We start from the raw sequence: 72,089 nt of genomic DNA, 5'->3' as shown, positions 1-72,089 counted from the left end.
GTTCATTAATCACACTATGGTACGAAGCGCGAGAGAACAGAAACTGACAGCTTTGAGAAGTAACCACAAAAATGTAAGATAAAAAGGGTAAAATTATCCCTGTGCTTAAGTAATGCAGCACCACACCATTAATACGTATGGGGGAGTGGTTGTATAGCTCCACCATTCTTGACTTCGACATTAGTTGGAAATGAACCGTCCTGAAAACGGCGTGACATGCAAAAGCTCATTTTTTGCAATTGACACATAAGCCTATACATAGAGTATATGTATGTATATATATATAGCCTTGTAGCGTATATATTTATTTTTGCTTTTTGACAAGCTTTGTAATATCTACCGGCTGTTTATCTTCGACTAATTGGGAAATTATGAAGTGTGTATTCGATGTGGTAGTTGTTGCCTATTCGAGGAAGGCCTACTATCCACAACAGCTGCGTGTGTAGCTCAGCCTGGACAGTTTTCGGACTGAGATTCCTTCCTGGATCTTCCGAATACGAAGCAGACATACAATACTAACTACTCGTACTACATCGTGACCCCCATCGAGCGACCTAACATCATGTGCTTTAGAAATTTGAAAGACGACTCTGCAAAAATTGCTTCGCGAATACCAAAATATTATGTCATGGCATTACACATTGGGACCAAGTACATCCTCATGCAAGAATGGACCATTCTCTCCAGTAATGTCATTCCAAAACCGATGTACCGAAACCTAAACGAACACTTCCAAATTGATTCTTTTTGTTCAGGTCTTTACATAACAGAATAGTAACACATTTTATACGTATGTTTCAGTATCTTCAGATCAGTCTATGGCGACTAGGCTCTACAATATAATTGATTAATACAGTTTCGATTCCAGGCAGGTACAAAATATTTTTCTTTCATCTTTTATACCACTCCTAAATACACTCAGTCTCGTACACATAGTGTAGCGGTGGTTCTTTCCCCCGGGATAAAGCTGCCAGGGCGAGAAGCTAACCACTCACTTGTATATAATGCTGAAACAATACTCCACTCTTCCATATGTCTCCATGGGATGGTGCTTAATAAACTCATGGAGATATTTCACCTTAAACATTTTCGAGGCTGATGTTTCAAACACAAAGATATTGTCACTATCACGTATCAATTCGTAATTTGATTTGTTGGATACTTCCAGGCCGCAACTAGAAATAATTATTACACTGTTGCTGCTTTACACAATTTACGATCACTCCACACTAATCTATCAGTCTTTCTGCACCAGTCTTCACGGATTTATAAAACAGGAAGTATAAAAGTCTCCCTAAATCACACAATCCCAATACCACTGTGCTACGGCACACATAAAGTCTTCAAATCATACGTTAAATCTTCCCAGGCTGACTTCTTTGTACTCTTCTGTACTCCTCGAGCTTACTGCTGTCCTCTTGTTCGCGTCCTTCTGCCACTACTACTACTACTCATAAATGCTCTGAACCCTCTTGGACTGTTACTCATATAGCCGTTGAACGGACATGCATCACAGGAAACACGTGTCACGTGATTACTAACCAGCCAGTCTATTGGCGCATCGGTCGGATCTACAGAAAACAACTTCCACTACTGTTGCGTGTTGAACCGTATTTACAGAGCTGTTGCCTAGTGACGCGTTGATTAACTCCGTTACAGTATTCTCCAATTTATATTTCAAGATTATTTTATTAATTAGGTTTTCGGAATGCTACAAATGATTAGCGAATGTAGAGTCGACAGATTTCAATGACAATGTGAAACGCGAAGACATATGTAAAAAAGCGTAAGGTTCGAGCGATATATCTTGTTCACATTATGAAAACTGTCGATGAACTGCATAATGAGGATCTTCATAACTTGTACTCTTCGCCAAATATAGTTACAATGAGGAAGTCCAGACGGATGAGATAGGTAGGGCATGTAGAAAGCATGGGGAAGAAGCGAAATGTGTATGGGGTTTTGGTGGGAGAGCCACATGAAAGAGAATAGTAGGAAGATCTAAACGAAGGTGGGAGAATAAGGTTAAAATGGATCTAAGAGAAATAGGACATGTGGTGCAGACTGGATTAATCTTGTTCAGAATTAGAACCAGTGGAGAGCTCTTGTGAACACGGTAATGAACCTTCGAGCTCCACAAAATTTTGGGAAACTTGTGCAGCTGAGCGAATGGCGACTTCTGAAGAGTAATTCAGCTCCATGGAGTTATTTATTTGTATATCTGTTTGTTTATTTGGTTAGTTAACTACCTGCGTTAGCTAAAGTTCCTTGAAGAACTGCGACGTCGAAACAGGCCTGGGAATGTACATTGTAGCCCATTCATCTGTGTCCTCTCCCTCATATAGCACCGCTCACCACCCTCATTACCCATTTGAGCTTCTTGTTAGCTGCCGGCTTTCATTTGCCATTCCCTTGTTTAGGCTGCTGGGATGATTATATCCCCCAACCCTCGCAGTCCTGTCTTTCCCCTCCAACTCCCACAACCGTCATCTCAAGGATATCCTTCCGTTCTTTCCTGTCCGCCGCCCTCCTAATCAGTGGTCTATTATCAGCATCAAAGTATAGCCCGGTGAGAGAACAGCTGGCTTACAGAAATAAACAAACAAATCCAAGTGACATATTGAAGGGAAAAGACAGAGGCAGATGAAGGTATATTTGTGTCATTTCCATTCACAACTGAACGGTGTGATACAGCAGTTGTCAACCCTGTTCGCGCCCCGTAGCGACCGAGAGTATTGCCGGACTCTTAGCTGCAACTCAGGAGCACCTTCTTATTGGTTTCTATATTCTAATAAATAGCCGCCGGAATTTTATAAAACTGAATATGTTATTACAAGAATTCTGCTGGAATAGGAACACCCACCAGCAACAGTGGGAAATGGTAAGGTCCAAATTGATTTCATTTGCTCGGTAAGTTAATGACAATGTCAGTAACTCATATACCGTCGAATGACTGGATAGTGAATAATTAACTGGAAAGGATATTGAAGGAAACGGTCCTTGTATAATTTAGGGTAATATTCCGCCAATTATCTGCAAGGTCTGAGGAAAAATAGTAAAACATCAGTCAGGGCGGCGAGTGTCTCGGCAGAAATTCGAACAGTGCACCTCCTGAATTAAAGTCAGGTGTGTCATTGCTTGAGGAAACTTGATCGGAAAGGTCCTGATTTCAGTACACACAATTTTCGAACGGTTTCTTTACAACTTTGCATGTGTCGTCGCCTTGATATTCACATGCTCCTGATAAAGGTTTCTGCAAATAATGTCGTCTAAAGCATTGAGGGTTTAAGAGTTTTTTTTTTCTTGGGGTGTAGTGGGATTGAGACCATTTGGTACGTCGGCAACTAACTGGTCAATTTCAAGGGGTTATTAGAGAATTTTTTTTTACTGATCTCAATTTAAGCTAAACGAAATCAACCATATTTTGATGGACAGGAGACGGCACTCAAGTATACTTGGTGTCCGATCATTCAGGGCAGCAGATTTTGATACTGACCACTACCTGGTGGTGGCAAAGGTTAGGAAAAGACTGGCAGTGAGCAAACAAACAACGCACGGAGTTCATATGGAGAGTTTCAATCTAAAGAAATTAAACGAGGTAGAGGGTAAGGAGTAGTATCGTATTGAAATTTCAAATAGGTTCCCAGCTTTGGAAAACAGACACCGAGATGGATGTTAATAAAGCTTGGGAAACTATTAAGAGAATACCAAAATTTTTGACAAAGAGAGTCTAGGTTACTATGAGCTGAAGAAGCATAAGCCATGGTTCGACGAAGGATGCTCAAAATTATCATAAAAAGAAAGAAGCCAAATTTCAGTGGTTACAGGATCCAAGCGAATTAAATGGGGATAATCTGAACAATACAAGACGTGAAACCAGCAGGCATTTTAGGAACAAAAAGAGGGAATATCCGAAAGACAAAATTGATGAGCTCGAAATGAACAGTAAGAACAAGAACGTGAGAGACCTGTATACAGGAATAAATGACTTTAAAGGGGGTTACCAGCCTAGCAGTAACTTAGTGAAGGATGAGAATGGCGATCTGCTTGCAGATTCCCACACCATTTTGAATAGGTGGAGGAACTACTTGTCTCAGTTATTGAATGTACATAGGGTCAGTGCTGTTAGGCAGACAGAAATCCATACAGCTGAGCCGTTAATACCTGATCCTAGCCCTTTTGAGGTTGAAAGTGCTATTGCAAAATTGAGAAGTTATAAGTCGCCAGGTACTGATCAAATTCCGACAGAACTTATTCAAGCAGGAAGTGAAACATTACGTTCTGAGATCCATAAGTCAATTAATTCTATTTGGTATAAGGAAAAATTGCCTGATCAGAGGAAGGAGTCTGTCATTGTACCAGTTCACAAGAAGGGTGACAGAACTGACTATAGTAATTATCGGGGCATATCACTGATATCAATTTCATATAAAATTTTATCTAGTATTCTTCTTTCAAGATTAAGTCCATATATAGATGAAATAATTGGGGATCATCAGTGTGGGTTTCGACGTAACAGATCAACTACAGATCAGATCTTTTGCTTTCGTCAGATACGGGAGAAAAATTGGGAGTACAATGAGACAGTACATCAGCTATTCATAGACTTCAGGAAAGCCTATGATGAAGTTAGGAGGGAAGTATTGTAGAATATTCTGATAGAGTTTTGAGGACCCATGAAACTAGTTAGGCTGATTAAAATGTGTTTAAACAAAACGTATAATAAAGTCCGTATAGGTAAACGTTTGTCTGATGAATAGTCTAAAAGAAGGAGATGCTTTGTCACCACTGCTTTTAAACTTTGCCTCAGAATATGCCATTAGGAAGGTCCAAGAAAACCAGGTGGTACTGAAATTATATGGGACATATCAGATGTTGCTCTATGCTGATGATGTGAATCTACTGGGCGATAATATAGATGCAGTAAAGAAAGGCACACAAACTCCAATTGACGCTAGTAAGGAAGTTGGTCTAGAAGTAAACACAGAGGAAACTAACTGTATGTTGCTGTCTCGTCACCAAAATGCAGGGCAAAATCATGACATAAAGATAGGTAACAGATGTTTTGAAAACGTGGCACAGTTCAGATATTTGGGAACAACGATAATAGATCGAAACCTGATTCAGGAGGAAATTAAGAGGAGATTGAACTCGGTTAATGTTTGCTTCCATTCAGTAGAGAATCTTTTGTCTTCTCGTCTTCTGTCAGAAAACGTACAAATCAGATTATAATTGTGCCTGCTGTTCTGTATGGGTGTGAAACTTGGAGGTATATAGACTGAGGGTGTTTGAGAACAGGGTGTTGAGGGAAATATTTGGACCGAAGAGGGATGAAGTGCCGGGAGATTGGAGAAAACTGCATAATGAGGAGCTTCATAACTTGTACTCTTCTTCAAGTATAATTAGAATGATCAAGTCAAGGAGGATGGGATGGGCAGGGCATATAGCACGAATGAGGAGAAGTGGAATGCATATAGGATATTGGTTGGAAAGTCAGAAGGAAAGAAACCACTTGGAAGGCCAAGATGTAGGCGGGTGGACAATATAAAATGAATCTCAGAGAGATAGAATTGGATTGATCTGGCTCAGGATAGGAACCAGTGGAGGGCTCTTGTGAACACGGTAATGAACCTTCGGCTTTCATAAAATGCTTGCAGAATTGGCGGCTCCTCCATAAGGGCTCAGCTCCATGGGAGAGGGACAGTTCCATTTGGGCTTTCAAACTGATCAAATTATATATATATATACCTTCAACGCCACTCACGTTATGAAATCAGAAGTTATTTTCCTTCAGCTTTTACAGCGACGTGCTATGGGGTTTGACGACCGAGAAATTGAAATTCGAGTCCAGGGGATGGTAAATTTTGTCTCTTCTGCACAATGTCTAGACAGGCTGTGGGAGCCGCCCCAGCCTCCTTTCCAAAGGATACCGGGGCTTCTTTGCCGGGGGCGTGAAGGTGACCACTTATTTACTTCTAATGCCGAAATTAAGAACGATGGAGCTATACCACTCACCCCCTACACGTCTTCAGGCGTGGCGCTTAGCCAATTAAGTAAAGAGAAATCTTCATCTGTTCACCTTTCGACTGTGCTTACCATATTCGCCTTGGTGTCCATTAATTTGAATTTATTACATCACATACAAATCTCTTTTTCCCATCCAAGTGGAAACTCCGCCATTGGTGAACCGGAAATCAGCTCAGTTAAATAACTAACATTCTGCTTAAATTATAAATAATCTATGATGGAAATTTTGTGTTATATACATTTTTAAACGGTTCTTTTAGAAGTTTCAAAAACTTCAATTGTATTCATATCATCCTGCGATATATTACGATAGGTGTGTAGTCCTCTGGTCTTGTAATTCAGTCCTGATAAAACGAAAAGTATTTTGACGTAAATACAACCATTGTCCATAAAGCTCCGAGACTGAGTCTGTAAAAATACAAAATTTAACTCATTAACTAATGGTTCCTGTCCCCTTCAAAGTAGTCCCATCCGCAGACAATACACCGTTGCCTGCGTTTCGCCAAGTTGTATAACAAGAAATTTACAACAAATATATTTGCATGCACAGTGTGAATTTTGAGGCAGAACTTCTGATAAAGTTGATTTGTATGCACTTTTGTGTGCACACCCTTTTCTGAATCATAAATGTACGTATGCATACATTGCTAGAATAGCCTCTTCGAAATGATGAGTTGTGGTCAATATTAAGACAACGTTGTTTTCAGACTATTGCTTAAAATGACTGTAACATTACTTTACAAAGATACTTGGTTCAAGTGCGGAATATTTGTTATAATTGTAACAACTTGAGGGAACAATGTACGTCTACGTTCCTTCGAGTTCTGGCTCTGTTTATTGTTACAGCACGGACGTCTTCAGTGTATGTTTGCAGAGGAGGAGGAGCCAGGACATTTTCTTACAGGCCTACACAAATCTCCCTGCAGTATTCAGGATGATGGAAGTTTTATAACAAGTTCACATTTTCGAATTGATATTTGGTATATTTCTTTCTATTTCGATTTTGTTTTTTAAAAAATTCTGAATGGGGGAGCAGATGCTGGCTTGCTCACTCCTGCAGGCACATATGCATACATGACAAGGCTAGAAGGAATTAAGTGGACCGTGTCGTACGTCAGGCTCTCAGTCGCCGGTTTCCCACTTCGGCGGGATTTATGGTGAACAAAGTGGCATGGAGGCGGGCTTTCGGTTTCTTTTTCTTCTTCTTGACATCCAGGCCAGGCCAGGCCAGACCTGCTCTTGGGCCCACCCAGCCTCCTATACAACGGGTACCGTGGACGTTTCCATGGGGATAAAGCGGCAAGGGGCTTGAAGTTGACCACTCACATCCATCTAGCGCCGAGGCCAAGAATGGTCCTTCATAAGTCTTCATTGCGTGGTACTTAAATAATTAAGTTCAGGGACAATTTTACATTTATGTTTTCTTTACGTGCTAATTGCCTTTGCAACAACTGCTCCACATTCCTTAATCTTCCTATGATCGGCATTGTACGGTCTCGACACTGGCAGTGTCGTTACATAGCCAACTTACAAAAAATAACTAATTACACAATTCGGGATTTATCTGTTTGCATACTGATTTTACAGCAGTTTCTAAGTAAGACTAATGTTTCCGATGTATTTCAATTGTTTCTCTCAGTCGCCATGTTTATAATTATTAAATTAACGGTAGTTTATACGACATTTTCAGATGTGTTTATGGTACAAGAGTATCCACATATAAAATTCCACATACTTATTTTCGATGGTTAAATAGATATAAAGATAACACGCAAGCAGCCCTGACGCTGGTCTAGATTCGACGGCAAAAACTGTCCTACCAGAAGTTGCATATTTTTCGAAGATCCACTGCTAAACAAAATTGCTGCTCCCTGTCACATCTGTCTCATAAATTCACGAGGGAGTCATGCTGGTATTATTGGTGCCAGGAAATTAAAAACATACTGGGGTGGCTTTTAGTGACAATTTTTTCAGTTGGCTGAGTAGTCAGCAGAGGACTGACAACCTCAGAGGCGACACGAATGTAACTTGTATCGTTAAGTGTCCTTATGAAATAACGCAAGGATGCCACATATCGGCAGAAGACAATAAATAGGGAGCACAACTCTTAAGCAACCGAAATTTTCTAACGATTTTCTAAACATCACACATTTCATGCACCACTGAATAAAAATCTTTGCTGTATGCTATTTGTTATGTTCGATCCATAAGGGACATGGTAAAGTCAACATCTATTCAGTGTTAGGTATATTATCCAGCTATCCACTGACATAGTCGATTCAAGGAAATAAAACTGTTGTCTCCTAATCTAGGAAAGAATATTCTCGCAGCTATATTTTGCCACCCTGTTCCGATAATGACTTTCTCTGAGATGACGTTATCCTGTTATTATCTGCTTCATATTTGTGGGAGAAATCTTTACCTCATGAGTTACTTGAACAAACTTAGGAGTAAATGTGTTGTTCTTACGCCTGTATGTAAGATTGTTCGGAGGGCATTGCACCGCGAAAGACCTAGTAAAAAAGTTTGGCTGGATAGAGGGCAACAGTCGAAATTCAATGACACTCGGGTCTCTAAGACTTCCAGAGGTCATCGGAAGGACAAGGAACGGCATGAGAAGACGAGATGCAGTGTATACGGGAAGTGCGTACAGTGGAGATAGAACAGGGGGACGGACAAGCAAACGGAAGTATATACCGAATCTCCATTCAATTGTCATTGGTCCATTGATGCTAGGGACAGAAGAGAGTCGGTAAAAATTCAGGGGTTCATAAACTTTTCCATACAATTTGTACATTCTCCTCCACATGTCACAGCGTTGAGAAATGAGTAGACGTCTAGAATTTTATTTCAGGTGTTCCGGAAAATCTATTAACATCTGCGTTACACCGATCAACAACTGTTATCATCGAGTCATATCTGAGGTTCTCACAGCGGTGACCACCTTCTTATTAGCGCCGTATAGTCTGACAAATATTTACCTATGTTTCGGAAGAAAGTACACCTCATATTGGTGGTCTAAGCTCTGTGCTTCCTTGCTCGACTGCGTCTTCAACCTTGAAGAGGGTGACAATACGTTCGACCGAAACATTGGTAAACTTCCACAAGATTACATGGAGTCACACTTCAATATATATAATACTCTTGAATTTTATTACCCACACAGCCTTTTATTATGATGTACGGCGTGAAGTTCGTCTTATTACTCATCGATGAAAATGACATGGTCGAAATGGAATCATATGTTGGGAAGACATCAGATTTGTCCCACCTCCATCGAAAGAGCGTCTGTATAGCATTGCATGAGGGTTTCTCACTTCATCTTTCCCAAAATTTCTGCACGAACCGAACATCGCTCTTAGTGGAAAGCAGCTCGGGAGGCCCTGGGTTAAAATCTTGGTCCGAAGACCGGTGTTCCTGACTGAGATTTTACATGATTTTCTTAGTCTCCGGAGAAAAATCTTGGAATTGTACCACAACTTAGGCAACAAGCATTTCCTTCCACATCCTTTCCCATTCATTATTCACGAATTATCATCCGATCACTTTATGCTATATGCGAAATTGAAAGCCTCGTTACCTTAAATAGAAAGTTTACTGGGAAACCTACAGATATGATAATTTGTGGAATGGATTTAGTGGATGGAAGAAAATTACTGCGACTTCCAAAGTAGCCAAAAAGAAAGTGAAGTTGTATTTGTATTTGCTATTAATGCTTCTGGGCAGGAATATCTGGGCTAGGAGGAAATTGAAAATCCCACACTCCCGGCATCTGATATATAGAGGCAACAAATAAAACACTGACAAGAAGACCTATATTCATATTTCCACCCAAGTTCGAGTCACGATTTGGTCGATTTGTTTTTAATTTATCTGATGCTTCCAGCCGCACTGTGGCCCTGGGGTCGACTCAGCCTCTGACAAAAATGAGTACCAGGAATCTTCCTGGGCGGCCGGCAAGTAAAGCTGACAACCTTACCGCCATCTGTGAGCCGAAAGTTTAGAGAAAATGTGGGAGCCTCGACGTCTCACAAACCTATGGGCCCTCACGGCCTACTGCAGAGATACAAATGTATCCTTTTCATTACGTTCTCAGTCCGTGCTCCGTTCCACTCCGATTCTGACATTGCAGCCGCACATTCTCGATCTGTGTTCACCCACCGTTCCTGCATCTTCTTAACCGATAGTTTACGGGAGTATAGAGCAGAATATGAGGGTGATTATGAACGATGATTTAACAAATATTTCGAGGGAGTCGTGCCGTATTTTAAAATACCACGATTTGCTGGAAGGCAACCAGTATAACCACAAACAGAATAACCAACCCCTTGCCGAGAATCGAAACGGTGATGCTAGCCACTCAAACCGCGACATTAAATTCTAAGTTCGGGCTATTCATGAGGCTGACTGCGCTAAAGTGACGACCAGAAAAGCGGACATATGTTTTAAAGCGGAGACACGGTATGGAGCTGGTACTGTTTACTTCGTCAGATGCAACGAAGGACTGAGACAGCCTGAGGCCATTGTCACAGAATGCGCACCAAGACTCGCGACTAAGGGAACTAAGGCGCCACCAGCCCAGTCAGCAAAATCATAAAGCACTCGACTGACCAGTTAAGAATATATGTGCTGTTACGTGTTTGATTGACTATAGGCGGTTCTTTTTTATTGCATATTGGATTTATTGATCACTTACACACACGACTCGGAAATACAAGCAATTACAACGCCATCGCTGATCTCCACAATTCACAAATCACCACAGTACCCGCCAATCCTTTTCAAGCCTACTGTGTCTTCACCAGCAGTTCCCTGGTAACGTCTTCTAACAGTGGAGATTCTTCAGCATCCGCGCTCACACCCACTCTGAATGGCGGCTGCCTTCCAACTGTTCCTTTTCTTCACAGACTCCAGTACAGAATTGACTAGTTGTCCCAGTTGTCTTCCTTATGATCACACGGCACGGCCAGCGCTGGCAACACCATTAATCCTCGTATGTGTATCCGTTGCCGAGGGAATGTGTTTACCGAGCCGTTTCCCAGCATCGGCCGTCTATTCTTTCTTATAAGAATCTGTTGGCTAGCAACGGATGTCGCTCCGTTGTCTGTTTCGTGGCCTTTACCTAGATACGAATATTGTTTCAGAGCCGTTCTCTAGCAACTGCCACTTCTCTGGCTCCACAGTTTTTGATTTGACCAAATACGTCACAGTATCAAGGAACAACACAAGCTCATCGGTTTCAACATTAGCTTACTTGTTTCGAAGATTATGGGTAGGATAATATTAAGAATAATTTCGGGAAAATATTGTTAATAATTCAGTTATTTTTGTCGTGTCATATTAACAAGTACAAACTATAATTGCAATTTTTTTTTGAGTGGCTGTAACAATAGGTCTTTTACTTTGTAGTAAGGACACGAAATATAAACGTTTTAAAAATTCCCACGAAAATATTTTTAACTAGAAGGGATGAATAGCTAAACATTGTGAGATATATTTACGTAAGGAGGAATTTAACATATCTAACATATCTAATACTGTTTTGATAGCTGAAACAAGGTTACGATGGGCTTCTCGTGTACCACGAATAAGAGAAAGAGAACTTACAGAGGGAAGTCTGTTGGAGAAGGGTCATTCGGAAAAGCGACAATGGAATAGATCAACAGCTTTAGATACATGTCAGGAAAATCTGTCCTGAGGATGGAGGATGGACTGAAGTATGGTGGGCTTTGCTTTTGGTTCGGATGTCTATTCATATATACAAGAAAATCTGTAGGCTGGAATGCATGCAGTAGCAGGAGTTCCGATGTTTCGGAGAAACTTGCCAACTGCGCGGTAAAACTTGTAGGCGCTTTCCTATTTCTGACGATTCGGAGAAATTTCTAATTGCACGGTAAGATTTGAAGGCTATATGATTCGCCTTGGAAACCTTATATCTCAAAATTTTGATCTAATTAAATTGTTTTCATTTGTAATAACTTTCTTAATTAATCATTTTTCCGGTCATGGTAGCTGAGCGGTCTAAGGCATGTACTGTCTTCGCTCGTTTGGAAACCGGGATCGTGGGTTCGAATCCCACTCAGGGCATGGATGTTTAGTTTGTGTGTGTGCGTTTCTCTGTGTTTGTGTACAGGTAGAGGCCTTGCGGCTACCTGATCACCCGCCCAAGGAGTCCTACCGAATGTGTAAGATCTAGAAAAACCGAAGTGATCGGAGAAGTTCATGGAGGTAGGCCTAGGCCCACTGGGGCTGTGGTGCCAAGGGGGGAGGGGGGGAATTAATCATTTTCTCCCATCGAAAAATTATGACTAGAATTCCGTATAAGAGAAAATTATGATTTCAGTTTACTTCTCTTCTCAGACCATTACAAGTCTAATTCAACGTCAAGTCTCTGCCCTTCTAGAGTAATTGCGTCTTAAATTTTCAGATCTTCCAAGAGAGACGGAGAGCTGCATTTGCCCTCCGTACTGCCACTTGTATTATAATCATGTTTACTAATGTAACGTTGTTTTATCGCATACAGATGTTTTAGAATTACAAAAGGTGATAATTAAGTCGGACAAACCTACGTACTCTAATACACTGTAATATAAGAAGCCAGTTTTAAAGACATAATTTTCGAGCTTTCATGTAATCTGGTGAATTTCTTTAGTTCCGTCACTTTCCTATAGCAACCTTGGTTTTCGTGGCCACCATGCTATCTACATTAGAATTAGTTGTTCCTGCGGTTTTGTCTCCTTGCGGGCACCGGAAGAACCCTCAGCCATTACCCCCATTACGAGGTATACAAAAACATTCGTGGCGTCTAGGGACTAAAATCAAGAGAGATGCGTTATCTGCAATTCCAAGTAGCAGACCCATAGTATTCTCTTGTAGTTACAACACTGATCGCAGAGGCAGCACTTGCTTAGAATTGTTTATATCGATAACACGTAGGCACGCATGGCGAGCGTTGTTAGCGTTGTTTCGAGTTGTGAGTTCTTGCGAGTTTCTACCACGAGAAAGCGGTGTAAATTTCAGTCTCTTTGCGTTGTGTGATTTTAGGCGAGGAAGGAGGTAAAGTGATATCTATATTCATCTAGTACTCGTCGTCTTGCATTACATTGTACTAAATTAGTTGTGGTACAGAAATGTATATTCTTCATTGTAGATTAATTTAGAATATTTTTATTAGCGATCTACGAGTATGACGTACGAGTATTTAGAATGTATAAAAATTAATAATTAATTTCTCTGTTGCAGGCCAAAATGGCAAAACCAAAAGGAGAGAAGAAAAGTAAATCAGCGATCAATGAAGTAGTTACCCGCGAATATACCATTAACCTACATAAAAGACTTCATGGAGTCGGATTCAAGAAACGTGCACCACGTGCTGTGAAAGAAATTCGTAAATTCGCAATGAAGCAGATGGGTACACCCGACGTTCGAGTCGATACGCGACTTAACAAACAAGTGTGGTCAAAGGGTATCAGGTATGTAAATACATGTCACTTGTACAGATATAATGTAATTAAAGAGTCATATGATGCTGCATGACGTTTAAAAGTTTAAGCTGACAAATGTATCTCTTAGCTATTTACTGAAATAAATATCAAACGTACTGTTTACAGAATACAGTAGTTCAGTTTGGTACATGTGCAAGTTTCATGTTGAATTCTCATGTTGAGTCTGGCGAAATAAAAGATAAAAATATCACCCGAAAGGAAAGTGAGGGAAGATACAAAAGAGATTACATTATGTTGTGACAGCAATATCTGTAACAGGACTCAGTAGGCAAAAAAGACTGGAAAGAATTTGATATAATGTTAGAGGCACAGCAGTCATTCTTGGGCAAAGAAAATGAGTAGGTAAGATTATGTTATCATTGGATGTTTAGCTGTTTAGTTTGGCATCACATCGAAACCTTCACATTCACTGCTGTGAGATTTTCATATTGTATACAGAATATCATATGTTAAATTGCTAGAAGCACTTCAGTTTGATATGCTTCCATAGGTTTATGAGAATGTGAAACAAGAAATTCATTTTTATATCTTTTCACTATAGGGAAGTGATACAACCAAGCCACAGCTGAATAGCAAGTTGAACTGTATCAGTGGCAGAATCTTATTAAAACTAAGTCGTCATTGCAATGCAGCTAGAATTTGGTGTCAGTGTAATCAGTGGGACACTCCCTCTCACAAACCATTCATCTCAGGGTTTCAGAGTGGCATAAAGAAGGCTGTATACGGGAGACAGAACCATTGGGTAGGCCTTATCCTGTACACACACTGGAGAACATTTCATAAGTACGTGTATGTTGATTGCAGTCCAAGACATTCAGTTTCCAAGAATTATACTTCTCTTGTCTGACCTGTGCAGCAAATTTTTACACTTCCATCCCTGCATAATAGATCCTCCAACAGCTTTTACAGGGAAGAATTTGTAAAGTGTTGCTCAGTTTAGTTGAATCTGATGAAAGACAAGCTAGACTTAATGAACAGTTTGTTGATGAGTGATGAATTGCACTTGCACCTAACTGGTGCATTGAATAGAACTTCCATTACACAGTTCAGAGGTCACTGTATGGTGTTCTTCCTCATCTCTGAGATTAGACAGCAATGGGCAGACCATCACAGTCAGTGTGGAGAAGAATAAATGGTCTACTTCAGCATGAAGCTTTGTGGTTCCAGCAAGATCAAGGTGTATGCCACACTGCTTGCATAAAGTCTGAGTACCATTTGCAACATATTCCCATAGCATGTGATTTCATGATTTGCAGACGGGTGTTGGCCACCTTCATCGCTTGGGCAAGGTGTAGAACACGTGTCCAGAAATACTTGATCTTAAAATACAAATATGTGAAGAAACTGAAAGAAAGCCGATTCTAGTGCTGTAGTTGTAGTGTCTGATCAGTAAAGGTTACATGAATTCACCATAGAAGAGAGCAGCACTAACTTTATGTAGTTTCTTCATGGCATAAAGATATGGTGTTTATATTAGTTTTAATAATTTTCTATTTCTAGGAATGTACCTTTTCGTGTGCGAGTTCGTCTGTCCCGGAGAAGAAACGATGATGAAGATTCACCAAACAAGCTGTACACATTAGTTACCTATGTTCCAGTGGCATCTTTTAAGGGATTACAGACTGAAAATGTTGATGCCAGTCAGGAATAACTGCTGTATAACTGATTTCATACAATAAAACTGTCCTCTTAATGCCAGTATGATTTTCCATTTCAGTTAACCCCTTAATGTTTTAAATACAATACCTACACTTTATTTTGCTGATATCACTTGGCCGTAGTGATGAAAGTATACAGAGTGATTCACGAAGTTTTACCCCCACTTAGGGAGGGCATTCCTGAGGTAATTTGGAACAAAAAATGTTAATATACTAATGGTATCCAGCTCATAATTAAAGAGATACAGTAATTTGAAAACCGGCGAAAAATCTTTTTTTCTTCGAATTTCAGTCAAAACACATTAGAAATACAATACAAACACTTTTTAAATTGTTAATGTTTTAGGAAAGAAGCATTCTAAAACCATTTTTTTTCAATTTCTTAATTTTGCTTTGTGCAACATTTTTTATCGATTTTATGTTACAAAATTACATTATTTTCAGCATCCCATTCTGTAAACTTACCAGTGGTTGCATATCACACCCTTCTATCAATCTGTTTCCTTTAAACTGTAGTGCTTTAGACGACTAGATTTACATAAGAATTCCAAAAATTTCTCCCTGCACGTCAACACAACGCGTCGCAAGCGTATGAACCGCGCTCATAGCATTTCACAGTTCCACACGTTTTTTTCCTTATTGTCATCGCTGTGTCCAGTATATGTTCAAGCAATGCTCCATGTGTTTGTACCTTTACCTGGTACACAATGTCCTTCATCCAGCCCCAAATGCAATAAAATGAACGGCCCGATTAACTGATCATACAGAACACCACACCAGACATTGACACTAAATCGGTGTTGAAAATTCGATTCTGTCGTGGCACGGGGATTATTGTCTGCCCAGACATTAAGTTGTGACTGTTGTTGACCCCGTCACGTGTAAATTGTGCCTCATCGCAGAACATTATCAAGTGGTACAACTGCTGATTTCCATTTAACCAGTTGCAGAACTGCAGACGTAGAGCACGGTCTCCTGGTTGTAGGTGTTGTATTTGTTGTAAATGATAAGGATGCAGCCCGTTCTCATGAAGAGTCCTCCATGCCATGGACTGAGAAACACCAAACCGCTGAGCTAGACGTCTTGTACTGGCATGAGGAATGCGTTCTACAGCATCAAGAATGGTTTCTTCTTTGCACAATTCATGTTGATTTCGTTCGTATTGTATACGAATGCTGGAGAGAGAACCAGTTTGTCTTAATTTGCTGAATGTACTGCTAATGGATTTAGGATTTGGAATCCTGCGAATAGGATAACGCCGGTGATATTCGGCAGCAGCGGCTCTCGCATTTCCATCACATACACCCAAGCAAACACCATATCGGCATATTCCTCAGTGGAAAATGTGTACAGCATCTTAACTTCACCCACTGTCCTCTTCACTACTAGATTGCTTTGCCTAGGTTCACGCAACATTCCAGCCGGTCAGCTTATCTGCTGACACAGCTGACTGGAATGCAAGGTCACCTGGGGGGAAGCATAGCGCTGCATTCACATTGATGTGTTTCATAAAAATATATTGTTACTCCGTAACTATTGAAAATCAATCAAAAGTTTATAAGGAAATTTTGCAGGAATATGTACCTTAAGCTGGGGTAAAACTTCGTGAATCACTCTGTATAAACTTGAAAAGTGTAAATCTTTTCCTGTTGCATTAAGCATTTAAATCCCATCTTCCCATGCTGACCATTTCAATAGGGGATTTATGAATGATTTTTTTATCTAATGCAAATTAAATTTATTGTTAACAAAATAGCTTGCTGAATTTTAGCTTCTGACAGCAGCAATGACAAATTCTGTGGTTCTTGGATGTGAATTGTGTAGTGCAGTAGAAGTACACTAGTGTTTTGGAGGGTCATACTGCCTGCATCTTGAGAGTCAAGAAGTAACCAAAGCAAGAAGTAGTGTTTTGGAGGGTCATACTGCCTGCATCTTGAGAGTCAAGAAGTAACCAAAGCAAGAAGTAGGTGGTAAGCAGACCTGTACTTTCTTTCACAATCCAGGAGTTAGCACACTACAAAATAGCTTGTTCATGCAACTTTCAGTTTCCAAGTACTCACAGTTCAGATATATGTTTTGCTGTATTCAGAATGGATCAAGGTTGAATCTGATTTGAATCTAGCTGTTGTTTTGAGTTTCTTGCAGCACTCTTGATTTTCTCCAGATAATGGTGAAGTACAAGAGGCTGTCCACTTCACACCATGATGATAAATACCCGTACACAAAATAGGGTTCCTTCATACAGACTAAGAGTAATGTAGTGTGGTACTGATGTAAAATTGTATTTTGGGGGGTTGCTCATACCAAATCATTGCCAGGAACATTGCTGTCTTGACAGTATCTGTAGTTTACCTCAATCCCTCGCAAATGCTGGGATAGTATCACAGGCCATGACCCCTGCATACAAATTGCTTTATAAAATATTCACCAGTTTCCATATCTTTGATGTTGTAAAGTATGAGAGAGCATCATAAAATAAAGAAAAAAAAAATCACAGCTCTTCGTTGTCTGGTATCCAGGAATCCAAAGTTCTCTTCCAACAGGTGAAATTTCAAGAATTTTTAATTTTATAAAGGTATTCAAAAACAAATTTGTGATGGACATATGTTCACCTGCCATGCAGTAATAATCCCAGCCACCACTAGTAGCACTACTTGTAAACTTCCCCATACAGACACCATTATAATAGAGCTTGAATCTGTGATTATGTTACAGTTTATGCATCCAAAATCTTCATGTGTCAGCCTACAGTGTTGCGTGGGAAGACCCAAATGCAAGAACTAACGTGAAAATGTGTTGTTTTAAATTAATATTGGGTTATAATAATTGATTTTCTTATGCAACCACCAAATTAATTTGATAGGCTCACCCGATTCCATCTACTTGCTGGAAAGCAGGCATACTCTATTACAGCTTTTAAGCCATAAGGTTTCGAATTCATAACGGCAATGTACGTAGGTTGTACTGAACGTCATGAGCAACAATTTTTTGTAAAGTAACAAGCTTTATTATTGACAAACCAAATACACCACCTCAATCTACAGACCTTTCTTTATTTTTCCACATTATTGCCACTTCTGTGTACACGTTTTTCCCAGCGTTCTGGGAGTTTGAAAATTCCCCTTCTGTAAAATTTCATTCCAGCTATCTGAAGACACCGACGCACTGCTTTCTGAATTCAGTGCCCTAATGGAAGTGTGTGCATGGGTGCGAGCAGTGTTTGAAGATGGGTGAAACATTTTAAAGATGGGAACACCAGCATCGAAGATGAGCCTCGGAGCGGTCGTCCTTGAACAGCCTTGACTGTGGACACAATAGCCCGGAAACTTGGAATAGGGCACAGTGCAGTACATGAGATGATTGAAAGGTTGAACTATAGGAAAGTCTGTGCTTGTTGGTTCGTGTGGTTATTGACCGAAGACCACAAAGGTCAAATTGGAAGCAATTGCAAAGATGGGGTGGGAAGTTCCTCCACACCCCTCCTATAGCCCTGATCTGGCACCCTCCGGCTACCATCTTTTTGGATTTGTGAAGGATCAGCTGCGTGGACAATGTTTTGAGACAAGGGAGGCAATTCAGAAAGCAGTGCGTCAGTGTCTTTGGATGACTGGAATGGAATTTTACAGAAGGGGAATTTCCAGACTCCCAGAACGCTGGGAGAAATGTGTACAAGGATGTGGTGATTATGTGGAAAAATAAAGAAAGGTCTGTAGATTGAGGAGGTGTATTTGGTTTGTCAATAATAAAGCATGTTACTTTATAAAAAATTGTTGCTCATGACTTTCAGTACAACCCTTGTGTAACTAGCCTGTATAAAGAGAATGGCTGCAGCATGAGTACTGAGGAGTGCATTAGAATTAAAATTTTAAAGGAAATGATCTGTGAGAAAACCCAGAACAAGCTGGTTTTCCTCACTATAAGATTAGCTAATCTGAACTCTTTAGTTATTCTACCTTGTCCTTTTTTGTTCTTATAATGCATTTGTACTTGTAGTATTTGGGCATTCTGGTCAGAGAGCCCTGTTTCCACCGCTTTAAAGTTGTATTGCCATAAGCTTTTGTTTAGTATTATTTGGTCTATGGCTGTTTGGCTTTTAGGTCCTATTCTTGTTGGGACATCAACTATTGCTTGCAAGCCATATTGTCTGTAGTTGTGGATTAACACTTCTTTTTAGAAAATCTACATTGAGATCTCCTGCTATAATAATATTCTTTCCTTTATTGGTCAGTTTGCTAAGTAATTTATTCAGAGTTTTAATGTTAATTTACTTAATCCAAACTGATGCATATGAAGGGATGTTAACAGAACTCTTGCTATGACGCCTTTCATCTTTTGTAATATTTTCGCATTGACGGTTTTATAAATTCACGGATGGCTTCTCATACCTGACCCGTAGAAATGAGTTGCATTAAGTTCTGATTAATAAAAATTCCATTTTCCCGTAAATTTTTTCTTCTCGCGTAGTACGTCAATTAAATTTTCGCGTTCCACATTCTCTTACCGGCGGATGGCTAAGTGGATTTGTCGAGAAATTCAGGGTTGAGTGTTGTTGGAGATGATTATTTTGTAAAGGGAGAATGAAACATACGACTCGTAAGTGTCGTGTAGCCTAATAAATGGGTTCCCTCGAAACTGTCGTACGTACCACATTCTACGGCGTCACATTCCACTAAACCTCTGTGACTGTAAATTTACGCATGTTTAAAGAAGTGAAAGAACACAAAATATTTGGATAATTGCCAACTTTTCAGTCTCACTTTTTTCTAGAAATGTCTACGGAACGTTGTCAATGTGGTTGTCAATATTGATCATATTGATCTCTGGTCCTCCGGTCAGAGGCGGTAATGTGTGAGAACCAAAATTAAGGAGTTACGTCTTTCCGTTACTAACAAAGTAGTTTTCCAGATTATTTATTCCAGATATTAACGCAGAATTGAAAGTTAGAAGTTAATGTGAGTTTTTGTAGCTGCGAATTCGAATACGAGCTTAAAAGCTCAGCTAAATGCAAGAGTAGCTAAGCACAGCGTACCTACTGTTGGTTATTAGATCCACGTGCCACTTTGAAGTATTGAAGGGCAAGTGATTCGTTTGAAAGCGTGTGTATGTAATAACAGGTTGTGAATTTCGTATTTAACAAACTATTGCCAGAATGAATTTTCACGAAAATACGACATGTGATTGGAAGGATAATGAATGTTTGGATTTTAAGGAACTCGAAGAACAGATAACACAAATTGTTGACAATGGAAATTTGGAAGAGATGTTGAGGATACAGCTGTCGGAAGTGGAAATGTTGCAATCCATGTTCTCAAATCCAGGAGAATTCTGTGTGTATGATTATAGTGTGATAGCAGATATAAACGAATTTGTTAATGGAAAATGTTCAGTTTATCCCCCGAGATTAGATTTTTCCATAAATTTATTCATAGATGAGGTAATGTGAAATTAAAATTTATTGATGTGTTGTAAAAACTGTTAACGTCAAAATTTGTAAAATTAAGTCAAGGAACTCGTAGTATAGATTTTGGCGTGAGATTAAGAGATTTTGTCAGTACAAGTATCTAATGCAAGGTTATGTTTATGAACTGCTTTTGTAGATGATACCAGTTGAGAAAGAAAGGGATGCATGTACTTTAAATAATACAAATCTGAATAATTGGTGAGTAGATAAGGCTGCTGGTATGATAATGTGCAGGACATTTATGTTCAATTGTAAGAACAACAGAGCGAATTCTCCTGCTCCCAAAAAAATGAACAAGAAATGTAATGATGACAGTCAGGATACATGTTAAGGCTTTAATTTCCAGGTTAGTTGGTCACTCTGGTTCCAAAGTGGATTCAGATTTTCTATTCCACTGTATTGAGATGTCTTTGGGTACTCTCAGTTCTTTAGTCATATTCTCTCCTTTGAAATGAAGTGCCTGGATCATGAATCTAACCACTTTCACCCAGTACCAAGGTCAGAATTTTGTATGGCACTTTTCACTATACATTATGTAACCTTTTACAGATGATGATTAACAAAAGGGCAGTGATTTCTAGGACAACATTACATCCATCTTCTGAAATGCTGTACATCTTGATATGTCCTAGCCATTAGACTTTGTTGAATGAAATGTAATTGCTATTATTCTAAAGTGTATTCTGTAATATTGAAAATCTGAGAGTATAGTCAGTAATTATAGGGCTGGAACAGTCCATAATGGTGTTGGTGTATCCAAAAAGAAAGTAAAAGCTGCTGCTAACATAGTGCACTTGTAGCATGTCTTGTGCTTTGCAGATTGAAGATGTAGACTGTAATATCTGGAAATTTATGATTATTGTATGTAGCAGTAATTAGGACTGTTATTTCAGACATTGGCCATCATCATGAGTTTTTCAAGTGCATTTTAGAAAGTGGATCAATTTGAAAAACATCACATTAAAAAGCTCGATGGACAGTGTGCAAAATAATAGTCATTGTTATTATGACTGTTCTTTATGCTGCTGCTGTTAACAACCCAATTGACACATTACATTCAGAGTTTTTTTTTCAGCAAGCGCACATGTAAGCAAACAATTGTTACTAGTTAAAAGTCAGTCATCTGATGGAGCATTATGTGTTTCAAGCTTGAGGCTAAAACCAAGTATGAGATTACTGTGATATGTGTTTTTTTTTTGTGGGGTGAGGCACTGTTTATGCCAAGCTTCTCTGTTAGTAAGGATATAAGCAGTGCATTTTATTTTACAGTTATGATTGTGTTTTCTTTATTGATCACAGACATAAACATACTGCTGTTTGTCTACATTAGAATGGCATTTATATAAATTTATCCGTTACTAGTATTGATGATTTATTGTCTATGTAATGTTAATTGATAATGATGATACAGTTTATATATAGAAAAATTGTAGAATTGTTATTGAATAGCAGATGATATAGGAAAGTTTTGATGAGTTATATTTGACCAGCATGCCATGTTTCATGAAGTCTATAGCTAGGGGAATTTTGGACTCCTGTGTTCACAGTTCTTTGAAAATTTTATGATAAAGGCGTTTCTCTTTGGGTTTTGAAATTAGGAAAATTGCAGCTCCTAGGTCATTGTTAATCAGTTACATATGAAAAACTCTAGTATTGTCATGTTGTTATGTTAATATTCTTGAAAACAGTAATCCAGAAAGTTTGCTTCTTAATGCTTATGAGGTTCTTATTATCATTTTGACAATGGAGTGGGCCAGGTTTTTATCCAATCACTTTATTTTCGCATTCTAGTTGAATGAATGAATGAATGAATGAATGTACAAGGGATGGGCCCTCTCGGCCCTTGCACCGCGACCTGCAGTGATCTATTGTGCTTTCCCTTTTGATTATCCCCTCAGCAATCCTGTGCTTCGAATAAAGTGCAGGATTTTGTACGTGGGGGCATCGAAATAGTCACTTGGTTCCATAAAGTATTAACCCAAGTGACTTAATCTTAAATAAGCTAAGGCCTCACATTCACACAGGATATGTGTGGCTGTTTCATTTTCATCTTGACACCTTTCGCAAGTGGGACTATCACTTAGTCCCAGTTTGAATAGGTGTCCTTTAAGGTGACAGTGTCCTGTAAGTAGTTCCACCACCCATCGTAGCTGGTTCCTGTTTAACTTCAACAGTTCCTTCGCTCTTTTAGCAGAGGGTCCTCGAATGAGTCCCTTTGCTTGCCTTAGTCCAGTCAAGGATCCCCAGTATTTCTTATGATTCATATTTGTCCAGTCCCTGATTGCCTTTCTGGCAACTCCTATAGAGATTCCACAGGCTGGTCCAGGTCCTATGAACAGATGTTCAGCTCCAATCTTAGCCAGTTGATCTGCTGTTTCATTTCCAGCAATACCTTCATGCCCCAGCACCCATATCAGTTGTACCCTGTTATGTTTGGCCAGTTCCATGAGGGTTTGGTGGCAATCCCAGAACAATTTTGAGTTGATCTGGTGTTTGTCAAGGGCTTTAAGTGCAGCCTGGCTGTCAGATAGAATGTAGATGTTCCTAGTTCTGTAGTTCCTATCTAAATTGTCCATAATACATGTCTTAGTGGCATATACTTCTGCCTGGAATACTGTTGTGTACTGCCCAAGGCTTGAAACTAAGTTTCTGCCTCGTGCCATAGCAGTACACACCAGCTCCAGTGCCCTTATTTATCTTGGAACCATCTGTATACCAGATCAGTCCCCCTTTTCCATTGGGCCAAAACCCGTCTTCCCATTCACTCCTGTCAGGAAATCTGACTGAATGGTTTTTCATATGCATGTCTCAGTATCATTTTGTCAGACCCCATTTGTAATACGGGTTCTTTTTTCATTTCCAGAGTTATGTATGCATGTCCGAAACTATCGGATCTAGGCTTCCATTGATTACTGAATTGGAGACAGTAGATTCCTGCCCTGACCTCTGCCTCCAGCTGTAGATGCAGTGGGGGGAGTCCAAGCAGTCTCTCCAGTGCAGCTGTTGGAGATGTTCGATTTGCTCCTGTGAAACCCAAGGAAGCCAACCTTTGCAATTTGCTAAGTTCTGCCTTGCTTGTCTTGAGTTTAACTCTGGCCCACCATACTGTGGTGCTGTATGTAATTATGGGTCCTACAACCGCAGTGTATATCCAATGCACAACGTGTGGCTGCAGTCCCCAAGTTTTACCAAACCTGCTTCTGCATGTCCAAAAAGCCTTATAGACTTTTTGGATGACCTTGTCCAACTGCTTTTTCCATGTCAGTCCCTTGTCTAATACTAGACCAAGGTACTTGACATCGCTGGAGAGCTGAATCATTTTATTGAAGAGGGTCGGTTCCTTAAGGCCCTTTATATTTCTCTTCCTTGTAAACGGTATAATTACCGTCTTATTAGGATTGATGGAAAGACTTGTTCTTTCACACCATCATTGGACCGTGTACAGAGCTGTTTGAAGACACTCTGATACTGTTGAAAGGAATTTTCTGTTTATATCCTACTTTATAATACCCATCATCATTAAGTCCCCACAGGAGATCGTCGATGACCAGGCCCCACAACAGAGGCGAGAGCACGCCCCCCTGCGGAGACCCCCTAGACGCGGACGCCCCCAGAGTTACTCCTGATAATGTAGCAGCTATGGTTCTGCTTTCCAGCATAGCACTGATCCACCTGCATATTTCAGGCTCTATGCCATGCTTTCCAGTGGCCTGTTTGATTATATCAAATGAGGTTTTATTGAAAGCTCCCTCCATATCAAGGAATGCTCCTAAGGCAATATCCTATTGCTTGATTGCACTTTCTATGCATGTTACCACATTGTGTAGTGCGGTTTCGGTAGATTTACCTGTTTTATAGGCATGCTGGTTTCACTGTAGAGGATATGTCCTCAACGACCCATCCCTGATATGCCTATCCACTAGTTTCTCCATCATTTTCAAAAGGAAAGACAACAGGCTGATAGGGCCATAAGCCTTAGCCTCGGTATAATCAAGTTTCCCGGGCTTTGGAATAAACGTTACCTTAACCTGCCTCCAGGCTGTGGGGATAAAACCATATGCCAAGCAGGCTCTATATATGCGACATAGGTGTGGAACTAAAAGTTATGCCCCATGCTGCAAAAAATGCCGGTACAATTCCATCTGTTCCCGCTGATTTAAAGGGCCAAATGTATGCAGTGCCCAACTGATTTTGATTAGTTAACTATGACTTTGGCCAGGTTCCAGTCTGCCCTGTTTGTCTTGCTTTGGCAAGTGTCCAGGTTTTGCTGACCCTGTCCGTCATCCAAATTATCAATCAATTTTGAATCAGGAAAGTGAACCCTGAATAATTCATTCAGTGTCTCCCTTCCTGTTTGAGTATACTTTCCGTTAGGCAACTTAATTGTCCTAACCTTGTTAGTTGCTTGTTTTGCCATGATTCTCATGAGTCTTGTACCTCTGGTACATCACTGATCTCCTGGCAGTGCCTCCTCCATGAGGATCACTTGGCTTTTCTTATTTCTTTGTAACATGTAAGGGCTTCCTTGTAGGTGTCCCACTGCCCTGTTCTTTTAGCTGTATTAAACAGCCTTCTCGTTTTGGTTCTAAGCCCACTCAGCTGCTTACTTCACTAAGGCGCTTTCCTTGGTTTGCAAGTGGTCCTAGCCGGACAATTCCTATTAAAGGACGAGATAATAGCCTGTTGCAACTGGTCAACGGATGGATCAGCATCCTTTATTGTGTGTATATTTTGGGAGGTGGTCTCCAGATATACCTTTCAGTCATCTTTGTAAGACTCCCAGTTGGTTATTGCATATTTGAAAGCATATATATCTGTGATCTGATAAGGATGGCTCATCAGATACATGCCAATTACTTATCAGGTTTCCTATTTTGTCGGTCTCTAGTGTCAAGTCAATACCTCCTGCCTATTGCAAACCACAAATGTAGGCTCATTACCTTGGTTTAGAATATTAAGGTTCGAACTCACCAAATATTCCATGAGGCATTCTCCTCTTGTGTTGATGTCAGTGCTCCCCCACAATGTGTGGTGTGTGTTGGCATCACACCCAGTGATGAGCTGCTTTCTCCTAAAATGGCAATATTCAATGATGTCCCTCACTTCCTTGGAAGATGGTGGTTCATTCGAGTCATATGGAAGGTAGGCTGAATTTACGATGAGCTCCTCACAGCCTCTGCCCAATGTGTATGTCATCCTCACCATTGTTGTTGTGTCTCTGGAACAACTCCAGCAAGGGTAAAGCATTAATATGATTATTAACATACATGCATGATCTTACATTTTCTCTGGGTATGACAGAAAAGACTGTTCCCCCTGAATTCGTTGGGGCTCTTATTTGGCCCCTATATATCCAAGGTTCCTGAATAAGTGCTATGTCTACTTTTCCTTCAGCAAGTTGCCGACATAAAATTGTCGTAGCAGCCTTGCTGTGGTGTAGGTTAATCTGAATGAATCGTATGTTATGTATATATGTCATGTGTATGTATGTGTGTTATGTGTTCATTCTATAATGCTGGGAAAGGTGTCCTCCATACCTTCTTCCACAGCTCCTTTTCTTTTATTGGACCTGGTTTCCTCCAAGGGAGGTCCCTGATCTGATAAGGTCAGGTTGACGAGAGGAGGGATTGTCTCCTTCTCATCAGATACTCTCTTCTGGTCAACTGAGGGAGTGGGTACATCATCCCCCTCCCCCCCAGAGGCCGATTTCGAGGGTATTGAACTGGGCACAGCAACTTTATGCTGCTGTGCCTCAGGATCTTGCAGGACCCTAACAGTTCCCTGTGAGATTCCTGTTTATGCCTTATATCCAGTTCCCTTGATAACATATAGGGAATCCCGGTCTATAAGAAGGATCAGTCTCTGCCCTTTCGGTTCAGATTTCCTATCCAGTATCATCCAACTCTCAGTATGGAGTCCTGGATTAAGATTCCCGATCCATTTCAGCAGCTCCGCCTGATTTTGGGTAACTTTGTCCTTCATCGTGAGAGCCACCTTCACAGGTTTGGGCAGGTTCTTGGCGTCAGTAATCTTCAGTGTAGCCCTAGATTTGAATCTGTGATTATTTATGGTTTTAACGAGCCACTGTCCAAACTGTTGGTCGGCACATGTATATATTAATGCACCTCCCTCCAGTCTGTATGATTTCAGGTGTGGTAGTTCTCCCAAAGGAGAACTCCAGAATGGAGTCTTGGTCTCCTTCTGTTAGCTTATCTTCAGGATATGTTTCTTTGAAGATAGCTAACCTTACGTGGGTTATTGCCTCCTTGTAAGTCCCTGGGCCTTTTTGGAGGTCTGCACACATCCATGGGGGTATTCTCCTCTGATCTTGGCCTCTTAGAGGTTTCAGTCGAGGGTCTCTCCCTCTCTGATGCAATTTCAGTTCCCGGTTGCTGAATGCCCCCAGTGTCTGCTTCCATTGCCTTAGCCTTAGCCTTCTTCAGTTTCTGTCTAGCGCATCCGGACAATGTCTTCTCGCCGGACAGAACCTATCAGCCTCAGAGGTTGGGCGCTTCTGACCTTCAGCCACCGCAGGTATGCTGGATCTACCAGCCCCCCGTAGCGGTGCATCAGCACGCCAAACCACTGAAGGGGGGGAGGCCCTTGACTGTATACCAGGCAGGTTTCCAAATATTGGTTTGTCCCTGCCCTTGGCTGAAATCTTGACTGTAGGTTTGCTGGTTGTGGTTGGGCCCCTTAATGGTGCGCCAGAGCTTCCAGCCCACTGCTGAGGAATTTCTCATCAGGATCTCCATGGAGTATCCCTTTTCTTTTTAAGGTCCTGTGGACCAGTTGTGGTTTTGAGTTTTTTGGTATCCATCTTGGTCCCACGAGTAATGGGGATGTACAAGGTCACCACCCACAGAGCATCATATGGGTGGAAGGCATAGTAAACGGGGTGCTGCCTGGTGCCCCGAGGGTGTTGTTCACGACACTGGCTAAAGTACTACCCCGGTGCCATGCAGCCGTTGGCACGATGCCTCACACCTTGGATTAGATGGTTGGTCGCATTATGGTAAAATCCTCATGAGTCTCCAGGACCCAAAGAACTCGCTTGGGGGAGGGGGCTATCCCTGATGACTAATGGGAGTGTGATTCCAGCTACTCATGAGGTTGAGACCAGGAGACCTGCATGGGAAAATCACCCCTGGTGAGTGCTCTCCCGCATTCTTCCTGGGTAGACCATAGTGATGCCCAGGAGTCATTATGCTGCCTTGTGGGAGGCTCCGGTCGTAAACATGCTGTTGCCCTTTATGGGATCTTAGCTGTCAGTCCCAGTAGTCATAATAGTCCAGACCCCAAGACTGCCGTTGCCCAGCGGGACCATGAGGAGGTGTCCCAAGGTTGTGTTCTGACATCCCCCTGGTTTGGGTTACGCCCCCACCAGATACACAGCCGTAGTTCTGCCAACCTCACTGAGGAAGGCATCATTACTACTTGTAACAGTGCCCTCAGGGCGTCACTGCGACTTCGCCTCACATTCCAGTTACAATTTCACTAATACTCCACACTCTCTATTATCAGAGACTAGTACATTTGGAATGCAGTACCAAGGGACTTAATCCCACCCCATACCTACAACTTAAAATAGACCATGTGTTACTGACTCCCTAGAACCAATATTAATAATTGGCTTTTAATTTTTTAGGCTAAGCTGGAAGTGTGCATTAATTTGCCTCATGATTATCCTGCCAGTGAACCAGATATATATGTTCGAAGTGACAAGTTGGATCGAAACCAGCAGCACATTTTAAACAGTGATTTGGCCAATTATATATCCACACTTGAAAGAGGAGAGATTTGCACATGTTCAGCAATATCTTGGTTGCAAGAAAATGCATCCCGGTACCATGTTGAATCTGCAAAACCTGACAAAACTGTGAATAATAGTGACGAAAATGATAAGTTCTTTGCACGATATTGGATTTATTCCCATCACATATACAGCAAAATTAAAAGAAAAGAGATATTGGATCTTGCTAACGAGTTCAGTGTAACAGGATTTTGTTTGCCTGGAAAACCAGGAATAATTTGTGCAGAAGGATTGGCTAGAGATTGCATTGAATGGTGGCAAAAGGTATGTATTTTCACTCATATTTATTTTTCAGTTTGTTGATTAGTTATTTTATTATGCTAATATGAACAGCTGATGTTATGTACTTCTGAAATAAGTATAGGTACTTTTACACATACATTGTTTCACAAGTGATTGGAATAAGCCATTCCATCACCAGTGACATTGGAAAGGAAAGAACTGCCTGTTCGAAGAATGTGATGGAAAAACAATCATAAATAACAGTGTCAGTCTTCATGATTTGTGGTGGAATGGGATGAGATCATTTGCTTTCTTTCTCTGCCTGTAGGTATGGAGGGTTGACGTTCTTCTGTATTACTGATGCTTTTCTATGACTCCTCTGATCTCATGTGAAAACAGCAGATCGTAGTACCACAGGGAAGGATCACAAGCAGTATCAGTAGATGCATATATTTTATGGATTCTAGAACTCTTTCTTTAAGTTCTTAGTTAAATGATCCATGTAAACTTTGAATCTTGTTCTCAATCCACTCCGTTTTCTTCTCAGTACACTGTTTTCTCAAAGTTCATATTGTTTTCAGATTTTCATTGGAATATTACATAGATCTAATCTTGAAAAGACACAATTCCGGTTTATACATATTTATAAACTCTTAGAAAATCCCTCAATTTCTTGTCATTCACTATGGAGCCGTCACTTGTGTGACAGTATCGACTTCTCACCCTTATGTTTTGCTCCACTCATGACTGCCTTTTGCCCTACTTTACGTCACTTATTCTTTTACCTGTATCCCTTCATTTCCTTGTGCTGCGGCTCACCTGCAACTCGTGTCTGGACGCCTCCACTGGAGTTACCGTCCTCCTTCCTCTTCTCATGGATGTTGAAAGGTTAGGTGGGAAGGGAGGAGAACTGTGGTTGTTGGTGCTGGTAGGTGAGAGTTCGTTTCCTGTATGATCATTAAGTGTCTTGCAAGTAGGGAAAGATGGGAGTTGCTGGGTTCTGCTTTGTAATGGGTAGAGATGAGTTCTTATCCCGCGTCATACGAGCCTGGCTCAGGCAGGGCAGGAAGATCCTTATGCTACAATCACATACACCACTTCAAGACTTTTGCACTTCAGTAATTATTAATTAACTTCAGCTTACTGAACACAACAGAAACCCTAATAGTTACACTTATTTGGATGGAACTTGTAATACTTTTACTTTTAGTTGTGTTTTTGTGTCTGACTTGGCCGAAAGTTGAATGAAGACTCCCTGAGGTAGAATGCACTTTCTCTGAATCCTGAGGTCCATGAACCACAGATTCCAAGAGAAATCCACTCCTCCAACATGTGCCATTGGTTTAGTTTGAAAACTAGGAGGTTCTCTAAATTTGTGAATTTCCAATCATGTTGCTTTGCTATGTGATTCTGACAATTGCTGACCTGATGCTAAGGTTGACAGCGACTTGATGTATGAAGATCAGGGGGTGAGGATCCGGCCCTCCCACTCCTAAGTTATAACTGTTCCAAGCTGTCAGATCTCAAATTCTCAAAGACTTTCCGACTTTGCTGAAAGTGCCAGAATTCCAGGAAATGTACCAGATGTTATGTCCTGTCCACATAGCAAAACATGAACTATATCACTTCTGAGTGTAAAAAGTCGGCTATCTGCCGGATCTCTGTATGAATTTCACATCAACTTAACTTAATATAAATGTAATTAATTTAATTAATACAAAAGCGTCTAGCAAATTATGATGAACGGTTACATCCTCCCAAAGCGAATATTTGTACACTAATGTAATGTAACAAACAAAGATTTGTTTTCACTGCCGTCCTTAACATACTCTTAAGTAACACAAACAAATGGAATGACTTGAGATCAGTCTGTTATCTACCATGGCAATGAACCCTTTGCTTGCTACTAACTTATTAGTAGGCTACAAAGTTTTTTTTTTGCTAAACACTAAATTTAGTTAGTGGTACAATCAAGTACGTATGTACACAAACATTGGCAATTTTCTGTCTCTGTCCATACACTTCTATGCTTTTATCACTAGTTTCACTGCACCACTGCTCTATTCAACAATTCTCTTCATTCGCCGTGCTCTTGACTGCTTATACTTTCTGCCTAGATTGCTACCTGGTAACCACTAAGAAATCAATTCACACTTCTATTTACGAGTAATTGCAGTTAGTTCTGTGTCCGCCCCTTTAACTGGTCATAAACCTAATATCCTACCTTCTCTTTCTCCCTTTTTTTGGAGGGGTTCTCTTCCAGGTCTTCAATGACCTTAGTTTAGGGTGAATTCTGACCTGCATTCGTTTCCCCTAGTTTCTCTATACTCCGTCATTTTCACTTCTTTACAGCAAAGCTTTACTTAGACTAACATGTGGACAATGTTGATTTACAATCATTCACTCATTGACGCAGGCACTCTGGCTGTCTTTAGTTATTCTATTAGTGCAATGAAACTGACTCTTTCAAAGCTATATTTTGTTAGTGGGTAACCGAATCATCTGCTTGCGATTAAGGTCTGCATATGTTCATCCAAGAAATCCCCAAATTTCTAGTTAAGTACTACCCAAATTTTTGCACGGGAACTCTACTTCCTGCAATTGACATTCAATAGTTTGCCTAGACATCTGTTGACTACATCTCGTCATTGTCTGCCAAGAACTATATCCAGATGAACCAGATGTTCTCCAAACGACCTTGAATTTACCAGAATGTCTTCTACATGGTGTCAGAAAGAATGGATGGATGGGCAATAAAATTGGTAAGGCTTCATCAAATCCAAATCTTATTGTTACCATCAGATTCGCCAATACATGCAGTTTATATGTGGAATACAATATCATCCATATGACGTCCTTGGCTTCTGATACAGACGTCGAGGCGTTTTCTGAAGTTATTCATCACTCTCGCGGTCATATCTGGTGGAATCGCCGCGATTTCTTCTCGAATCGCCGCCTTCAGCTCATCCAGTGTATGTGGTCGATGTTTATAAACTTCTGCCTTCAAATGGCCCCAAAGGAAGAAATCTCAGGGCGCAAGATCGGGCGAACGTGCGGTCCAAGGAATGTCACCGCGATGCGAGATAACGTTAGGTTTAACCTGTGGCACGAAATGAAGCCACCCACCGCAAAATTGTGTTCCGAGTAGGGATCCTATAGCGACGCCCAAGCTCGAAATGAGTGCGGAAGGCTCGTTGAGTGGCGATCACAGACTCTCTATTTTTCAAAAACGTCTCTACGACGAACGCACGCCGTGCACCCGACCACTCCACATTACCAACTGAAACTGCATTCTCCCGCCGACTCAACGGTCCCCCCCCCCCCGTCGCGCCGCAACGGTTGCTTGAAATCCAACCATCTTTTCTGACCCACTCTGCATGTAGGATACATCTCCCTCGGTTCCACCACCTAACGCTAATTTCAATGCTCGGACAAAAGCCGGCATGGTGTTCCGAAAGCCCTATGAGACTCTCTTAAACTGGTAAACCGTGGAGTCGTATAAGAACGCAGTATACTTCCTTGAATCCTTATCTAATTCTACCTGTAGATAAGCGAAACTGAGATCTAATGACGTCATGTATCTTGTGCCGTCGAATCTCTGCAATAACTCATGCAATGGCGGCGTACGTTCTCTATCTGGCACGGTCTTCTGATTGATTTTTCTTGCGTCTATACAAATTCTAATCTTCTTCCCTTCGTGCTGGACTATGGTTTTTTTCGTTAGGTCTTCCTGAAGTTTTGTTGTTCGCGCGCAGAGGGACGCTTCTGCCGTCTGTAATTTTTCTTGTGTCTTTTTAAACCCCTCAGTTAGTTCCGACTGGAGAATCCGTTTGTCATATTCAAAGATTAAAAAATGTTTTCAATTCTATGTTGGATTGTCTCATCCAACTCTGACCTCATAGATTGCATTGCGGCCTTCATTTCTTCCCGCACGGTTTTTCTACCGGCCTTCATTTCTTCCTTGTCGGCCTTCCTCTTGGCTTCGTGTTTTCTTTGTTGGCGTCTAATTTTGCCAGCATGATGTCTGCTCTTTCTTGGTTGACGTCTAATTTAGCCAGGAATTCGTTGTCTGTCTCCATCTTCTTCAGCAGAAGTTCTAACATCTGCTGTGACTCCATGTCTTTTTTGCGTGTGTATGTTCGTAACCACTTCTGATACCAATGTAACGTGTTTTGTCTCTGAAGACGCCGTTCAGATTGTTAATTGGTTTATTTAACAACCTACAAGTCGTAACTACAATTGATTGTAACACTGTTGCAGGTTTAGACAATTTACAAACCCTACACACTAATCTATTCACTCTATCTTCAAGAGTCTTCACGTATTAATAACGCGGGAGCTATAGAAGTCTCTGAATTACAAACTCCCAATATAACTGTACTACCGCACACACAAAGTCTTGAAAGCACACACGCTGGCTGACTTCTCAGTTATCGCACACTATCACATAAAATCTTCACACACACGTTTGGGTCTTATTTCCGCGACTGCTGCCATATTTCAACTCAACTCCTTAGTCCAAGTCCAAGTCACATTGCGACTGACGGTCGGTCAGTCTGTCTGTCTTGGTGTCAAGCCCCGGGTGGGGCTCATGACCAGATTTTTTTTTCCTTATATCAAAGTTACTGTCCTGTCCATTTGGGGCGCCCTCTCTGACGAGAGGTCGGGTCTGTCATTCGTCAGTCATAGTCCGTATTAGTAAGTCCATTGTCAGTATTTACATATATTTACAAATATAATCTTAATTCCTATTTCTTTGTACAATATATACAAGGCCTCTGTCAATCCAGGCTCAGTACAGCAGATTATGCCCTATTTCTAATAGTATTCGCTACCATGGCAGTCTAGTCATTTGAATGGTCATATGCCTGATGGCCTCCAAGTTTAAGCCTCTTATACTCTCTGTGTCGGGCGTCATCTTGTCCGATGTTGCGAACATTCTCATTTTCATGATTTTGTATGACTTTTGCTTGTTTCCTGCATAATTTTGTTATATAGTCATATACGTACGGGATTTTGAATGTCATGTGCAAATCGTGGACTGGTGTGTGCCTTGGAAAATTGCCAATGGTGCGGAGAACCTTGTTTTGCAGGCGCTGCAATTTCACTAGATGGGTGTCTGCTGCAAACTCCCAGGTGGGACTAGCATATGTCATTACGGATCTAATAAGAGCTTTATGGAGGGTTACTTTAATGTTAGCACTCAATCGCTTACTTTTGAATAGGGAATATATTCTAATGAATGTTCTGAAGACCTTGGCTTTGATCATTTCTGTGTGCAATCTCCATGTAACTCTCTTATCGAAGATTACACCTAGATATTTTGCACTGTTTACAAATGGAATATTTTGTCCATTTAGAGTGAGACAAGACTCAGGTGGTTGACTACCATGAGAGAAGTAGACCCCCTGAGTCATATCTCATTAATTTTAATATTCCAGCACTCACACCAGGTCTCCATTGAGATAAGACCATGCTGGAGTTTTCTAACAATAAAACCCTTGATGCGATCTGTCGCATACAGACAGGTGTCATCCGCAAAGAGGGCCAGGTGAACACCATGTGTTTGGGGCACATCATTTATGTACAAATTGAGAAGAGTAGGGGAAAGGACTGAACCTTGTGGCACTCCTGCTTGCATTTCCCTTGGGGTTGACATTTCGCCTTCAGCCAAAACCCCGAATTTACGTTGAGAAAGAAAGGACCCAATAAGTCTTCTTTTATAAACCCACAGTTGGACAATGGAAAACCCACCTCGTTTCACTGTTGCGTAAACGCCGTGTTTACAGGCGTTGCTGGGCAAAGTTGCTGAGAGTTATTTATTGCTGCGTAGCAACCGCGGTGTCCCCTGTTACGTCACTGTGGGAAGTGCTGTTACATCACTGCGGGGAGGGGTGTTTAGTGAGCGTTGCATAATGATGGAAGGAGTGGGGGTATGAGACGTCACTCACAAGACCGCAGAGTTCACGTGACCCTTACTTCCTGTTGCGCCATCCACGTCACAGTATACGTAGGTAAATCAATAATTATCTGCAATGTAGCTATAAATTTTATTTCAATACAAATAGAAAACTTACATTAACATCATTTTTCAACATAGTCCCCTTGCTTTTCAACGTACTTGGTCGATCGTTGCACAAGCTTCCTGATGCCCTCAGAAAAGAAGGTTTTCGGCTGAGCAGCGACCCACGCATGCACCGCTTCCTTCACTTCTTAGTCCGAGGTGAATGCCTCTTTGAGTGGGCGAAACAAGTGGTAGTCAGAAGGGGCGAGATCAGGACTATATGGAGGATGAGCCATTACATCAAACTTGAGTTTCTGGAGGGTTTCAGCAGTGTGGGCAGCAGTATGTGGACGAGCATTGTTGTGCAACAACACACCTTTCGACAGTAGCCCTTGGTGTTTGCTTTGAATTGCAGGCTTTAGCCTGTCAGTAAGCGTCTCACTGTAACGAGCACTGTTTACTGTTGTGCCCCTCTCCTGATAATGTTCCAGTACTGGGCCTTGTGAGTCCCAAAAAACTGTAAGCATCACTTTTCCTGCGGATGGTTGGCTTTTGAACTTTTTCGTTACCATGGCAATCCAAATATTGTTGGCAGATGTACAAGTGCGTTTGTTTATGCAACACTGTGAGTTGTTTTGGGACCCATCTTGCACAGACTTTATGAAACCCAAGTCTGTTGTGGATGATTGTGTAGGCAGAACCATGACTAATTTGCAGACAATTTGCCACTTCATCAATAGTCACTCATCTGTCTAACAGAACCATGTCATGTGCACGCTCAATGTTGTCCTCATTTGTGGCTGTGGATGGTCGTCCAGCTCCTTCCTCATGCGTAACACTTGTGCGACCATTTTTGATTTTTTCAATCCATTCGTAGACACTCTGTTGCGGCAAAACACTGTTCCCATATTGTGCTGAAAGTCTTTGATGGAGTGCGGCCCCTGATACACCTTCCGACCACAAAAACCAGATCACTGAACGTTGCTCTTCCTTGGTGCAAACAGAAAGCAGAGCAGCCATGATTAACGGCAAGGCAGCGACGATGGAACTGACCTAGCAACATCAAACCTATGCAGAAATAATGACAAGGAAACCACGCATGGCAATGCTGCGCAAAACGACAGTGCTGCCAACAGAAACACAAATACAATTGCACTGTGGATAATTATTGACTTCCCCTCGTATATATGTAATGCTTAATGGAATTAGTGATGAAACTAGAGACAAAGTTCACAGTTTGACTCACTGTTTCATCAAAGTCTTTTTCTTATTTCAGTTGGAAGTATGCATATTTCATTCTATGCATGTAGTCTACCAAAATTGCTATGACTCAGACTATATTCCAGTATTTAATGTCAGAATTTAGTGATTAGCACTCCTTCATATTTTGGAGTCTGGGTTCAAATGTCATGTTCAAAATGTAGGCATGGCAATTGGCTATTTGTCTGAAGGTTTTCATCATTTTATTTCTGGCAAATGCTGATGGTATGGTATGCTAGGCCACATCACTCTTGGAAGTTACCATTCATGGTTGTGTCATTTCTCATTTGACAGTATAACCACCAAGGCAGTTTATATGCCATTAAATAAACCGAATACTATCTGCTTATAATTGCCAGATGAAAATTGAAATATCTGATAATTCTAGTGTTGCTATTTTCATTTTTCAGGTGAAATGCATGAATTGGAAAAAAATAATGTGCAAGAAAAAGGAAGTTACTCACTTAAATTTATCGAGTGTGGATTCACTTCGCAAGTTCTCTGCGTTTCAAGAAATTTCATTTGAATGTGGTAAAAGTAAGTCAAGAGAGTGCCACATGGACATGGGGGGACTGTATCGCTACCTCGCTGACCATAACTGCAGTTATGTCTTCAGAGATTACTTTGGTGTTGATGGAAAATGTAGTAGCAACCCACCACATTAAGATATGTGAGATATGTGTAACAGCTTTCTGTTTGCTCAGTTATACACCCCACATATCAAACAAAATTATAAAAATGTAACCAAATAAAGGTAGCCAGCTGTTTCTAGGTAATACTGCCATTGTTTGTACTGTATATTGAGAGACATACAAGATCTCAGATGTACTGAATTGCTTAGAGTATAATGCAGGTGATACACTTATATTGTATGGCAAAAACATATTTCTTAATCACCATTTTCTTATGACACAGGTTAAATGGTCAGATGTTGAGTTTTGTGTTTTAAAAGTTATAAATTTATGATGACCGGTGATTGTTTTATTATTTAAGAATTTATGAATATTCTGTTTAAGTTGTTGTCCTAGTTCCCGGATCAAGAGGTCCCAATTTCCACTGCAGAATGGCCAGAAGTGGCTATTGATTGCAAGAGCTAAGCTCTGGTGTTATACTTTCAAAGAAGCCTGAACTGAACTCTCAGAAATTAAAGTTGAGTTCTGTACTGTTGTAATTCATGTCTTTATTTATTATCATTTATCATATATTGTCAATTACAACACATTTAGGTTGGCTGTTTACCCGACGTTCGACATCTAGAGTACCTTCAGGGGTATCTGTTTTTATTTTACAAATTAAACATTAGGTCATTCGAGATTCTTAAAAATTGTTTGAGCATCTGGAATGTGCAAAAACATGCAACCACAGACAATAGCTTTGAGCTAATGTTTAGTTTGTAACATAAAAACAGGTACCCTTGAAGATAAGATTATAGACATTGAAACATGTCGGGTAAACAGCCAACCTAAATGTGTTGTAATTAACAGTCTATGGTAAGACAAACTTGTCCCTGTGCTTAACAAATTAAGCACTACGCCATGAAGGCGTATGGGGGAGTGGATATATAGATCCACATTTTTGTGACCTTGGCACTAGCTGAAGGTGAGTGGTCAGCTTCACGCCCCGGCCATTTTACTCTCCTGGAGAGGGTTGGATAGGAGGTTGGGTGGACCCAGAGCTGGTCTTGACTACTTGGAGAAGAGAAAATTCTTGATCCTGCTGGGACTCAAACTCCGACCCCTTGGTCGTCCAGCCCATAGCCAGTCGCTATACTGACTATGCTACCCTGGCTCCTAACGGTAAATGATAAATCTCAAAATTTACTAAAACATCAGATTTGTGTTTTAGCAAAGTACACAGTTCTAGAGCACTCCATGACCTTTGATTGGCTGTACACATGACATCACAGATTTGGAATTGTTAAGCAACACTACTCTTCCTACTATATAATTATTTCTGGTCCAGATTTCTAAGGGAGTGTCATTCACAACCATCCTACCTGTTGCTCACTTAAGATCACCCTGAGCCTTCCCACTAGTGACTGTATGTGCAAACCCCCAATTTTCTGCTTTCCCTTCAGAATCACTCCATTTTAGACATGCATTCTCCAGCCTAGATCTTTCTTCACGTTATGTATCCTGACACATTATTTAATAACTGAATAACATGGTAAAGTGAATTTGTAAAAGTTAAAAACTGTAAAGTCCATGGTAATTACATCATAGCATTATGTCATAGGTGGGTATGGAACTTTATTTTATGAGCTTTAAATATTTGTGCCACTGATTTTTTTTTGAGGAATCGTAGGGTTATCCAATTTAGGTGACCAGAAAGTATATATGCTTTACTGGAATCTTTTATATGAGTTCTCTTTTTCTTATTGGTACTATTCTTAATTATATATATATAGTACTTCAAATTTGTTTTTATTTACTGGTAAATAGCCATATGTAGTTTTATCATTAGGCCCACAAAATCTTGGCCTATAAGGGCTATAACAGCAAAGGTAAAGGCAGAGCAGATTATTGAACTTATGCAATGATTGGAAAGTACTGTGGATAGTGTAAGAAACACTCAAGTCACTTGCTGAGTGCTGTATATCTTTATGATTCATTAATGTTTATATAAGTCTAACCTTTATCATCTGGGGATACTGAATTTAAATCTTGTGCTGTTGCTGCCAAGCAAAATGATTGGATTAGTACATTGTGATTCTAGATATGCTGGATGCATTTGCTCTCACAATAGCGTGACACAGAGATGGTAAAGGTTATTAAATAAAAAGTATTACAATCAGCATCACTCTGTAATTCCATATTTAGTACAGTTGTGATTATTGATTTAAGGGCTGCAGATACTGAATTTGGTGAAAATGTAATAATTAAAAAAATATCCTTTTTCTCAAAATTAAACTTCTGATCTGTAAGTAATGTTACCATTACCGTTTTATGCCCATATGCAACATGTATCGGATGTAGAAAGACCATTTGCAATGCTCTGATCACAAAGAGAATTACTAGGAGCGTTAAAAAATGATTGACACTAAATGTTTTTTCTTCACAGTAACCATTTATTGGAACAAAATACATACAGATTATATTAGAGGTATTCCCCATCAATGTCTCTGCACCTTTGCCATCATTCCCGTAGTTTCCATAGTTGCACAGCAAACCATTCTTTGGGGGTATTCCAGTGCCACTGCTGGACAACTGCCTGAAGCTTGTTGTTGGAGGTGAACGTCTTACCCCGCATGATGTCTTTCATTGCATCGAATACAGCGTAGTCACTAGGGGCAAGATCGGGCAAGTATGGCATATGAGGCAGCATGGTGTACCCTAGAGCACCCAGGGTGGCAATGGTCTGCCGACTGCCATGTGGCTGCGCATTGTCATGTTGGAGAAGAATGCTGTGCTCCCATTTTCTGTGGTGGCATTGTTGAATGCATCGGCGGAGTTGGTGCAGTGAATTGCAGTACTGATCACTGTCGATAGTTGTACTGGGGGGCAGCCAATCCAACAGAAGGATCCTCTCCTGATCCCAGAATACAGTCGCCATTTGCTTCCGGACGAATAGTCCCGGTCGTGACTTCTTGGGAGGAGGGCTCCCAACGTGCTTCTACTCCATGGACTGGCGTTTCTTTTCTGGAGTCTTGTGCCAGAACCATGACTTGTCGATGGTGACTTAGATGCTCAAAGAACTCCGCCAGATCTGCAATATACAGCTGCAGCAACTGTTGGCATGTCTCCACATGCTTCTGGTTATGTGCAATGGTGAGAGACTGGGGCACCCATTGAGCACAGACCTTTTTCATCAAGTCCTGATGGATGATGGTGTACAGTGTTCTGTGTGACAAACCTGTTGCGTTCTCTAGTTCATCAAAAGTGATGCACCTGTTCCCAAGTATCAAGTTGGACACGTGCTGGGTACTGTCTGGTGTGCATGCTGTTGCTGGATGCCTACTGGTTTTGCCTTTTTCCACACAGTCCTTGCCGTCTTTGAACTCTGCTATCCAGCGAAACATGGTTCTGCGACTTGGTGCTGCTTCCCCACATACGGCTGCTAACCTCGTGTGAATGTGTGAAGCAGCCACTCCTTCCCTCCAGAGAATCCACCGTTGCCTGTGATTGTCTGCTTCCATGTTGTCTGAACGTTGTCCATGACTGCACCTGCACACTGTCACAAATGACACAACACTATTCAGCCTGTACACAGTAGCAATGTCATCTCATGGCCATAGGCAGCACTATAGTATGTCTTCCCACATACACCGGCTTGCATTTGACACTGCTACTTTTCTGGAGTTATGGAGGGAGTGTCAGTCATTTTTGAACGACCTAAATACATCTCAAATTTTGAATGCTTATTTCCAGAAGCTAGTCTTTTGAAACATAGTGGCAATGAAGTCAATATTTCTTCTGATCTACTATACCTAATTGCACAAACTTTGCTGCGTGTTCTTCAGTGTACTTGGAACACATCTTTTGATCCTGAATTGTTTTTTTAAGTTATTGGTATATAATTTATTTTTAGACATCAGATTGAATTTACAATTTTAAAAATATAGCAACATTTATATTAGGTAAACTATAGAAAAATCTCTTCTAGATATTCAAGAATGATAATTTTTACCTTAAAAAGGGCAAAAGTGTACAGTTTTCTCTGGAACTTTATAGTCTGGACATACGGCAAAAAATATGCCTTCCTTTTTAATAAGCAGACAATATATATGAGGTAGAGTCAGTAAATAGATCACAAATTGATATAAAACATATACCATATGACATTTGAACCTGGAAAAACATTTATTTTTTGACATATCCTCCACCAACATCGATACACTATTCCTATCACTTTACCAGTGTGTTGAAACCCGCAGCATAAAAGTCTTTTGACTATTGTCTCAGCCACTTCTGCACCTCCATTTCAACCTGCTTGTCATCAATGAAACATTTGCCACTAAGGTTGTTTTTTAGTGGACCAAACAGATGGAAGTCACCAGGGGCCAACTCTGTGCTGTAAGGCAGATGTTCAAGAAGTTCCCACTGTGGTTATTGAATTCTCTCCTGGGTTGCTTTGGCTGTATGGGGTCTGGCATAGTCATGTTCAAGCAGTACCCTTCTTGCCAGGTAGCCTGGCCATTTTCTGTGAATTGCATCCCTAAGCTTCAACATAACTTCGTGGTATGATGCAGAATTCGCATTTTCACCACACTTCTGGAAATGAGCCAACACCACTCCCTGAGAATCCAAAAAACATGCAAAGCATAACCCTCTCAGCTGGTGGCATAACCGTAAACTTTTTGGTTGAAGGTAAACTGGGATGTTTCCATTGCATTAAAGCACACTTTGATTCTAGTGATGCACCCATGATTTGTGCCCAGTAACAATCCTGTTAAGCGTATCTTTTCCATCTTTATACTGTAAGGGATGTTGCAAGGACAGACCCTTTCAGTTCATTTTTTCTTGAGCTTTCAGTTCTCTGGGCACCCACCGTGCACGCACTTTCCGAAACTTAAAGTGATCAAGCAATATGCTCTGCTAAACCATCGGAACACCCTAGTGCAGTTGCTATACTGTCCGTTGTTATCCTCCTGTTAACTCGAATGAACTTTTCTGCCTGCCGCACAGTTGTTTTTGTTGCAGTCTCAACAGGGCGATCTGGTTGGGCATCATTTGTGACTTTCGAACGTCTTTGAGAGAACTTCTTGACCCAGTTGTGAACCACTTTACATGACAAACACTTCCCACCATAAAAAGGAAACATTTCTTTATGAATATCCTTTGTACTGAGTCCTTTTGCCCACAAAAAAGAAAAGCATTACAGAACCCTGCTCTTCGGTAGAACTCTCCTCAAGTGTGGTTGCCATTTTGACTGCTGAAACTAGCCTCTGAACATGCACGTGCGCGTCTGCTACTTGGGCTGTCATGAAGCTGGACTGTGCTATTATGTAGTGATACACATAGAAAACCTATTAAATCCATTTCAGCTGTTTTACTTCCATTTGTGACCTATTTATTGACCCCCTCATATTTGCTTCTTGTGATCGTTTTACCTAACAAAATTGTGATTTTATCAAAGACACACAGTACCAAAACTCAGTAGCTCCTCCCCCCTTTAACATTCACTGTGAGATATAATTGTGACTGTTACCTACAGTAACTGCTCGTTAAGTCTCAGTTGATTTTGATGCCGCAGTATGAAGGATGACAATTGTGTTGTTCTGTTCCCCCTCTGGTTTAAAATGTGCTATAGTTTATGCTTTGTCAGCAGTGAAGATGCAAGATAAGGGTAATGTTATCCCCAGGGCTTGAGGTGGGGCGGGATGCGGCAGGATGGCATCCCGGTTCTTTTTTCATTCCACCTCAAGCACTGGTTATCCCTGTAAACAATGTCATGAAGGTAGTCAGGAGGCATGGATGTAAAGCTGTGTTCATCTTAATTTCCGCTTGGAATGAGTACTTAGCTGCTTTATCTTTGGGGAAAGTCTATTAGGCAGGATGAGTTGGCTCCATAGGTGTTCTGGACATGACGGCAAGGAAAAGATCCCCACCCCTGCTGGAAATTGAATCTTTGCTATTTGTCAGTCACCTTTCAGGTGACAAATGTTAATTCACCACTGACCTCAGCAGTCTTTTGCAGAGAATAAACACAGATTCCTGTTTTGGGAATTGAAATTGAAAGAATGATAATTTGTTGAATAACACAATTGTTGGCATTTCGTTTGTATTAGTTTAATTACAGAAAACACTAATTGGTTATTGCAGCAGTCTGACAGCAGAACAGTACATGAAACAAAAAGTTGATTTTGTGATAAAAGGCTCCTCGCAGGTTTTGAATAGGCATAAGTATTCTACACTGATACACTGTTGTTCCTCATTTTCATTTAGAATCATTTGCCTAAATAATCCCAAATTAATTTATAGAGGTAAAAAGACAAGGTTGTCCCTGTGCTTAACTAATTAAGCACTACGCCATGAAGGTGTATTTGATCTAGTTTATACAAGCGATAAATGTATAAAATATCACTGTTGTGTGTTGTACCAGTGCAGTTTGGCAGAGTAATGAACACCTGTAGAACCTTGGACAGTAAGTGGAGAACAAACCGTTGGCCTTTGTTGTTGCAATGATCAGTAAAAGAAAATTGTTATTAAAGAGAGTTATGAATTAATAAGACTATTGAAAAAACTTACTTTCTGAAAAAAATGTTGGAGGGGGGATGGTACAGATATGGTTGAAAGGGGCCTAAGTGGTTTAAAAATAGTACATTGAAAGTCGTGTTATTTGTTGTTGTATCTTATATTAGAAGTCTCTTATAAAGTTACTCATTTCTAAGTGTATTAAATCAGAAATGTTTATAAACGTTCATATAGTATTAGCTACTGATACCTGGATTTAAAAAGAAAGATTAAGATCTAAAAATAATGGCAGAAGTGTTATCTGCAACATTTAAGGGTTATTTTTGTGACTTATTAATTGCTTATGTATGAGGGTTGGAACTTTAATAGTGGCAACTATTTATTTACAACTGATACAAAATAGGTGCATGTTTCAAAGTTTTACTGTCCTTCACTGTAGCTACCAGCATTGTGTACAACCCATTGCCAGTGATGTGGAAGTTGTATGGTACCTTTAGCAGCGCTTGTTGTGTTGATAGTTTGAATGGAGCGGTCTGCTGCCTGAAGAATCTCTAGAACAGTTCTGAAGCGAATGCCACATAGTGGTTCCTTCATCTTAGGAATCAAGTCGAAGTCACAAGGGCTTAAGTCCAGGGAGTATGGTGGATGGTACAGCACTTCCCAGCCCCATCGATCGAACAAATCAGCCATAGCTTGCGCTGCATGCGGCCGAGCATTGTCCTGCAAAATGATGGGTGGGTTTTGCAGAAAGTGTCGCCGCTTCTTTCTCAAAGCTGGTTGCAGGTTGTGTTCCAAAAATGAACAGTAATCCTGCGCATTGATGGTCTGCTGTAGGGAACGGTATGAGTTAGGATAACACCATCACAGTCGTACACGAGAATCACCATAACTTTCACATTGCTGGGGTTCTGACGAACTTTTGATTTTCGTGGTGACCTGTAATGACGCCATTCGTTTGATTGGCGTTTCATTTGTGGCTCGTACGATTTGGCCCATGTCTCATCCAGTGTAATGATATGGCGTAAGAAAGCCTCTCCTTCGCGCTCATAGCGCTCGAAGTGGTTACGAGCAGCGTCGTATCGTAGCCATTTCTGCATTTCTGTCAAATCATGCGGAACCCATCGTGATGCAATTTTTCTCATGCCCAGACGTTCCTTCAGAATGTGAAGTACATCCGTATCCGCTAATCCTGTCTCTCGGGCCAGCTCATGAATCGTATGGCGTCGATCACTCTCCAGTAACATGGAAAGAGCATACACTTTTTCACTGACACTAGGACAACCTGGCCGACACATGTCTGCCACATTTTGGCATCCTTCGTTGAAGGCTTTTACCCACCTTGCCACTGTTCTGTAAGGCAATGCAGATTCCCCGCAAGCCTCTTGAAGACCTTGATGACACTGTCGTGCTGTGCGTCCTCTGGCACATTCAATCTTTATCCAACTCCGTTCCTGTTTCGAAAACATCGTGACAACACTACAGTAGACCGCCAGCTAACACAAGGCTGTTCTTCTCGTCACTGCGCATGCACATGATGTGGGAAGGGAGAGTCCATTTGCTCTGAGATAAGGCAGGTATATAACTAACATGTGGTATAAGCAACATTATTTTGATCCGTTGCATGGCGTCTCTACAGCAGTGTTGCCACTATTAAAGTTCCAACCCTCGTATTTACCTCAAGAATGATATATAGCACAGAAGCACTGTGATTTATGTACACATAATTTATAACTTTTTATTAAACATAACAGTGGTGTCCAACATGTAATGTCAGCTGGCAGTTTTAAAGAGACTTAAAATGTGTGGCAATTTCAAAAAGTATCAGGACTGAATTTGTGGAAACTAAGATACTGAGGTTACATGGATTGGAAGTTAGCCGCCATCAGAGTAGGCTTCTTCATCTGGTACACATTTGTTCCATTATTCCTCTGAGTGCTGGAAGCGCCTTTGAGACCATGTTTTTGAAAATATCAATAGCTGCTCCATTGCAATGCACTTAAAGAGAGGTTATCATATGTGGAATGCTGTATTTTTCCAAAAGTTTCAATAGAAACTGGGCTGACTGTGCAGCTCATTGTTGCAATGAGTTTTCCATTTGGCAGATTCCCACTTTTGAGGGCGTTTATAGCATGCTGCCTCACATATACATCTCAACACTTGTAGCTAAATCTATTTGTTAATAATCTGACCTTATGCAGCATACTCATTGGGGCACAGCAACTTAATAATGATAGTAGTTTCTGTATACTGCTTATGCATTTTAGTTGCATGAAGGAAAGGAATTTTCATTGTAATGATTATGGTTATGTGAAAGACAGAATTAATGAGCTTGCAACACACAGTAAGAACATGAACATCAGAGGCTTACTTTAGTGGTATAAATGAATTTAAAATGGGTTACTAACCTAGAACTAATTTGACAGGATGAGAGCAGTGATCTGTTTTAATAGGTAGAAGAATTACTTCTTTCAGCTGTTGAATATGTGTAGGGTTAGTGGCGTTACGAAGATGGAAGTGCATACAGCTGAGCCATTAGTATCTAAGTCTTGTCCTTTTGATGTTGAAATTGCTATTGCAAAGTTGAAACGGTAGAAATCATCAAATATTGATCAAATTCTAGCAAAACTTATTCAAGCAAGAAGTGAAACATTACATTCTGAGGTCCATATACTCTTTCATTCTGTTTTGAATAAGGGAGAGTTGCTTCAGCAGTGGAAGGGGTCTAATATTGTACCAGTTTACAAGAAGAATAAAACTGACTAGTGATTATTGAGGCATGTCATTGTCATTGACTTCATACAAAATTTTATGCAACATCCTCCTGTCAGGGTTTAAGTCCATACTTAGATGAAATTATTAAGGATAATCGGTGTGGCTTTTGACAGAAGAGATCAGCTAGTGATCAGATTTTTTTTCTTTCATCAGATACTGGAGGAAAAAAAATGGGAGTATAGTGAGACAGTACATCAGCTATTCATAGACTTCAAGAAAGCCTTTGATTCAGTTAGGAGGGAAGTACTGTACAGTATTGCCATTGAGTGTGGCATACCATGAAGCTAGTTAGGCTTATTAAAATGTGTTTAAATAAAACCTACAGTAAAGTCTGTGCAGCTAAATATTTGTCTGATACATTTTGTGTTCAAAGTGGTCTGAAATAAAGATATGCTTTATTGCCATTGCTTTTCGACTTTGCTTTGCAGTATGACATTATGAAGTTCCAACAAAACCAGGAGATTGAAACCGAATGATCTGTGCTGTTGATGTAATTCTAATAGGAGATAACATAAATACCATAAAGAGAAACGCAGATTGACACTAGTAAGGAGGTTGGTCAAGAAGTAAACACAGAGAAAACAATGTAGTATCATCACCAGAATGTGGGAAAAAATTATTACATAAAAGTAACTAATGGATCCTTTGAAACTTGGCAAGCTCAAATATTTGGGAACAACAGTAACGAATCTAATTTTGATTCATGATTCATAACAGAATTAAGAACAGATAGTTTGGATAATGCTTGCAGTGCAGTGCAGAAGCTTTTTTCTTGTCTGCTGTTGAAAAACATAAGAACAGTAATTTTTCCTGTGGTTTCATCTGGATGGTCACTGACATTAAGGGAAGAATGCACACTCAGTATTTTTGAGAATAGGTTGGTGAGGAGAATATTTGGGCCATAGAGGAATGAATTAACATGAGATTGGAAAAAACTCTATAATCAGGAGCTTCATAACTTATACTCTTTGCCAAATATAATTAGAATGATCAAGGTGGAGGGGGGGTGAAGTGGGCAGGGTATGTAGCATGCATGAGGGAGAAGAGGAATGCATAGTGTGTTTGGTGGGGAAGCAAGAAGGGAAGAGCCCTGAATGTAGGTGGCAGGGTAATATTAAAATGGCCATAGAGGAATAGGATGGAGTGATGTGGACTGGATTCATCTGGCTTTTTCTCGGGACCAGTGGACTTATGGACACAGTAATGAACTTTTGGGTTCCATAGAATGCTGGGAAATTCTTGAGTAACTGAGTAACTAGCGGCTTCTCAAATAGGGCTGGGTGCTGTGGAGTTAGTTAATGATTAGCATAATAATGGTAGACCAATGTTTCATTACCTCCTGTATTTGTTATAAATATTGTATCAGTTTGTGCACACTAAAAATAGAGAGCTAGAATCGTGCAGTTTCTATCCTGGTTGACATTTTTGTGGTTTTCTTAAGTTCTTCCATCAAATACGAGAAAATTACCTGAATTAGACCATAACCACTTCCTTCAGCATCCTTCCTGATTCATTGTTCATTAATCATACTATTCATTGCTACATAGTCTCATATACTGACAGCACCATAAAATAAACCATAAATAGGACAGAAACACACAACTGGACAAAGCAATAGAATGAGCTGTAAGCATGCCAGAACATATTCATTGCAGCAGTGTCCCTGATTTACCAGAATTCAGTTTTGATACCTTTTGATCAGACTTCAGACACCGTCTTTTCTAACATACAACATGTATGACTATAAGACATACTACCGTATTTACGCATGTATAGGCCGCAGCACAATTTTCAGACAGAAATTATAGAAAAAATAATTTTCTTGGAATATTATTTCAGGAGTAGAACACCCTGTATTACTAATTATGAATATAATTTTTTTTAAATGAAGTGTGATTTCGAATATTTCGAATATAAGCTGCACCCCAGTTTTCCTCTTGAATTTTTGGCAAAAAATGTGCGGCCTATACATGCGTAAATGCGGTATATGGTGCAGCAAACATTAAACTATCCCTTTTCATGTTGGTGCGTGTGCGTGCATGCGATGAGCTAAGCTGTTATTCGAGCTGAAAAGCTTTTTAATTTATACTCTTCTAATAATACTGGATTCCTTAAAGCATGAATATTACATCATCATCAGTAATCTGTCAAGACGACAGGTCCACAGTCTCTTCCAAAACAATTCCTCCACTTAATGCGATCTAGAGCTTTCTCCTTCAAATGACAGTATCCTCTTCTGTCCCCAAGGTCATCCAGCATCTTCTTACGTCTTCTTCCTCGTCTTCTTGTCACTTCTATCCGCCCATCTATCTTTCCTTCGATAGCTTCTTTTAGAAGGCAGTTTCTGCGTAAAACATGACCAATCCAATTAGCCTTCCGTTTTCTTATTTCATGTAGGATATTCCTCTGCTCACTGACTCTAATTAACACTTCTTCATTTCTCACATAATCGGTCCAACTGATCTTCTCCATTCTTCTCCAACACCACATTTCGAAACTTTCCAGATGTTTCTGATCTACTGCCCTAAGTGTCCATGTTTCAGCCCCATACAGAGCTATGCTCCAAATGTAGCATTTCACTAGTTTCTTCCTCAAATTTAAGTCCAATTTGCTGGTAAAAAGATTCTTCTTCTTGCTAAATGCAGCTTTTGCCATGGCAATCCTGGATTTAATTTCACAAGTACACCTTCCATCATCTGTTAACAAGCTACCCAAATATTTAAAACATTTCACATTCTCCACTTGTTTTTGGTCTATCTTTATTGTGACTGGGGTTGGTTGTCTCGAAATTTTCATTACTTTTGTTTTCTCCACATTCATTTCCATGCCATAGCACCTTCCAATTTCAATTAGTCTATCAATCATGCCCTGTAGCACAGTTTCTTCCTTAGCCATTAACACAAGGTCATCTGCATATTTCACAGATTGAATAATTTGCCCTCCTACTTTGAAGTCACCGAGCCCATCCAGAGCTTCCTTGGTAAGGCATTCGCTGTACAAGTTGAACAGAATTGGTGATAAACAGCATCCTTGTCGAACTCCTCTTCCAATCTGCACACTTCCTGTCTCCCCCGTGAATATTACAATGGGTTGAAAATTAAGTATTTGGAAAATGATGCAGGGGGTATAATATGAAAATGGAGCTTAAGGAAGTGGGTTTTGGTGATGTGGATTGGATTGGCTTGTGGTGAGGTTGGTAGTGTTAAACTAAAGGGTTTTTATCCATGTGGTTTGTGTTTCAGAATAATCACTCATTACCTTCACTCATGGAGCTGAGCCCTTCTTGAGAGGCCGCCAATTGTGCAGCTATTCATGAACTTCCCAGCATTTTATGGAACCCAAAGGTTCATTACTGTGCTTGAAAGAACCTTCCACCAGTACCTATCCTGAGCCAGATCAAATCCAATCCATCCTATCTAAGATCCATTTTAATATTGTTATCTTTCCTTCAGGCTTTCCCACCAATATCCTATATGCATTTCACTTCCCCATTCATGCTGCATGCTCTGCCCTTCTCATCCTCCTTGACTTGATCATTCTAATCATATTGGAGCAGAGCATAAGTTATGAAGCTCCTCATAATTGAGTTTTCTCCAACCTCGTATCACTTCATCTCTCTTCTGTTCAGATATTCTCCTCAACACCCTCAGTATATGTTCCTCCCTTAGTGTCAGAGGCAAAGTTTCACACCCATACAGAACCACGGGCAAGAAGACAAAAGGTTCTGGTCCAAATGGTAGCAAACATTACCCAAATTCAGTCTCCTAAATTTCTTCCTGAATCAGGTTTTGATTTGTTATAGTCGTTCCCAAATATTTGAACTGTGCCACATTTTCAAAACATCTGTTTCCTATCTTCATGTCATGATTTTGCCCTGCATTCTGGTGATGAGACAGCAATGTAGAGTTAGTTTTCTCTGTGTTTACTTCCAGACCAACTTCCTTACTAGTATCAGTCGGCGTTTATATTTTTTTCTTTATGGTATCTTTATTATCACCCAGGAGATTCACATCATCAGCGTAGACCAGCCATGTCAAACATGCGGGCCACGCCACAAAGTGCGGCNACAATTTTCCAAGAGCCCAGAAGACAAGAAGTCTTACGCAGACATAAATTAGCAGGCTGCAGGAAAAGTGATTCTGAGAATTGCAGAAGGGTTTGTCCAACTAACGGTTTGTAAAGTTCGTGAAGGACAAACTATTTTATTTCAGAAGGTTAATGCACTAAAATCCGCACAGCCTCACCACCCCAAGTATTTCCAAGAATCCCTTTTGGAGGCGTAGTAAGAATGCAAGGTGGGTGGCAACTGACAGACAAGTGCAAGGGATTTCTACCTTCAGAACTAGCTTGCAACCCCCAGCCATTGTCTAATGGGCTGCTAGCAAACTTTCACTTTTATGACCATTGAGACAAGATACACCTTCCTACTAGTCCGGTAATCTCTTGTACTTTGTCATTCAGTTCATTTTCACACAGCGACAGGTGCTGATGTTACATTGTGATGAACGTATAAAGATTATAATTAAACATTAAATTATCAACTACGAGTTTTCTTGTATATGTACAGTAACTTTTAAAGGGCAATATCGCTTTCAAAAAATTCAAGTAGCAAAAAAAGAACTACTGAAAGTGAGTGCCGTGTTTTTCGAAATGGGAAATCACTTATTTCTGTTGTGAAATAGAAGGTAAAATTACATGTTTGATTTGTGGGCAAAATATAAGTGTTCCACTTTAGGTAATTATATTGAAATTATTCCTAAATAATAAATAGAATTAAATTTCCTCGTATCAAAATCTAATGTGTATTTCTATTTTGAAGTGCGGCCCTGGACTATTATTTATAGGGCTGAGGTGGCTGTCTGTACAAGTTGAGTTTGGCATGCCTGGCGTAGACCAACAGTTGGTGTGTCCCATTTAATTTGAATCCCACCTGGTTTCCCTGGACCTTCCTAATGGCAAATTCTAAACTAAAGTTGAAAAGCAGTGGAAATGAAGCATCTTGTTCTGGATAGGAAAATTATCAGACAAATATTTACCTATATGGACTTTACTATACCTTACTACTATTTTTCTTTATTGCTAGTGGGGTGGGACTATGTCCCTTATACTGTGGCCACTTCTGGCCTACCGTACCATCCCCAGATGATAGGTGAGGGTGATTGTGGGACAACTGGTGGAGTGAAGATTGGCAGGGGAACCGAAGTACTCGGAGAAAACCCGCCCCAGCGCCACTTTGTCCACCACAATTCCCACTTGACCAGACCCGGGATCGAACCTGGGCAGTTGAGGTGGGAAACCAGCGACTAACCACTTGAGCTGTGGCATGGCCTTTACTTTACTACTTACTATACTTTACAGACTATATTAGAATATTGTACAATACTTCTTTCCTAACTGAATAAGAAGCTTTCTTGAAGTATGCGAATAGCTGATGTACTGTCTCATTGTACTCCCATGTTTTCTCCAGTATCTGATCAGTAGTTCATCTGTTACATTGAAGCCTACACTGATGATCCCCAAATAATTTCACCTATGTATGGTTTTAACCTTAAGAGAATAATATTTGATAAAATTCTGTATGAAGTGAATAGCAGTGATATCCCCCAATAATTACTATAGTCAGTTTTATCACCCTTTTGATTTGGTACAATAATAGACTCCTTCCACTGATCAGGCAGTTCTTCTTTATTTCAGATAGAATTATGTAATTTGCTATGGATCTTAGAACTTAATATTTCCCCTCCTGCTTGAATCAGTTCTGCTGGAATTAGATCACTACCTGGCAATTTATACCTTTTCAACCTCAAAAGGGCTAGGATCAGGTACTAATGGCTCAGCTGTATGTAGTTTTATCTGCCTAACATCACTGACCCTACACAGTGTGTCCAGGTTCTGTTAGGAAGACATTAGGAAAAATACAAGGTGAATTGTTTTCAAAATTTCACTCTTTTTATTCGAAATAGTCTCCTTCTGAATCAATACATAGCTGGAATTGTTGAAAATTTTTGAAAATGGTCACTGTACTCCTATTGTGGAATTGCATTTAAAACTGCGGTACATTCCCTTTGGATGTCCTGGATGGTGTCGTGACGGTCTCCTTCCAACGCCAACTTAACTTTTGGGAACAACCAGAAATCTGCTGGAGCCAAATCTGGTGAATACGGAGGATGATCAAGGACGGTGATCCCTCTTCTGGTCAAAAAATCGCGCACTATGTTCGACTTGTGGGGTGGGACATTGCCTGGAGGACCGACCAGGAACCTTGCTCTTGATATTCAGGTCGATTTTGAAGAATTCTCTCCAACAAACGATTGAGGACTCCGAGATAATAATCAGAATTCACTGTTTGACCTTCTGGCAGAAATTCCTTGTGAATGATCCCTTTGGAATCGAAGGAAACGGTTAGCAGTGTCTTTACTCGACTCTTATGCTTGCAGACTTTCTTTGGTTTCGTCTTCTTTGGGCTCAACCACGCTGCACTCTGCCGCTTTGTGAGAGACTCATATTGAAAACACCATTTCTCGTCACCAGTAACAATCGATTTTGTAAATGTGGTATCACTTTGGGCCGACTGTAACATGTCTTTGCAGTGTTTTTCATCGCCTGACAGCACATGCAGTACAAACCACGCACAGACCTTCTGTTTGCCAAAATCCTCGGTCAAAATTTGATGCACAGTACTTCTTGGTATTCCCAAAAGCTCCTCGATGAGTCTTGCAGAAACACATCTGTCTGATGCAAGGATTTTGGTCATGTTTTTCACATTTTCTTCAGTGCGACTTGTTCTCGGCTGTGATGCACGTGGAGCATCTTCAATGTCCTCTCTTCAGCCATGAAATACAGCATACCATTGAAAAATGTTTGAGTGACTCAAACAATCACTACCATACAGCTTTTTGTCATTTCGTACGCTTCTCCGGCTATTTTGCCTAACATAAAACAAAATTTGATGTTGGAGCTCTGTTCAACCGCCATTTTCTGACGACCGTCAGAACAGTACTGTTACATTCAAGGTCAGAACACATGATGCAGTGATGCTTGTGCTTTGAAATTATAGACAGCTACAGGTGAAACTTCAAGAATCTTAACGCCACAACTCACCAACAGATGGCATTGCAGGGCAGAATTTAAAAAAATTAGAACTAACATCCTGGACACACCGTGTCTGTATCTTCAATAACTGAGAGAAGTAGTTCTTCCACCTTTTCAAAATGATGTGGGAATCTGCAAGCAGATCACCAGTCTTGTCCTTCAGTAAGTTACTTGTAGGTTGGTGACCCCTCTTAAAGTCATTTACTTCTGTACAGGTCTCTAATATTCTTGTTCTTACTGTTCATTGAAAGCTCATCAATTTTGCCTTTCAAATATTCCCTCTTTTTATTCCTGAAATGCCTGCTGGTTTCATGTCTTATATTGTTCTGATTATCCCCATTTATTTTGCTTGGATCTTGCAACCACTGCAGTTTGGCTTGTTTCCTTTGGTCTAATAATTCTGAGCATCCTTCATCAAACCATGTCTTATGCTTCTTCAGTTTATAACATACTCTCTTTGGCAGACATTTTGATATTCTCTTGAATAGTTTCCCAAGCTCTGTTAACACTTTGCAGACCGGAAATTTAAATATTTAAATCACCCCGTGGACTGGCATTTTTATACTTACTACCCTAACTTGTGCACTGTTCACTTTAAAAATTAATATAAAATCTCCTAATTAATTTTATGAACTAAAATTTTTTGAGAACACTTATCAGTGCTTCTAGAAGTGATTGAGGGTGTGATATTTCTCGAAACATTCCCCTCTGTGAAGTGGCATTACACAAAACTTGCAAATGTAGGCAGTCCTACTCCTTTTCTTGTGAATTGTGCAAACACGGCATTGCCTAGAAGGCTGCTTCCCCTTGAAATGTTCACTCGTCACAATTTTTGCGAGGGTATGTTTCCGCATATCACCCGAGAGTTGCCCAGGGGGGTCAAAATGAGGCCTGCATGGGGTGGGAGTAGACGGCCCCGGTCGTACTCAGACTGTGTCTGCCACCACCATGTGGTCTGTAGCCCAGGCTTTTGCCACATTCAGCAGAAATGCCTTGTATTTCAATTTTGAATGAGGGTTTAGATTTTTGAAAACCAAAAATGAATTGAAAATGGCACAATTTATAAGCCACAAGGCAACTTTCTTTGTCCACTTTACTGTTTTCTGAGGAAGAGAATAATAGGCCAAGTACTTATCGGCTCTATCAACTCCCTTTATGAACATATTATACTCGGAAATACAAACAGGCTTCTTTACCTGTCCATGTCTCTTGAACATCAACCATGCTCGAATTGTGAATTGTGGAAATCATATTCACAACACGGGTATCCCTCCAGGACTGAAGAAAAATATNCTGCTTGTTGATTGTGGTTGCAGTTCATTATCATTGAAATGCAAACACCACCAAATTTGCTCAAATCTCTTACGGCTCATTACTTTGCCGAAAATTGGAATTTCTAAAAATGGGTCTGTTGACCAATACTCTTTCAGATTATCCCTCCTTGTATGGCCCATTAGAAAGATAATTGCAAAAAATTTTCTCATTTCTGTTGAAGTGACATCCACCCACTTCAATGCCTTATAACTTCTGTCATAATGTTCACGGTGTTGGAGATAGTATCTGTTAGTTTCCTGACATAGCATGTCACAGAAATTATCTCCAAAAAACAGTTCCGCTACTTCAGACACTTGCGTTGGGTCCAATGGAATTTTCTTCACCCCTGGATTTCCAGTAAACTGTCCCAAAGCAGGCATCTTGTCTACTTTTCCCCATGTGGCTGTCCCCGCAATGTTGCTACCCGCACATTCGTCGGAGCTATGGTCACTTTCACTTTCACTGTCTGTGGTCACAATTTTTTGTTCACCCCTGCCACACTCACTATCAGATTGTGAGTTGCTATCACTAGCAGACTCACAAGGGACGTCAGATAGCTCATCAGAGAAGAAGTCAGATATTTCTTGTTCTCCAAGAAATCGCTTGGGTGTCAACCGCTTTGGTCTTTGATCCATATTGAACTACTGACTGACAGCTTGCTATGTAAAGCTTGAAGAAGTAAAGGCATTTATTTTCCTTTGCAGGGGCACAGAGTTACAGCGAGGTCTAGTAACTGATTGGTCAGCACACATTCCAGAGCCTTATAATGCTGCTGCAAACAGCTACGTGCTAGCTAGGTGGAGCCAGAGAGATGTATAGTGTGTTGCAACTTATCATGTTTTAAAAACCTGTTAACACGCGAATGGTCCGCCATGTTTAAAAGCGAAAAACCTTTTAAAGGGTACGTGGTCCGCAAAGTGTTAACATCCACGTTGGTGTTTTCCAAAGCTGCAAACCTATTCGGGATTTCCACAGGATACTGCTCTTTACCCTCTGCCTTGTTTGATTTTTTGAGACTGAACCTCTCCATATGAACTATGTGCATTGTTTGATTACTCACTGCCAGTCTTTCCTGAACTTTTTGACGCCACCAGTTAATGGTCAGTATCACAATCTGCTGCCCTGAACAATCAGACATCAATACACTTGAATGCCATCTTGTATCTATCAAAATATGGTCAGTTTGTTTGTGCATCTTCCCATCATGATATGTCTAAGTAAATTTATGAATGTTATGATGGAGAACATGTTTCACAATAATGGTTTAAGAAAAACAATTTTTTTAAAGCTACTTTACAGATGTTGTGTTGAAGGAAGCAGGTCCGGTGAAGGCCAGTTAAGTTGTAATTATACCAAAACACGGTGAATGAAAGTAAAGAACACAAAACCTGTTTACATATACATTTGATAAGACATGAAGGGGCAAGTAGCTGTCAGTATACATAGGTAATAGATTTAAGATGTGTATCTAACTCTATTCTGATCTCTGCAAGTTGCTTACCTATGTGAGTTGGTCATATGGAGAGCCACAAGTTTTATTGCCCTGTCATGTTTGGCAGGACTTGAATCCTTTCTGGTTTGAAAATTACCGATTTGTAGATTATTAGGATGGGGTGGTATGGACTGGACTGATCTGGCTCAGGATAGGGACCAGTGGAGAGCTCTTGTGTAGCTGCACATTTGGCAGCTTCTGAAGAAGGGCTCAGTTCCATGGGTGAGTGAGATTATTTAATGATGCTGTATCCACTGTAATGGTTATGTGTATCAAATAAAATTGGAAGGTAATGAAAAGGGGTTCAAATGGTATAATTGAAGGAACTATGTTAGTATTTCGCTGGATTAACTGAAATGAGAATCCTAAATACAGATGATATGTTTGTTGTTCTGGCTTGAGCATAGTTTATTTCTAGTAGAAGAGAGTGTGTGTGTGCCATTTCCTGTGCACACTGTAGTTTTACTGGTACTATGGTTGCATTGCAGCATACAATTGTTGCAGATTGATACAGATTTTGTTTTCAAGCTGAATGATTCAAAATATGAAATTTAAATGAAAATAATTAAAAGAGTCTTGTTACATGTACATCTTGCTGTAAAAATGTTATGTAAACTGTTCACTGAAAATAATCTTTTAATTTAACTGTCATTTAACCTTTTCCACTGTTTACATAGGTTGACATTTCAGGTGCATAATGCCAATGTCTGAGTCAACAGAGTTTTCTGTACCTGATTACCATGTGTTGGTGAAAGTCTGAACTCTGTGCTCTTAAATCTTTTGTTATAAGAGTAATTCTTTGTTATAGAGGAAAGTAGCCAGTTTCAGCCAGTTATGTGGTGATAAGGGTTACAATTTTACAGCATAAGAAATTGTGAATACGTTGCTTTTAACCTACTTGATAAAGCAGTTTTACAAATTCATAAATTCAAGTTTGACAGCACTGTGTTATAAGGGGCCTTAATTTGCAGATACTTACAAATGCATAAAATATAAACTTGTGGATCACAGGATAATGCAAGATATATATTTTTGTGTTCTGAATTTGTATATAATATTTTTTATTGTTTGGTTTGGTGCTAGCACACTACCTGAAAGTGAAAGAGGAATGTTAATATAAGCTTCATTAATTTTAGCGCGAAGAATTTTTAGATTTTTTGTGTTTCTTCTTGTGGTTGTATGCCTCTGATGTTTCCAGTCTGGGTTCAAAAATTGCTCAAGAATTTCAAGCACTGCCAAAAAAAAAAAATAGTGATTCTCAAACTTTTTTCAGCCCAGAAACCATATTAAAATAAATTTCCAGTGCAATTTTAATAATGCAAATGTTGGATTATTATTATTATTCATGGTCCTGCGAATTGACTTGCTTTTGCCTCCCACATCTTGTTTTCTAAATTCCTGTTAAGACAAAGCAGTAGCCTTCCTTGGATTGGGGCTCAGACAATCTCAAAGTCTACATGTTCAGGACAACACAGGAACATAATGTTTCTCCAAAATATCAGTTCACTTTCAACAGACTACACAGTGTTATGTCCCAGAAGATAGAACTCTTTCATAACCATCACTGTCAGGACCTCAGAATCTTAAATGGATCTTAGATTATTCAGTGGTACTGTTTCAGTTGCATACATTATGTAGTTTCATCTAAGATGATTATGAATGGTGAGTAGGTATAGATAGGACAGAGGTTGTCAGGCCCTGCTTGAAGGTACTATCCCAGCATTCATCTGGTGAAGCTGAGGTATGAAAACCTCTCAGGTCAGCTTGTGGTCTGAACTGGGTGCATCCCAGATACAGCCCCTGAAGTTTTACCTGCACCATCCTTTTTCATATGGACATCCNACGTCGGTTAACACCACATATACACGGTGCCAAATCCCAGAAGACTGCTTTCTTCATAGTCACCGCCGTGAAAGCCTCAAATCTTACATCCAAAAACTTCTTCACTGAACATTTTTCTTCTACAGAAGGAAGTTTGAGAACCACTGTTATGCACTATTTAGTTAAGCTTAAAAGACAGTTCTATTTTAGAGATCTGGTACATTAACTTAACTGTCACACCACTTCTCTCAGGTATTTTATCTTGCCCTAACTGAAGTAACCATACATTATATGACGGTGTTCAAATGAAACCCATCCAGAAATTTGGTGGTCAGCGAGTTTCTTTGCAGAGGTGATCCACTGGGTGTTGCCTAACACACATGGGGAATATGTTTAATGGCAGTTAACACCTTCAGCCAGAACAATCCCAGAGAGATTTCAAACCATCAGTTCTACATTATTAACACATATGCTTTGATGAATTTTAGATGTTTGCTTAGTGAGTTATGTTAGCTACTTTAGGAACTCTGGAACATCACTGGATGAAAGATGAAATAGTTCACTTGTACAAGAAATCTTTACCTGTGATAATTTAAGCATTTTGTTTGAAATCCCTGTATTTATTTCATGTAGGAATTTTGAATACTGTAAATAGAATGTCACTGGGCTAAATACATAATTAACAGGTCTGGTATGACTGCAGAATGAAAAATGGAAACAGCAGCCCAGGTAGGGGTTTATTTGATATTACATAAGATCTGCTTGCATATATGTTTTTAAGCCTGCCATGTCATGTATTTTTATATTATGAAATGGATTTTAAGTTTGTGACTTAAATAAAAACTGTTCCAACAGATAATGTACTCAACTGAATAGAAGTGAAAACTATACCAAGCAGACCCTTCAGTAGTTTACACATATTGTCCATGAATTCCTCTAGTAAGAAGGCTTGCTTCTGAAACATAGAAAATTGGTAATATTTCTTGTTATGAATACTGAGTGTTTGTTTTAATACTTTCAAACTGCAGTTTTGTATGACTTTGCTTATATTAAATTTAGCATTAAATGCACGGTGTTGATTATTAATCTTACCTACAATCAGTATTATCTTCCTAATGTATACTGGGTTTCTGTCATAACACATGTAGTTAGTTGAGTATAATCACAGATGTTGCTTCTGTGAGTACAAGTGGAGACATGCTTAAAACCACTATTCTGCTATACATTGTAACACTGTTACCGTAAAAGCAGCCTGCAGATTTTAATGAACGTAATGAATACATACATGATTCATGGAAGAGGAAATGAATGTCACACCAGTTGCCTGTTCATTATCACGCAGATAAGAAACACCCAGTTGGCCTGACAACAGTTATTTGTGCAAGAATACAACAATACAGTAGTAATAACACAACAGTTGAGTATTCAGCACTACTCCATGCTTAGAAGACTCCTAGTTCATTTCTTGGCTCACCCTTCCATTTCACATTATGTAACTATTTGTATTTAGGTGTCTTGGCCAAGACAAAGACTGTCAGGGGGCCATGGTCTTCCTCGGCCCCTCCAGGAAAATACCAGTATGTTAAAATATGTTGTGACCACAACCTTTCCAATTTGTCATTCACTCTGCTATATAGTTGAGTTATTGACATTATTTATTAAACTCCAAATAAATTAAATTGGCATTATTACCGTAAAATCAGCACAGTTGAAAAGTTGTTAAATAAATTAAAGATAAACTTACTATAACCAAGGGCTTATAATATCCTATCAGATGGGCTCTCTATGGAAATTTGTAGTCCAATTCTGAATAAATGTATTTTCCTTCCCCACTTTTTTACAACTTTGCATCCTACATTCATACCATACATAGAGCTAATCAACAGTACAGATATCATTGCAGTGCTTGTATGTGCCTATATTTCATTAAATTGTCAAATGAATGTATTTAAGATAAAAGTTAAAGATTTTAATGAGATCTCTGTACTGTGATGTGCAGATCTGTATGATGAACCACTTCACGTTTCACGTCATTGAAGTTTTTTAAAACTTTTGTTATTTAAGTTAAAATTTATAAACCAAATAAGTTCATGTCCCTTCTCTTATCACATTTCTTGACGGGGCCGAACTTGTGCCGCCTGTCTTTCTTGAGAAGGAGGTTCTTTGATATCGTCCTGTGTTGTTTTTACTTTAATATACCAAGACAAGCGATGTAGTTGTGAAAATTGGATTTTGTATATATTGTGCATTACAAACATTGTATGTGTATATATTTTAACATACAGAACACCCATTGTAATAGTGGTTTGCAAAGAGTATCGATGTCCCTCTGATGATGGTCTATAGGGACTGAAACATGTAAGGGTGTTAAGAATTGAAGTAGTAAAAATTTCAACAGTCACACTGGACGGAGTTGTTTTATCTTTTATAACAGAAATGAAAATTTGACCACTTCTAGTATGAATCTCCAACACCAAATTTTATCATAATCGAGTGAGGTTATAGCAATAAAAGATGTGAGTTTACGTGACTACACAGAGTTTTCATTGGTAATCAGATTTATTGTACGCTTAAAACTCATATAACTACAGGCACTGTACTGCTATCACTAATTCACTACAGCACACACCAAATCTTCTCGGTCTGCTGTTTCTTCACCAGTTGTCACCTGGTAATACTCCCAACGCCGTAGATTCCTCAGCTTTTGTGTTCAGCAGCTTCTGTCCTAGCTGGCTGGCAGCTATCTCACCTCTCAACTAGGTGTTGCCACACAATGGCTTACAACAATGGGTGCTCCTCTGCCTCCCACACCTCTGCCAGGGGAGACTGTCTTAGCCTCAGGCTGTCTTAGACTGCCTGCCCCTGAACTCTAATTCTGATTGACTCTCAAAAACTGACAGCTGTGTTCAGAGTCTCCAGATATAGCATCTCCACAGACCCACAGAGAACACTGCTTTCCACAATTCCTGTACTGTTGCGTGCATAACTATTGATGTGGAATGTGGTGTAGACAGCACAGAAAACACCAAGTCATGGTTTTTACCATTCTGTTGCCTAGCAACGGATGTCTTCTGGCTTCACAATCTGGCTTTCAGCAGATATACCACAATACTGTCATGTGTTTGGGTGACTGAGATGCAGATTTTGATTGGTAATTGGATTTATTAACCTACAGGTTTTAACTACAAATAATTGTTACACTCTTGCTGATTTACACAATTTACAGTCACTTCACACTAATCTTCTCAGTCTATTTCCACAAGTCTTCACTATCTGTTTTGTGGCAACGGATTTATAAAACAGGAACTGTAAAAGTCTCACTATTTTAAGNAACTATTGATGTGGAATGTGGTGTAGACAGCACAGAAAACACCAAGTCATGGTTTTTACCATTCTGTTGCCTAGCAACGGATGTCTTCTGGCTTCACAATCTGGCTTTCAGCAGATATACCACAATACTGTCATGTGTTTGGGTGACTGAGATGCAGATTTTGATTGGTAATTGGATTTATTAACCTACAGGTTTTAACTACAAATAATTGTTACACTCTTGCTGATTTACACAATTTACAGTCACTTCACACTAATCTTCTCAGTCTATTTCCACAAGTCTTCACTATCTGTTTTGTGGCAACGGATTTATAAAACAGGAACTGTAAAAGTCTCAGTATTTTAAGGCACTATCCCAGAATTTGCCTGCCGGGACTGAGGATGCCGTTGAAAAACCTCAGGATAGTCCATGTCCTGGTCTAGATTCAAACCAGGCTTCTTCTTAATACAAGTCAGAAATGTTACTGCTGCAGCCAAGTTATACAATTAAAAGGTATTAATACCTAAAATACTGTTGTGGTTAAATTTTATACTGCACAAATTCCAAACTAAAATTTTGGAATTACACAAAATTTATATTCATAAATTATTATAGTACACATTAAATACATTACCACATTGATGCAAATATGAGTACAAGCCAACAAAAATACTGTATACCAACAGTAAAAGTTGTATAAGAGAACGAAAACTACCAGCAGGTTTTGAGTAAATGCGTCTCCTGCTGTTTATGGGAAGAATATACATATCACAATTCAGTACAATTCTGAAGTAGCCCTACCCATTTCTCTCTCATCACTATTCAATACAATTCTTGAGTACTACCGCTATTTCAGTACCCACAATTCAGTAAAACCCTCAAGTACCACCTCTCTCTTAATCTCATTCATCAAATCAAATTACTGAAATAAATCGGACTGGCTCAGGATGGGGACCAGTGGAGGCTTCTCAAGAAGGGCTCAGCTCCATGAGTGAGAGCGATATCAGCTTATGTCTTCTTAAAGTATGACAGTGAAGTGAAGTGTAAAGTAGCAGCACTGAAGGCAAAAATAGCCTGAGACCAAAGAAAACAATGGCAACAGGACAAGGCAATGAAGAAAATTACATGAGGGAGGCAGACAACATATTTCTTCTTGGGACTGGAAAGGGAGAACATAGAAGGCATTTGTCATAAGATGTAATAGTACAAGAGCTATTCAGAAAGTAACTCTACTGAGCTGTTAACAAAACCGGGAATGAGAATAAAATGATTATATACAAAATATACGTGGTGCAATCCAAAAGTTCCTGAAATATATTAATAAAAACTATTACATCTTACCTAGATCTTATGCTGCACCATCACCTTCAAAGTAGTCCCCTTGGGAGCGCATACACTGATCCCAGCGTTTCTGCCACTTTTCAAATGCATCCTGGAAGTCTTTTTTTGTTAGGGTGTTTAGTACTGTCTGCATTTCCGCTTGAATTTCCTCAACTGTATCAAATCTTCGCACCTTCAACTTGATTTTCATCTTGGGGAAGAGAAAGAAGTCGCATGGAGCTAAGTCTGGCAAGCACGGTGGGTGGGGAACAACTGCCATCTTATTTTTAGCCAAAAATTCCTGCACAATGTAAGCCGTATGGGGTTGTGCGTTGTCATGGTGGAGTACGAGTTGTTCGTGCGCCACTTCTCTGGACGTTTTCTCTTCATGTTCTCCCTCAAATGCCTTAAAACATCGTGATAGAACTCTTTATTGACTGTCTGACCAGGAGGGACGAACTCCTTATGAACAATCCCGTCAATATGAAAAAAAAAACAGATCAACATGGACTTAATGTTGCTCTTGACTTGAGCTTTTTTTGGCCGAGGTGAAGAAGGGCTCTTCCAGTGCGACGATTGCTGCTTGCTTTCAGGGTCGTAGCCATAAACCCAACTTTTATCACCAATGACAACCTTCGAAAGAAAGTTTGGAGCCTCTTGAAGCTGTTGCTGAAGTTCCCTGCAGACTTCCAAGCGATGCTGCTTCTGTTCATTTTGCAGTAGTCGTGGCACAGACTTTGCTGCAATCCTCATGTTCAGTTCCTCTGACAAAATTCGTTGACATGTACCATAACTTAGTCCCAAGGTGTTACAGAGGTCTTGGATGGTCAGTCTAAATCTTGCAGAATCAGATCTCTAACTTTCGCGACATTTTCTTGTGTGGTGCCAGTTGACGGCCATCCCAAACGATCGTCATCATCAGTCAATGTTCGGCCATTTTTAAAATACTTATACCAGTTGTAAGTTTTTGTCTGGCCTAAACTGTTTTCACCAAAAGCTTGCTTCAACATTTGGTGTGTTTCTGCAGCGGTTTTCCTAAGTTTGAAACAAAACTTTATACAGACACGCTGCTCTCTCAGGTCAGCCATCACAAAACCGCAGAAACACAACAATAAACCCAACCACTCAACTTGACGCCGCTTGCCACACTGATTCAAGGAGGATGTGTGAGGAGACACCTAGCGGTATTTCGATGTACTCATAACCATTCGCATGCAAAATTCAAATTTCGGAAACTTTTGGATTGCCCCACGTACATACACACTTAAGCTACTTCTCAACAGCCAGTGCTGGAACTAAGGCACTTGTTGTATTGGGGAACAAGTTTTTGTATGTCTGTGTCAAAGAAGTCTGCCACCTGTGAGCTCGGCCACGTTTTGTATTGCAAAACACTAAAAAAAAATTATATAGGGCCATTCAGAACAAAAGGCATGGAATGGTGAGCCACATAGAGCTACTCACACTCGACCACTGCTGGAGCATTTCAACTGGGAGTTGTTTGACCACCTTCCTTACAGCCCTGATATCACTCTGAGCCACTACCACCTGTTTACTCGTACATACCTGACAAACTGGTTGTGATCACAGCACTTAAACAATGAGGAATTGATGGAAGGTTTCAAAATGTGGCTGAGCTCACAGATACTTCTTTGACGCATGCATACAAAAACTTGTTCCCCAGTATGACAATAGCCTCAATTCCGGCAGTGACTATGTTGAAGTAACTTAAGTAGGTACAAATTTTTTGCATGTAATAATTTTTTCTCATGGCTTGTTTTGTTAACAGCTCACCAGAGGTTAATTTACGAACAATTTCGTATTTGGATTAATAGTCTTTTGCATTATCAGCAAGTGTTTGTTGAAGTGTTTTGTTTCTTTGACAAAAAAGCAGATGATAAATGTTTATTACAGTAAATTGTCAATAAACTGATTAAAAAAGTCATACACATTTACAAAATGTTACTTATTACAGGGAATCAAAAGCAATTTGTCATTAAAACTGGTGAAAAATCCACAGGCATTTACACAATGTTGAACACTTATGGAAATTAAGAAATATCCCAAGCAAACTTATAGGACAATGAATGATCTGGCCAACCAAAAACTGAGTCAAATGTATAAAAGTGACTCAAATACTGAGAAGTTAGAAGAAAAACTTAATATGAAGACATGTATTCTCTGATCTTACTTGGTCTGCCCAAATGGAACAAAAATCTTTATTACTATTGCTCTTCAATCATAGCATGTACAGCATAGTTACAGAATGATAATATTAACCCTTCAGAATTGAATGGTGAATGCTGCTCATCTAGACAAAGCAGCAAAGCTTTAAATTGATATACATTATTAACCTACTATATCAATTTTCTACTACTGTTTCTTCCATGTGTTAGGTGATTTATCGATCTTACCTGCATGCATCATCTATTCAGTGGCTCTCTATCAAATATGCATAAATTATTATATTTTCGAATTCAGTAGCTCTGTACACGACATCACAGGCTTTGAAATGGTATTTAACATAGACAGGATGCATGGATGGATGCTCTCTTTGTGTTTCCCTTGCTCATGTGGGAGTAAGGTTATATTACTGAACCATTTGCTGTGATCATGACAGCAACTAGTAGAAAGTGTTTGTCGGGAGATGAAGTTGAGAAAATTTTGAATGAAACATTGTCTGATATTCAAAATGGTTTCTCTCTGATGATGATTCTACTGCAATTGGAGATTTATCTATTCAAGAAGCAACGGCAATAGAAAAAAGTGAGAATGAAGATAGTAACTGTGGCCAAGATTCAATTTGCTTGCATGGTGTGGCCAGTGTAACCAACATTTTTATGGGAATACATGTCTAATTATGTAAGGGAAGAAGAACAATCTGTTGGAAATTGTGGCCCCCAAAAAATGAAGCAAAAATGTGACTGAAGATGTGGCTCTGTTCCAGATGTTCTTCGGACAAGTACTAAGATAAATAATTTCTGTGAAACAAATATTTATGCTGAAAAGTGCATAAAATCCAGGAGAATTCCATTAAATCTAAAAAAGACTGGAAATATATCAGTTATGATGAGATGTGTTCTGGCAATTTTCATGCTTATGGGCGTAGTTTAAAAGCCTACACTAAGACTGTACTATTCTAAAAATTTTATTTTGGTGACTCCTGTATTTGGTTCTGTAATAACAATGGACTGATTTTAATCAATATGTAAATTTATGCACTTCAACAGCAACAACAAAGATATATATATATACATGGGCGATCTAAAACCTTTTGAAATATACCCAGTCATGTCCTATATAAACAGAAAAGTATAAAATTTTGTGTACCAGGCCAGAATCTTGCAATAGACGAGCCAATGACATTACTGTAAAGGAGGCTTTCATTAAAAAAAAAAAACGCAATCCATTAAAATAACTAGAGTCATCTATCTGATACCAAGCAGTAAGGACGTGTGTTGAGCACCGCTCTGTAAGAAACTGTTTACAAGTGGAAGAGAGACGTAAGCCGAGTTTCAACCAAGAGGCAGTCAAATAGGTGAGACTGTTTATTGAGAATATCAAATTGTATTGATAAAATGCAGCACTAACTTTTAAGACAATAATTAACAGGTGTCAAAATAAACCGGAAAAGGTTTCCTACGGGAAACGGACCAAGATTTACTAACAGCATGCATGCAGCTGCACTGTCATCAAACTATACACAATACCAACCCATAATAAACACACAAATGCCTTATGCAACTCGGTTATCACCAATCCCCAATATGACACCAACAAATAATGGACATATTCAAACAAACCAAGAACAATATCATATGCATATGCAAATACAAAACTCTCAACAACTGCAGAAATTGCAACAGTCTCCACAACAATTACATCAACAAATGCATAACAAAGCTGCGCAGTGTTCACAGCTCTTTAGAAAGCTATCAACAAGTGATGAGGAAATTGACAGCCCCCACAGGGATAACCCATGGCTAATAGTAAAGAGTGTCAAAAGAAGAAAAATATTCTCAAACCAAAATCAAGCATGAGGCAACCTCAATCTTAGTAGTAGATATAGCAATTTACCACAGGTCAAAGACATGGATACAAATAAGACCAAAACTGAAGAGAACCCCCCTAAATCCCCTCCCATATTTGTTTACGGAGTGGTTAACCTCCCAGACATGCTTAAGAACTTTCATGACATAGTGGAACTAGATCAATACACCACTAGAAGCATGGCGAATGGCACTGTAAAGCTCAATTGTAGCAACCCAGATGCCTACAGGAAATTGGTAAGATTCATGAAAGATAACAACATAATCCACCATACCTACCAGCCAAACAACGAAAGAGCATACAGAGTAGTCATAAGATATCTACATTACTCAACAGACACCACAACAATTAAAGAGGAACTAAACACTCTAGGACATAAGGTCAAGAACATTATCAATGCTAAACACAGACAAACTAAGGAGACTCTCAACCTGTTTTTTGTTGACCTGGAAGCAGCTGACAGCCTCCAAGAAAATATAAACATGGCATCCAATGTATGAGATGCCAACAATATGGCCATACAAAAGCCTATTGCAACAGACCTTTTCTGTGTGTGAAATGTGCGGGACCACATGATACAGCTAACTGTAGAAACAGCCATGACACTCCGGCAACATGTGCCTTATGTGGTGGACCACACCCATCAAACTATAGAGGCTGTGAATACTACCATCGACTATACAGAAGTAGCTGTAACAATATCAACAATCTTACCCATCAACCACCAGTAATAAATACCAACCACGCCCCCTTGCAGTCAACCACAAACCCACCAAGTCGTCAGATTAGCTACGCCAATAAAGTAAAAAACAATGTGGGCCTCTCAACAAATAACCAAAACAATAATAACAATGAAGACATTAATAGAATTCTTGGTAAATTTCTAGAAGATTTCAAAAGTATGTTTAACCAACTCATACAACAGAATAGCATGGTTCTAAACATGCTATCAACGCAAATAGGCAAGAGAAATGGCTAAATTCTTCAGAATTGCTACATGGAATGCCAATGGTATAATTCAACATAGAGAAGAGCTAAAAATATTCCTTCAAGATCAATTCATTGATATCATGTTAATTAGTGAAACCAATTTCACCAACAAGTCATTCCTTAAAATCCCTGGTTACCAATTATATTATACTAACCCTCCTGATAACACAGCCCATGCTGGATCTGCAATATTAATAAAAAATACGATTGATGACTATCAGCTGAATGGATATGCAAAGGAATATCTTCAAGCAACATCTGTCAGAGTCAAAACACTGTCTTATGATATAACAGTATCTGCAGTATACTGTCCTCCCCACCATAATGTCAAGAAAGAACATTTTACTGAATTCTTCCACAATCTGGGGCCCAAATTTATAGCAGGAGGAGACTAAGCACACCCTATCGCGTCTCACCACTACTAAAGGCAGAGAACTTGCTAAAGTCCTACAAGAAACTAATTACTCTTTCCTTTCAACAGGCTCTCCTACTTATTGGCCATCTGACCCAACGAAAATACCTGACCTACTTGATTTTTTGTCTCTGGAAGCATATCCAAATCATATATGGAGGTACACTCTAATTATGACCTATCATCAGATCATACTCCAGTAACTGGAACAATCAGTACTACAGTAATAAATATTAAAAAAGCATCTAGACTACTTAATAAAAAACCGATTGGCAAACATACAAAAACATAATAGATGAAAAGATACACCTAAAAATCAGTTTAAAGACACCTGAAGTGTTAGAGAGAGAATCAGAAAAATTAATTTTGACTCTACAAGAAGCTGTAAAACAAGCCACGCCCCTCCCAAACACCAAGCACGAAACTAAAAATATCCTGTTTGAAATCAAACAACTAACAAGAGAAAAGAGGAAAGCCAGGAGGAAATGGCAGCATAGCCACTATCCAGAAGACAAAACAACTACAATCACCTAGCCAATAGACTAAAAAAAAGTTACAAGAAGCACAAAATGCCTCACTCTATGATTATGTCACAAGTCTCAACAGGCACAATAGTTCTATATGGCAACCACTTAAGCCAGCTTCAAAGCCTTTGTCAGCTAACCCCCCTGATTAGAAAGCAAACTCCACTCCAGGACTGTGGGCAAGAAGCAACAAAGAGAAAGATGCTTTGTTGGCTGAGCACTTAGCTGAAGGTTTTACACCCAATGACAACATAAACAACCAGGAAATAATAGATTTCCTAGACCAGGCCCAAGTAATGGATGAGCCTGAAACAGTACTTACACCGAAGGAAATCAAGAAAGAAATCTCCTATCTAAATAACAAAAGAGTGCCTGGTAGTGATGAAATTAGCGCGAAAATGCTGAAAGAACTCCCAAAGAAGGGAATAGTCATGTTAGCCCACTTATTCAATGCTGTTTTGAGACTCCACTCGTGCCCCAGAGTCTCGAAGTTGTAGAAATAATCCTAGTGTTGAAGCCTGGTAAAAACCCAAATCACCTTACCTCATACATGCCCATTAGCCTACTTTCCACTGTATCCAAGCTTCTCGAAAAACTAATACTCCATAGAATAAGTCCCTCCTTAGATGAAATCTCACACCACCAATTTGGTTTCTGACATTCTCATTCAACAATTCAACAATGCCACAGAATTGTCCATACAATCAACAAATCGTTTGAAGACAAAAAATTTTGTCCTTCAGTCTTTCTGGACATAAGCCAGGCTTTTGATAAAATCTGGCACGATGGTCTCTTTTATAAAATAAGCACACTCTCCCGATATATTTCAAGCTGATCAGGTCCTACCTAAATGGCCGACAGTTCAGATCCAAAGTCAATGGTGAAATTTCAAATGTCTTTCCAGTAAAGTCCGGCGTACCTCAGGGTAGTGTATTGGGCCCAGTACTCTATTTACTATATACATCAGACATATCGATGACAGCTGATACGATAATTGAGACTTCCGCAGATAACAGTAATATTATCCAGCCATGAACACCCAGAAACTGCTTCAGAGCACCTGCAACACCACCTACATCTCCTAGAACAGTGGACCAAAAATTGGAAAATTAAAATAAATGAATCTAAATATATGCAAATAACTTTTGCTTTAAAAAAGGGACTGTGTCCTCCAGTGTCCATCAACAATGAAATCATACCGGAATCATCATCAGTGTGCTCTCTGGGAATACACTTGGATAAAACACTCAATTGGAAAGAACACATAGTCAAAAAGAGGAAACACATCGATGCGAAAATTAGAGTTAAACTGGCTATTAGGAAGAAAATCCCATTTGAACCTGGAAAACAAAATCCTGATTTATAATACTGTGATAAAGCCCATATGGACCTATGGGGCTGTGCCAGTAAGTCGAGTATCACCGTCATCCAAAGATCCCAGTCCAAAATACTTCGAGGAATGACAGATGCACCACAGTATGTATCAAACGACACTCTTCACCATGACATTGGCATCTCAGTCATCTCTGATGTAATCCAAGAGCGTAGCAGCAAACACTATGATTGACTAGAGATGCACATCAATCATTGAACTGTAAGAACCCAAAAACAGACGACTCAAAAGACTTCTTCCAACTGACCTCAAGTGAAAAACAGAGGCTCCTTTGGTGGAAGGATCCTCATCCTGCCATAGGTGGGCTTAGTAGCCCAATGTTATCACAATAGCTTATAGAATACTGTAATTCTGATTGCTATTTAAGTAATAAAAAAAATTAAAATAACTGAAATTTCAAGTATTATGAGCTTTGTAAATCCAGCTCAGGCAACCTTTGGTCCTTCATAACTTATACTGAAAGAGGCATGACATTCCAGTCAGCACTGATTTCAGAGGAAAGAAGCAAAACAGCAACTGCTGTGCTGTCTCCTGTGAATCCATTGCTTGATAAAGAGCATACACTGTGGATGAACAACTTCTACAGTGCACCGGCACTGGCTAAAGAACTGGAATATATGAAAACTGTGTTGGCACTCTGTAGAAACAGGGAAGACGTGACAAAAACAGTGAAAGAGAAAATTATAGCAAAGCGTTCTGGTCCAGCGTCTGTGCTGAAATGCGAGTGATAAGAAAAATGTCATCATGATCTCAACATATCATGGTGACGAATAAGGATGGTGAAAACATGACAAGAAGAAAAAGAAACACCTACTAGACTCATATAACAAAGTATGACAGGAGTTGATCTGCAAGATCAAGTCCTTCACCCTTGCCACCTCAAAAGAAAGAAGGCGATATAATGGTACATGAAAATGTTCAAAAAATTACTCAATGCTATAATTCTCAATTCCACTACTATCTGCAGAGAAGATTCACAAGAAAAACAAAATTACCACCTGAGGTACAGAATGGATATAGTTCAATATGCAGGTGATGCTGAAAGAAAAGCACCAGGGCAACATTACACAGACAATACAGTGTCTAGTTTTGTTGAAAGACATTTCCCAAAGAGGATTTCTCTAACTGAAAGAAGTCAAAAACAATAAAGAAGTGTGTGCTATGTTATAAGAACAACCAGAGGAAGGCGCCAGTGTTCTGCAGCCATGATTGTGAGGTTGGTCTGTGTTGAAGGGCTGATTCAAGACATACCACATAAAGCTCAATTTTTAAGGTAAAATATATTTAATTTAAAAAAGTGCAGTGTATAATGAATATTGTGATAGTTTCATTATAAGCCATCAATTATTAGGGAAGTTATACCTTTCTGAGAAAATGTAGCACCTAAACTATTTGTCATTCCATTTAAATACCACTATTGCTCTTTGCTGGTCCATTTAACCTTTAAGAGCCGAGCGACACCATATGGCGTCATGAAAATAAAGTCAAGGGAACAAATGACGCCATTTGTCGTCGTGCATTCCACGTGTGCGGCTGGCTTTTTAAAATATAATTTTAAGTTATAAATTCTTTTTCTACTTACATGATTTTTGGTCACCAGCTTTGTTAGTTGTCTCTCTTCCCACCTGTGTCGTCTAACGGAAGTTGGCTTCGCGTGGAAATCTTGGAAACATCCGGAAATCCAGGGTCTGACGTCGCACTTCACGCACTTTGTCTAGACAGTTCTTCATTTCCCACGCGAAAAGCACACACGACACCTCAATTGCGAAGTAGAGGAAGTCGGCCAGTGATGTGGTTTGGCCTCCTATAATCGAGATATCTCCGATAAAACGGCAGGGGTTCGACCCCTGGGCCATTGATGGCGAGGTGGACCCCTTCCAGCATGTTCCGCACAAGAGCGAGACGAAATTCTCTGTGTGACAACAGGATGTAACTGTTCAGATCCAGGAGATGGAAAAATAGTTTATTTGTCCATTTCCAGGTTCGATGACAGATGCTATAACTATGTAAGATTTGATTTAAGATTCTTCTACTTTTTCTTCTACCCTGAAGATGGAGGTGATACGTTCCTCCGAAACGTCGGTTAACACCACATATACACGGTGCCAAATCCCAGAAGACTGCTTTCTTCAGATNAAGCTCTATGACACTGCTTGGCTGTGCTTGGCCTTGAGAGTTGTGATAAACTAACCGAGCCTGGTCAGTACAGAGAAATTGTTGTGTATAAACAATCAATGTTCTTATAAACGGAGATATACAGGCCCACATCTCTGCATACCAAAGAAGGTACGTGTATATGCTTCGAGACATGTGAGACTAAACATAATCATCTTCATAACCATCCGCTGTGTTGCCACATTTACATAGAGCGTTCTTGCTTCCAAGAACTGTATGAATTCTTGTAGGCAGACGACAAATTTGGGAATTTTATACTTGGAATCAGTCTAAAAATTTTTACACATTTTATAAAGTCTCTAAATTACAATATCTGATTCTATATTCTTTCTAGAAAAAAACAA

General features: G+C 39.8%; 2 protein-coding genes across 3 annotated transcripts; both read left to right on the top strand.

Annotated features, from left to right (window-relative positions):
• The first annotated feature begins 12,973 nt into the window (after positions 1–12,973).
• Positions 12,974–15,230, top strand: LOC111872124 (60S ribosomal protein L31). The gene is made up of 3 exons (XM_023865705.2): positions 12,974–13,083; positions 13,270–13,499; positions 15,033–15,230. Exons 2-3 carry the CDS (start codon positions 13,276–13,278, stop codon positions 15,181–15,183), a joined length of 375 nt encoding a protein of 124 aa, XP_023721473.1. The 5' UTR covers positions 12,974–13,083; positions 13,270–13,275; the 3' UTR covers positions 15,184–15,230.
• A 4,707-nt stretch (positions 15,231–19,937) lies between these two features.
• Positions 19,938–55,140, top strand: LOC111872123 (RWD domain-containing protein 2A). Of its 2 annotated transcripts, XM_023865703.2 has the most exons (4): positions 19,938–20,624; positions 28,300–28,728; positions 36,361–36,487; positions 54,966–55,140. In XM_023865703.2, exons 1-4 carry the CDS (start codon positions 20,340–20,342, stop codon positions 54,989–54,991), a joined length of 867 nt encoding a protein of 288 aa, XP_023721471.1. In that variant the 5' UTR covers positions 19,938–20,339; the 3' UTR covers positions 54,992–55,140. The 2 variants fall into 2 exon arrangements, with proteins under 2 accessions (XP_023721471.1, XP_023721470.1); XM_023865702.2 differs by lacking the exon at positions 54,966–55,140 and having other exon boundaries at positions 36,361–36,926.
• The last annotated feature ends 16,949 nt before the right edge of the window (positions 55,141–72,089 follow it).

Source organism: Cryptotermes secundus, unplaced genomic scaffold (assembly GCF_002891405.2).
Source record: "Cryptotermes secundus unplaced genomic scaffold, Csec_1.0 scaffold461, whole genome shotgun sequence".
NCBI lineage: Eukaryota > Metazoa > Arthropoda > Insecta > Blattodea > Kalotermitidae > Cryptotermes > Cryptotermes secundus.
Note: the sequence above shows the minus strand (reverse complement) of the source record. Positions and strands in the feature narration are given on the sequence as shown.

Coding starts and splice junctions, on each gene's coding strand:
- LOC111872124 (XM_023865705.2), top strand. CDS start 13,276: ATGGCAAAACCAAAAGGAGAGAAGAAAAGTAAATCAGCGATCAATGAA. Junction 13,500..15,032: donor GTGTGGTCAAAGGGTATCAG/GTATGTAAATAC, acceptor TTCTATTTCTAG/GAATGTACCTTTTCGTGTGC.
- LOC111872123 (XM_023865702.2), top strand. CDS start 20,340: ATGAATTTTCACGAAAATACGACATGTGATTGGAAGGATAATGAATGT. Junction 20,625..28,299: donor TAAATTTATTCATAGATGAG/GTAATGTGAAAT, acceptor TTAATTTTTTAG/GCTAAGCTGGAAGTGTGCAT. Junction 28,729..36,360: donor GCATTGAATGGTGGCAAAAG/GTATGTATTTTC, acceptor TTCATTTTTCAG/GTGAAATGCATGAATTGGAA.